The following is a 72,089-nucleotide window of genomic DNA, read 5'->3' on the forward strand; positions in this document are numbered from 1 at the left end:
CCCCCCAAAAGCGTTAAAAGTTGGATGATTTATAAATCAATTCAGTATTGTTACTCATATTTTTTTTATAGCTCTCCTTTCTGGGTGAGGCTTAGAACATTTAAAATAATCTTTGTTTATTCATTCCTCCTCCTCTCTCTCTCCCTCTCTCTCTCTCTCTCTCCCTCTCTCTCTCTCTCTCTCTCTCTCTCTCTCTCTCTCTCTCGTCTCCCCGCTCTTATCTCTCTCCTTCTAAAGTGTTTTTGAATAATACAAGTTAGCAATGTGTTTTCAATCTTAACTCAAACCTTTTCCCGATCTTCACATCAATGACTGTAGGTCAGCCATTAGTGTACCGAGGTGGATTTCAAAGGGTTTGCAGACATTTTGACTGTAAGGCTTTTTATCAAGATCTTGCACATCACTGGTTAAAGAGGCAAAGCAAGATTAATGTCTTTTTGTTATTAATCACATATTTACAATCATTAAGGATAGTTTAAGACCACTTTGCATTGCTTCTATTTTAGATGACTAAAATTAGTTTAGCATTTTTTTTTTTTTTTTTACTAAAAGTTAACGAAGTATACATTTAATTTAATGGATTAATGAATCAAAATTCTAGCTAATATATAATGTTGGTGTCTCTTTCTTTAACACATGGGTTTTCAGGTCATATGATCATAGGGTGATCAAGCATTGGCTGATTCGTTATCAATATAAATAAAACGCGATTCATCATCCTCTTCAACCTTTTTATAATTGAGCATTGAGAGGGCAACATGTTTGCCATAATCTCGCTCACTTTTGTCCTCCCCTTTTGGGCTCAGTTACCAAAGTGGCAGTGCGTTTGTCTTCTGTTCCTGTTTTGTTTGGACTAGCTTCTGGATATGCAGTCATCCATCACTTTGCCACAAAACTTGTTCTTTCAAGGTGATTTTGAGACATTTGTACAATCAGTAATTATCAGACATTCAGACAAATTCTGTGAATTTATGTTTTACTAACTGTATAACAGCTGTTTCAAAAAATGCACTCTTTATTTTTCTTAGCCCCTCCCTCTTGCCGTTTGCTTTTTAATAGCATTGTTTAAATTGATTGGAAACTAATTTCTCCACCGTGTTGCTGTCAAGGCATATTTTAAGGATATAAAACTTGATCCAAATCTATATCTAAGACGTAAACAGTTGAAAATGTTCAAATTTTAAATTAAAATTAAAAACAAATGTTTGTTTGTTTTTTTTATATGTAAAAGAGCATTAATTTAATACCGTTGTCAGCATTGATAGCATTTCTCTCCCATATCCGTCAAATAATCTAAGAAGGATGATATATGCCTTCCTGTTCTAATGTTGACATTTTTTTTCTGTTTTTCATTGAATTTAGACGTTTCTTAAGTGTCTAAAGCTATGTTATGGGTTTATATTTAATTAAATCTTCCAATATTATCAGTTTACACACACACACACACACACACACAAACACACACACACACACACACACACACACACATATATATATATATATACACACACACACATACATAAGTTCTTGCAAGACAGATACAGAGTTGCAAAATACATTGGATATGTCCAGTAAAAGCACATGCAGTAAGGGCGGCACAGTCATTTATCTTGAGACCAATGTCAAGAAGACGTTTGGGAATACTGGAAACAATGTTAGGATATGCATAAAAAGTATAGTGTTATTTCATAGTTTTCCATCTCCTATAATAGACAAGGCTGGAGAAATTGCTTATCTCAAGGAAGGTAAATCGGTTGATATTTTTCTTAAGGGTAATGTGAATGCGATGCAGTAGTTTTGACCAAACATACACACGTTTGTAAATTTTAAAATGAAACATGCGGATATTTATTTTTTTACTTTTTTTTCACCTCAAACAGTGCATATTACTACTTGAACGCTACTATTTGGGATCGTGTCTAACAGGGACTGTGGGAATTTGAGCAACAAGTTACCAAGCAACAGGGAGTAAATTCCTAAATCTGGCAGTGTGAGGGGAAGAAACTATTAGCGGAGAAGACTTTCCAGTATCTAGGAACCTCAATAGTGCATTGCCTAGTTGACGAAGGTTTGAGATTTTGCTACTTGTTGTGTTAGTTGGGAGTGTGTCGAGGGGGCACAAGTACTATGAGTTCATCAGAGCACATTTCATTAAAGTACTTTAAAACAGACACAGGGATGCAAAATTGCAGTGGAGGGACAAAAGTTGGAGCTTGGCCGATAGTGCAGGGCCTATTAGATTTGAGACTCTTTTTTGGACCCTGTCTTACAGCAAAAAACTAGGAGTAGATGCATCAGCCCAGATGCGGCAACAATACTCCATGCTTGGGCGAATTGAAGTATATACTTACACACACATATAAGACATATTGAAATGATGAAAAAATAAAATTGCATGATTTACAAGTTTATTAAGTCATTAAGTGTTCAAGCAAGGAATACATATATGTATGTATGTATGTATGTATGTATGTATGTATGTATGTATACTAACCTCTCTCTATATATATATATATATACACACACACATACAGTAGAACCCCGGGATACGTTAGCTCTAGGATACGATTTTTTCAGTTTACCATGTGAAATATGATGTTTTTCTGGCTCCTGGTTACGGTATTTGCCCCACTTTACAGTGTTATTTATATTGTTATTTGATTATATACATGTGTATTATATACTGTACTTTATTTTGTTACTATTTTTTAATGTTGTATCCCGGGGTTCTACTGCATGTGTGTGTGTGTGTGTGTGTGTATATATATATATATATATATATATATATATATACACTAACAGGAACTGTTAATTGACGTTGCCTGGTTGACGCAGGCCCCTCCTCCTCGTAAAAAAATAAAGTATGGTTGTTGTTAGTGGCCAACCCCTAACCTCCTCATGATAAGAACGGGTTTTGGAATAGACACCCCCAGTTCCTCATGTTAAGAACGGCTTTCGGAATAGACGACCATAATTGCCTCATGTTAATAAATGGTTTTCAGAATAGACATCCCCACCATTAAAACGTACTTGTCTCTGCCAAATTTAAATGAGAGTTTCGTAATCAGCATAGTCGAAAACCTACAAAAGTCATCATGTTAAAGAAAATTGTGGAGGTGGAACTAATGTAAAAATTTATCTACAAAAAAAAAACAAAGTTATTGTCTTCTGTATAGAGCGATGCTAATCGGTTAATATGTTTAATTTTGCTTGTTTTTTTTTAGCACAATTGTAATATGTAGAGAGTGACGATAATCAGTTAATATGTTTAATTGAATTAGTTTTTAGCACGATTTTCTTCTATAGAGAGAAACGCCATATTGTATAGTTTCTGGAGCATTTATTGTAGAAGTGGATTCCGGAATATGTGAATAGTCAGGTATCAGCCAATCAAAATGGATGGAATTTGAGAAGGGAGAATTTATTATTTTTAATTGTAAAATGGAAAGATTATGTCATATGTATGTATGTAATAACCAATTAACGGCAGTGCAGGCACAATATCATAGAAAAATATAGAATTTGGCCCAGTCTCAACTGGTAGCAGTGGGAGAACTAAATATTGAGAGAGAAAAATAGGAACTTCTTCCTTTGTAGATTTGTGATGTTGTTGCTCATCAAATGTAATGTAGCATTTTATTATCACGAGTGAATGTGGCAGAAATGGTGGTCGTAAGCTACATATAATGTAGTGGCTGTCAGTGTAGATGTATTGGATTTGTATGTGGCGTCTGTTGTTGCAAACCTACGGTATTTTGCTCCATAGGGAAATTTCTGCAATCAAAATATTATATATGGAGATATATTCATTGCTTCAATAGTCGAAAAATCGACTCTGAAACTTTTGGTCTTTCTTTTTCATCAAATAGTTCTTGAAGGTTATATATTGCTCTTTCTGCTTCTCATGAAGTCATTTTTTTTCTTATCATTCTAAACACTTTCTCCCACCTGAAACTCTTCTCTATCTCTACAAATCTACTATTAGATCATGTATGGAATATTGTTGTCATATTTAGGCTAGGAAATCTCTGTCCCATTTGAGGATTACTGATGCAGTGGCCTCTACCCATGTTTTTTCTCTGCAACCTCTCTCTCACAGGCATGATGCTAGTCTTAGTCTTTCCCACAAATACTATGATGGCATGTATTCCTCAGAAATGAATAATCTATCTCCTGCTTCCTTTGTTTCAGTTCGCTTAACTCGTTAATGTAGTGGTCTTCATCAGTTCATCTCGTTTGATATCTCATTGTAATACAGCTTGTCTGAATTAATTTCAATAAAAAAATCGTAAATTTTATGTTTTGTCCATCATTTCAATATTTCTTATAATAATACTCTATAATATCGAGCATTTTCTTATCATGATGATCGTATATAAAATATTTATCTTTTTATATATATATATAAGTAGCAAGTCGTTATCCAAGCATGTCTGATTAAATTTGATCGAGTTTTCTCTTTTTTTACATTTTTGTGGTAATTTTCTCGCCGTGACTAGCAATTCTTTTAGTCTCAGGTGCTAAGTTGTGTATTGTCACTCGATTGTGACCATTTCCCAAGTGCTTCCGATCACATTCTATTATGAGCACCTTCCCATTACCATTAGTTGATATTATTTGATGTAATACCGTGAACCTGTTTTCTGCCTACCAGCAAGCTGGACATCTGATGCAACTTCCAGATGTCAGTGCACAATCTGGTCTAACAAGACATAGAAAAACAAGTATATATAGATAGATGGATAGATAAAAATGTGAATGTGTGTGTGATCACAACTCTCAACCTATGTACTCAACGAATTTTTAATTTAAAGATTTCAAATTTAGTATATAGGGAGTTAAGACACGTAGAAAACATTTTAATAGGTTTCCATTTGGAAAAAAAAGGCTGCTAAGGGGTGAAAATTGAAAAATTGGTACATAAGGGGGTTCATCAGATTTTTATCTGTTTGTCAACTTTTTCACAAATGCGCATGTGTGAATCGCTTGTGTGACAGATTCCTTATATTAAAAATAAATAGGTTTGAAAACAGTTTGTAAAAGTCGTGTCAAGCTGGCCTAATGGTTCATATACTTGACTCATTATCATTAGAGTTTGGTTTCGATCTCAGCTTGAGTACTTTTTTTTTTACTTACGAGAAATAATCGGTTTAGAAAAAAACATAATACTCAAATGCATATGTCTCGATTTCTGTATGAATTAAAATATAATATTTATGGGTATTTTATAATCTGGCAACACCGAGCGGCCTGCTAGTATATATATATATATATATATATATATATATATATATAAAGTGAAGTTGTCTGTGTGTGTACGTGTACATTTTCCTACCAAACTATCTACAGACTCGAGATTTGATATTAGGAGTGTTGAGATCAGGAAAAATCTTTTAATCGTTTTTTAGCCAGAAGTTTAGCTATCAAGGGGTCAAAGTTCAACGATTTGACCTTTGAAAACTCTACTAAACTCTTCTGTCAATTTTGGGTCTAAACATTTGAAAATTTAGATGTAGCTTACTTGGACATGGATCAAACTTTTTAATTCTAATTGAGCCCAAAACAATACATGTTAAGGGGTCAGAATTGGTGTCCAAGTTAAAAAGAATTGATCTATGCAGTTTCTACCAAATTTCTCAGCCAATTTGTGCTCTAAACATTTGAAATTTTACATAAAGTGTATTCAGATATAGAGCAAGCTTTTTAATCGGTTTTTGGCCGAAAATTTGGCTACCAAGGGGTCTAAGTTCAAAAGATTTTACCCTTGCGGTCTCTAGCAAACTATTCAGTCAATTTTGGGTCTAAACATTTGAAATTTTACATAAAGAGCATTCAGACATGCAGCAAGCCTTTTAATCAGTTTTTGGGCGAAAATGTGGCTGCTGATAAGTCAAAAATGAAAGAATTGACCTTTGTAAACTCTACCAAACTCCTCTGCCAATTTTGTGTCTAAATACTTGAAATTTTAGATGTAGGTTACCTGGACATGAGTCAAACTGTTTTATATATATTTATACATATGCACATAAAGTTATGAACAGTAAAATATGCCCGAGCAAAGCCGGGTTGAACTGCTAGTATATATATATAAAAGTGAAATTGTCTATGTGTGTGTACATTTCCCTACCAAACTAATTTGTCAATTTTCAGTCTACAGACTCTAGATTTGACATAAGGTGTATTGAGTTTTGGGAAAATCTTTTTAATCGGTTTTTGACCAGAAATTTGGCTGTAAATGGGTCAAAGTTCAACAATTTGACCTTTGAAATCTCTACCGAGCTCCTCTACCAATTTTGGGTCTAAACACTTGAAATTTTAGATATAGGTTACTTGGACATGGATCAAACTTTTTAATTTTATTTGAGCTTAAAACAATAAATGTTATGGGATCAAAATTGGGGTCAAACTTTTAAAAAAATTGGCCTCTGCAGTCTCTACCAAATTACTCAGATAATTTGTGCTCTAAACATTTGAAATTTTACATAAAGTGTATTCAAATATAGGGCAAACTTTTTAATGGGTTTTTGACTGAAATTTTGGCTGCCAAGGGGTCAAAGTTCAAAAGATTTGACCTTTGCGGTCTCTAGCAAACTATTCAGACAATTTTGGGTCTAAACATTTGGAATTTTACATAAAGAGTATTCAGACATGCAGCAAGCTTTTTAATCAGTTTTTGGGCAAAAATTTGGCTGCCAAGAGGTCAAAGTTGAAGGAGTTGACCTTTGCAGACTCTACCAAACTTCTCCGCTAATTTTGGGTCTAAACACTTGAAATTTTAGATGTAGGTTACCTGGACATGAGTTAAACTTTTTAAAATATGTATACATATGCACATAAAGTTATGAACAGTACATAGGGCCCGAACAAAGCTGGGCTGAACTGCTAGTATATAAATAAATGTATGCGCACTCTGTCATGCCTTTTATAACTAGTAAGAGATGGTCATGCAAATTCTAAATGTACATCAAGACGAAGGATTTGTTTGTGATAAAATATCATTTGGACTTGCGGCCAAGTAAAAACTAAAGAATAGAGGCAGACTGACAAGAGAGAGAAGAAGAAAAAGAGAGAAGAAATTTGGAAAAAAGAGAGAATCAGTAGAGAGGGTAATAACAATAAATAACATTAGATTCATGCATCAGTTACTCGTTTGATTCATTTACCATTCTTGATTTAGATGTGTCTTCGCATCTCCAGGAAAGACTCGTCAGTCGGTTGGTCTGTCAGTCTGTCACACTCAAGTTTGAATCGCTAAACACTCAATTGGATGTATATGCTTTTAGATTCAAACAAGCATCTTTATGATATACGTCCGTTAATTTTTCTGTTGTGCATAAAATATGAAATAGCATTTTTGTCTGTAAGTCATGCTTTAAGTTTAAAATAGCATTGTAGAGGTGTGACTATGCATCGCTCTAAGAGGTTTTGTCTCTCCGTTTGCTGCAGTTAATTTCCAAATAGAATTTATCATGTTAAGTCATACTTAATTTTGAAATAGCATTTTCGTTAGTCTGTCATGTTTGATTTTGAAATACCATTTTCCGTATTCGGTCACTCTTAATTTTGAAACAGCATTTTGTCATGCTTAAATTCGAAGCAGCACTTTTCATGTTTGGTCATGCTTAATTTGTTTTTATTGGTATTTCACAAAAATTGAATGAATGCATCTTAAAAGTACTTCTGTTCTTGCATCTGTTTTTTTTTTTTGTTGTTGTTTTTTTTTTTTTTTTTTTAATTCCCAAATGCATTTTGTCAGCGAATAGTCAACAGTCTGCACCGATTCCTCTAAAGAGAGGATCTTCTACTCATACATCTGCGACTCGGCGGTGTCTTCAGATCGGCCATGTCTTTTTAACCCAAAGAAATTTTCTCATGTCTCTTGACGTATTCTTTGCTCCCTGTTCGTTTTGTATAAGATTTGGTTACTTTTATTTTCTGTTCTTTATTTTCAGACATTTCTTTTTGATTATAAAATATGGCCGATGCCAGCCATGACAGGAACAAGTGCTCCATAAATACATTCCGTCATCTTCAGTGTTTTATATGTAAATTCCATTTCTTGTATATTTTGTTCACTCCCCCTTTCTCTCTTTCAATCACAGGCATCACTTTAAACTTATTTTTAATGTTTTTCTTTTTTTCTCTCTATTTTTATTACTGCATTTCTTTTCTTTTCTTCTTTTTTCGTGCTTAGCATTTCTTTTATTCTCTTCTTTATTTTGTTGTCTTATAAGTTTTAATATTTCTTTCTTCTTTAACATTTCTTTTTCATTTCATTATTTATTTTATTTCTATCTTTTCGTTTTCTCTTTTCTTTCTTTCTTCATGCTTATTTTTTCTTACTTTTCACTTATTTCTTTGTCTTTTCTTAGTATTTTGTTTTTCTTTAATATTTTCTATTCTTTACTTCATTTCTCTTCCTACTTTCCTTTTTCCTTCATTTTTCTCCCGTATTTATCTTGCTTTCTCTTTTCTCCCTTATTTCCTTTTTTTTTTAAATTTTTTTCTTTCATAATTTTTCTTTTGCTCTTTTTTGTTTATTAATTTCATCTTTTCTTCAATCCGTTTTACCTTATTTACTTTTAAGTTTTAATTTATATTTTGTTTTTCATTTATGCTTTTCCTCCTGACCTTTTGTTTCATTTTGTTGTTTTTTCTTCATTCCTTCTTTTAATTTCTCTTTATTTTTCCTAGTTATTTTTCCACTTTTCATTTTTTTCTTCTCTTAAATTCGTTGTCCTATTTTTATTTATTTTCCTTTCATTTCTTCTTTTAATTATTATTTTATTTTTTCTTTCTCCTATTCATTTTCCAATACATTTTAGTTATTTTTATTTCATTTATAATTAAATTTTTTTTTACTATTTTCACCATATATTTGGTCATTTTTCCTTTTTTTTAATCCTTTGTTCTTTTTTAACATTTTTTTATCGTATGCTAATGTTTTCGTTTTTCTTCTATTTCATTATTTATTTTTATCGCTCGTCTTTTTTATTCATTTTTTTTTTAATTCTTTTTAATCTTTTCTCATTGTAATTTATCTCTCTGTCAGTTTTCATTCAATTTTACTTCATTATTTTTCATTCATTTCTCTTTTTCATCTTTTAATACATTATTTGGTTATTTTAATATCTTTCTACATATCAATTTTTTCATTCATTTCATATTATTAAATTATTTTATTCATTTTTTACAATTAACTACTTTTAATCTATTACTTTAATCGTCTTTTTCATGTTATGTTATTTTACACACATTTAATCTATTTCCTTTTTTTCAAAAATTTTATTTATTTATCAAATGTTTTTTTTTCCATTCTTTATTTTCCACATTCTCAGTTATTCGTCCATTTTTATTCTTTGTTTTTTTCTCAGTCTTAGATGCTCACTTTTCTTTATTAAAAAATTTTAATTCCTTTGTTTTATTTTTTTTATTTTTCCTCTGCCTCTTTTTATTTTTATTCTGATAAATTATTCCTTCAAAGATTTTTCCTCGTTTTCAGTTTATTTTTATTTCTTTATTCTTATTTTTGTTCATTCCTCAAATCCATGCCCTTTGCCTCCATTCATCTTGCTCTTCTTTTCTCAACTACTTTCATTTCCCATCATGCCTCACTTCCTCTTCCTACTTCCTGCTGTCAATCTGAGCATTTGCATGCGTTTTACCTCAGAGCTTTTTTTTCTTCAAGTCTTTTACCAAAATACATTATTGTTTTTTTTTTTTTTTCAGTTTTTCTGTTCATTTATCTATTTTTACAGCTATTTTTGTCATTTACTATTTCTTTATGATTCTAACCACAACTAAATCTTCTAACTCTGTCTTTTCGAATGCTTTTCTTTCTGTTATTCTCCGTTAATCATCTTCACAGTCCAATGATTTTTCTTTTATTGTTTTCCCGTGCAATACGCAGATATTTTTGTGACTTTGCCGCACATATCGTATTTTCTTGTGCATAATACAAGAAAATTTGAATGTAAAATTAAAAGCACGAAAAAATGAATAAGAGTTCATATTATATGCAAGCAGAATCTCCAGCCGAACCCTGCTGGAGTGCCTGGAAAAGATGGTTTCAGTTACGCTCTGAAGACCGCCTTATTTATATTTATCCTCCTTATTTTAAACAAATGTTGAAAAATGATACAGAATCGCTTTTATCAATAATCTATATTTATATAAAGTTATATATGCTTATATGTTTCTATATATTTCTGTTATAAGATTCATTCCTAATGCACTTAACTGATCTCTATACATTTTGAGATACAGCTACTAGATCTAAGGGATAGTAATGTGGACTATATTTAGTTTAATTTAGGCCATTCTCTATCTCTACAAATCTACTATCAGTCCATGTATAGAGTAGTATTGTTATATTTGGGCTGATGAGTCTGTGTCTCATTTGAGGGTTCCTGATAACGTGCAGAAACGTATCTGTAATTTGATTGGCCACACACTTTCTTCTTCACCACAACCTCTCTCTCAAAAATGAGATTTCTGGTGCTACCAGATCAGGCCGTCTGAAGATATTGGCTTCCTGAGGCGAGATGCACCTAACATTAATGCTTTTTGTTTTTCTACTTCTTTTTGGAAAACTTAATTTTCTTCTGCAAAATAAAAACAAAAACAGCAATCAGTCTTTTCCTTTTTCCTTTCTCTCAGCCCCTTTTCTCTTTCTATCCCCCCCCTCAGTTCCTGACTGGTTTTCTAACTTAAAATGTACGAAACATTAATACTGTAACCCTTTTTCCTCTCCCATTGAAAAACTCGGGAAGAAAAACGACAAAATCTACTATAAAAAATAACTTGATGCGTAAAACCTTTTTTCAAAATAACTTAATTTGGCATTAAATAATCCGAAATATCTTTATTTATGAAAAATAATGTTTTTTCAAATGTTGCCTATTTTCAGCTTCGCATATTTGTGCATTTTCCAGAATGTTCTTCATGACAGATTGCAGAATCTCTGGATTGCGATTTAACTCCCTTATTTCGTTCTTGATGTTTTCCTTCAATTCTTGCAGTGACTTTTTAGAGCCCCTAAACCCTGCAAGAATGGAAGGAAAACATCAGAAACGAAACAAGGGAGTTAAATCGCTATCCAGAGATTCTGCAATCTGTCATGAATAATGTTTTTGGAAAGAGCATAAATATACGAAGCTGAAAATGGGCAACATTTTAAAGACATTATTTTTCATAAATAAAGATTATTTGAATTTTTTGCGTTTTCTTTAGTTCTTTTTAAATTCCAGTGTTTTAGTCAAATCTTGTTAAAATTACAGAAAGATATCAGCAAAAATAAAGAATCTATTTAAGTTCAAAACCCTTCAGTGACTTTTGGAACACGCTGTATTACTCGAGAAAGATTGCCATATGAACATTTTTATTTTTATTTCCAATACTCTATATGAAGTCTTATGAGAACGTTACATCTTTTTAAAACTATGTTTTGTTCCTTTAAACTTATACTTTAACTATATTTTTTACATTTGATATAATAGACACCTTAAGACTGTTAGCTTTAAGTGTATCATCTAACTGCAAACTACAAATCATATTCTTCATTTACTTTTCCCTGCTTAATATACGTTCGACATTAACGTTGCTCGATACAATATTTAGTAGCTGTATAGTGTAGTATGCTATCCTCCTAGGCATTACATCCTCCTTACTTTTAGGAGTATAGTGTGATATCTGTATTTTTGTCATGGAAACATCTTCCTAGGTATTACCCTTTCCTTTTGCAGTGCAGTGTAATATATGTCGTTTGTCATAATACCATCCTCACAGACATGACCTCCTATTTTTTTAGGAGGGAGGTAATTTAACATCTGTTCTGTTGCCTTGATTCCATCCTCCCGGACATTATTGCCTTCTTATTTCTTAAAAGAGAAGGAAGCTAGTGTAGTATTTGTTTTGTTTTTATGAGATCATCCTCTCAGGAATTACCTCCTTCTTTGGAAGGAAGGTTGTGTAGTATATGTTTGTTTGTTACATAAACTAGCCAAAATACGTGACCATTGGGAGTATATATTTGCTAGTTTATTTAAAGATCTTTCTTCAATGATCTGCTGTGGCGGATCAATCATTTGATCCATCATGTTTTTTTTTTTCAATGCATCAATTCTTTATTCAGATCTGCGTTTCGTTTGCAAATTTCCCTTTGTAACACACAAGGAATTCCTCCGAGGGCGTTAAAATCTCAGAAATCTGAGACCATAATGGAATCATCTAAGCGATTTCTGGTAATGTCTTCTAATAAGTAGAATCGTTTTTCTTCTTTTAATTCGTTTTTATCCTTTTGTTTCATGAGAGAAGCCAAGAGAGAAGTAAAGCTGAGGGTGGGGCATGCTGAAACGAGTTTAATTTAGCGCAAAATATGCTGGAGTATTTGGATGTTAAATATGGGTGGATCCATTTTAATGGGGTGGATGAAAGAATAAAAACAAACAAAAACAGTCGTTTGTTCTGGAAGTCGTTTGTTCATTGTCCATGCGCTGATTCAGCCATAGAAAAAATTATTATATACATGAATAGATCAATAACATCATATATATATATATATATATATATACAAAGGAGGTTGCAGAAGCAATGCCTCCTATAATTTTATTCCTTCTTAATGAATCAGAGGGGATTGCAAATTGCATTGTTATGATGGCTGAACTTATGCATCTGAAAGTTTCTATCTCTCTATTGCAGGTATTGACTGTGTGAGACTCTAAGAAAGCCACCTCTTACGTGGACGTGCATTAAAAGCAGAGATGTGTAATTGAATTCCTCCAGCAGAAAAAATTAACATTTACCAGCGCCTGTTGAACGTCTACAAAACTGATGCAGTTGATATGAGCAGAGTTAGATGGGTTCGTTGATTTCAAAGTGACGACAGTGATGTAAGTGACAAAGCACACTCCAAACTTTTACGGGCAAGGCATCAAAGAAGATGGCAAAAGTGCATTGAGAATGGTGGCGACTATGTAGGAAGATAAATTCTGGAGCACAAAAGTCACTCGTTTTAATAGTACCACTTCTCTCTTCATAGTTCTTCAACGTTATAGGTTTTGAGTTAAAAAAATAGGAGGCCTCACTTTTGGAACGACCCTCATATATATATAATATATATGTGTTTTGTTTTTATTATGGTTTTATGTAACCAAAATTTAACTAGGGTAAACTTTCATACAGTTGACTCAATAGATTTTCTACTTTTTAGATACAAGATTACTAGTAAAGCATTTTGAACTGTCCAATATATTGTTTTGTGTCCTTTTAACTGTGTATATTTTAACTGTGATTTATCTTTGCTGTAAAATTCAGATCTGATTTGCTTGTTGATCCACTGACTTCGTCGGATTTGGACCTTAGAATTAACCCTTGTCTGTTCATTCGCAAATTCTCAATGACTACCCATTACATTTTTCTGAAATTTTGCATGAAGTGACAACTAGGCAAGAGAGGAAATGTAACATTCCCGGATATTTTATAAATATTTTGGTTGCGTCCCCAGGGGATCAGAAGGGGTAAAAATAGCAAAAAATAGCATTTTTCAGGACATAAAATATTTTCTGACTATTAGATTTTGCTAAAAATGACCTAAAAGCAAGACCATATAGATATTCATCTGAAAATGTAATATTTGATCTTGGGAAAATTTTGTTTGCTTCCCCAGGGGGTCAAAAGGGGTCAAAATGAGGAAAAAATAGCACTTTTCGGACCATAGAACCTTTTAGACCATTAGATATTGCTGAAAATTATCCAAAAGCAAGACCACATAAATATACATCTAGAAACTTAATATTTTATCCTGGGAAAATTTTGGTTTCGTCCCCAGGGTGTTAAAAGCAGTCAAAAATGGTGATTTTAGCCCCAAATGGCTAAAAATAGCATATTGCAGAATCTTTTCCAGCCATTAGATTTTGCTGAAAACCGCATAGATATACATCTGGAAACATAATAGTATACGACGGGAAAATTCTGGTTGCCTCCCCATAGGGTCAAAAGTGGTGAAAAATGTTTTTTTAGCCCAAAAGCACAAAAAAAAAACAAAACACTTTTCTTGACATAGAATCTTTTACGGCCATTAGATTTTGCTGAATATTACCCAAAAAAGCAAGACCACATCATATACGTCTGAAAACGTAATATTTTACGTTGAGAAAATTCTAGTTGCGTCCCCAGGAGGTCAAAAGCAGTCAAAATCGCCAAAAATAGCACTTTTCGGTACATAGAATATTTTCCAAGCATTAGATTTTGCTGAAAATTACCCAAAAGCAAGACCATATAGATATTCATCTGGAAATGTAATATTTGACCTTGGAAAAATTCTGGTTTCCTCTCCAGGGGGTAAAAAGGGGTAAAAAAATAAAAAAAAATGTGGATTTTTATTGTTTTCATTTGACCAAAGTTTCTATGAATTCGATGCATTCCGGTTGGATAAATTGTTTTGAATTTTTTTTTGAGATTTGGATTGGTATTAATTTTGATTATTTGGACTATCGCTCTCATTTTGGTAGTTGTTCTCACAATAGAATCGTTTCCGACCCTTAGATTTTGCTGAAAATTACCCAAAAGCAAGACCATACGATTATACATCTGGAAACGCAATATTTTACTCTGGGAAAATTGTGGGGCCTGAGCCCCGGGATGTTTCAGGGGTAAAAAACATCCCTTATGGGGCTAATTTAATAAATTTTATTTATTTTTTCCATTCATACTTGTGTCTAAATAAGGGTTTTGAATGGTACCGAATTCAAATTAATGCATCGTTTGTCATGAAACGGTTTCATTTGGCCATTTTACCCTGATGTTTTACGTCAAACCAGGGGTTGAAATGGGGAAAATAGCAAAAATCAGTCGGGGGACCATATAGTTCTTGGCATGTTTAGTTTAAAAGTTTTTTTCCGGTTTGCAGAAGTGTCATTTTAAAATCATTGTAATTTATTTTATGCATATTGTTATTACTTTTTCTTCAGATTATTTGAATATCATTCATTTTTTTTTTTTTTTTTTTTAATATTCTCACCCATTTTGACACGGAAGTGTCTTTCTAAAGTTGACAGAAAGGGAGACATCTTCCATCATGATAATGCTTGTCTTTACACAGCACTAATGACTAATGATCGAGGAGAATTTGCTCAGGAAATTTTGCCCTATCCTGTTCTACCTCTCTAAGATTATCACTTATTTCGAGGATTACAAAACCATTTAGATGACCTTAGGTTAACTTGATGAGAGGACAGTGGCATGAGTTAGATTCATATTTCACATCAAAACATGAAGAATTTTACAAAGCATTACGTAGAATTTATAAGCTCATTGACAGATGGAATCAAGTTACGGACAGTGAAGTTCATTATTGTTATGAACTAATAATTTTCAAAAGCACAGTTTTTCATTTTCAAGATGAAATTTGCAAATCGGCAAAAACTTTTGTACCAACCTAAATAAATATTATATTGTTATGGGAAATTATCCATTCACTTAGAATGGACTCGTCTAACCATTATAAATTATTAAAAAAAAAAAACCCGAGTTTTAAATTATCGCAATCCAACGCGAGACTACAGACCGTTTAACTTAACAGTCGGCCCTGTCGGTGGGGCATTAGAATATGCCGACTGCTCCCCTGCAGAGAGTAAAAGTCCCTCAATGGGGTTCCTGGATATGACCTTAAACTATATCCAGTGGTTAGGCCCCAGCTTGTGAGCTTTGGGGAGTGTGGAGCCACCCTTTAATTACCATTGCTCCCAGGTCCACTCTGACTTGGAGTGATAGTACCTGTTAGGGTCCCAACTATGGGTTAAATAGAAACCGACGTGAAAACAACAAATATATTCTCTTAAAAAATTTTTTTCTTCAAAATCTTTGGATTCGGCATTAAATAACCCGAAAAGGGTTGATATGCCGTAAAACAAAAACAACCAACTTAACAGTCAGAAAATACTGATAACCCTTTCTTTTTATTCTCTTTCTAGTATAATATATTTTTTTCTACCTATACACATTGTTTGATTTTTTCTTTATGATTTTTTCTTAGGGCCACAATATGTATGCATATATATCTATAAAAGTGAGAATGTGTGTGTGCGTGTGCGAGGACACTTCTCAACTATATACTCAACGAATTTTTGATCTACCGATTTGAAATTTGTTATATAGGATATTCAGGCATGTGGAAAATATTTTAATCGGTTTTCATCCAGAAAAATTGGTACATTGGGCAGAATGGGGGGGGGGGTCATCAGATTTTTATCTGTTTATCAACTGTTTCACGACTGCGCATGTACAATCGTTCACATTATGTTAAAAATTATGTTAAAAAAGGTAGGTTTGAAAACACTTTTGAAAGATCGTGGCAAGCTGGCCTTATGGTTATCGTATATGACTCACTATCTTTAGGTTTCGTTGTTTTACTTACAAGAAATGAACTGTTTAGAAAAAACATAACATGCACATGTCTCAGTTTCTTTCCGGTTTTTTTTTTTACTTGATTTTTTTAAGGAATTTAAAGTTATATTTAATACGGGCAACGCTGGGAACATCTTTCAGTGTGTGTGTGTATATATATATATATATTACTATTTTTATCTTTGGTCTTATTCTTATAGCATTTCGACCAATGTAACCACCGATCTTCTACAAATGCATCTTTTTGAACATAGAAATCGATACAGAATTTCAATCTATTGTCCATGGACAGCTAGTGCAACGGATAAATATTGAGTAATAATTAGTTCTAAATGATAGTTTTCTAAAGGTTGATGGTTCAATCCTCACTACAGGCAGTTTATTCTCTGTATTTGGTATGTACATAATTTTTGTCAACGTTATCACAGTCATTGAAAATCCGTCCCAGAGTCTTTGACAAATCTACCTTCGTGTTACCCGTGTATAATGTACATTCAGTTAGTTTTTTTAATGTTAATTTTGTTTTCTTAGTTTGTGATTTTAACTGAAAATATTGTGGCTAAAAACGAAACCTGTGAAACAGAAAATTTAAAAAAAAACATGTTTTTAACTGAAAAGAATTACAAAAAATAAAAGAAATAGGGAAGAAAGAAACGCTATAATGAATTGTTAAAAAAAGAGGGGGGTGAAACAAACAAAAACACTTGAAATGAATCCCGAGCAACGTTGGGTAGTTACAATTTGCTAAAGATAAAGAAGTAAGAACTCGGATAAGGAGATGTTGAATATGATTCTCTCTCTCTCTCTCTCTCTCTCTCTCTCTCTCTCTCTCTCTCTCTCTCTCTCTCTCTCTCTCGAAGAATAACAGATTAAAATAATCAGAGAGAAATATATGGATTTACTTGGATTCTTAGGACTACTGTTCTCATCTTCAGTGCCATTTTTACATTTCGGTCGATGTAATCTCCGACCTTCTTCAAGTGTATCTTGTCGAACTCAGGAATTTTTCTAACAAACTTGGATATTTGTGCAGTGGTTAGAGTACTTGGAAAAATCAATTGTAAAAGTGATATTCTGAAGGTTGAATGTCCAATTCTCAGTGTGGCCGACTGAAAAATACAATTGCGAATTATTTAAAACTTTTATGAAGTCATGCCTGATGAAACGAGAGCATGCTACCTCCGTGAATGAAATATAGGGTTCTGTTTGAAATTCTGTCCAAATTTCCAAGTTTGACAAGAAGCACCTGAAGAAGGGCGGAGGTTACATCGACCGAAACGCTATGAAAATGCCACTCAAGATGAAAACAATAGTCCAAAGAATCCTAATAATACACATAACTAATCGTCATCTAAAAGATTCAGAGAAGAAATGGATTTTATTATGTCTCTAATAGAAAGACAATAAAACAGAAACAGGACAATGATAGAAACATTGTGTATGGACAGGGGAAAATTGCACTTTTTTATTAGAATGAACTCCTTTTAATTTCAATCTTAACCTTTTTATTACATATATTTGTTTCTTTTTTTTTTTACAAGGTGGTCACCACTTATCAAGGCCCAGAAGCCACTCAGGGATAAGGGTTATTGTAAGTATAGTACGTTAGTGTGGAGATTTAATAAAGTGTCAACTTAAGGGGGCGGTTCATCAGGAATTTATTTACGTTGGACTTGAAGACATCCAGGTTGTAGTCAGGAGGGAAGCTGGTAGATGGAACAGAGTTCCACAGGCGTGCAGTTCTAAGAAAGAAGCTTTGTTCATGGAATCTACGTTTTGATTTAGGCATAGAGTGGGGAAAGTTTTTGACAGTGGATTCAGCGAGACGGGTGTTTTTCATAAAAGATTGGCGAGGGGGGACCAGAGATTGGAGTTCAGACGAGCACCTGCCATGGAAATAACGATAAAACAAAGATAGGCTTGCAATGTCTCTTCTGTGGGAGAGAGGTTGCAGGGAAGAGAAAAGGGCATCCGTCACTAAGACACAAAGTCTATTTTGTACTCTTGGACGTACTTGGCTTTTATATAGATAGAGAATTGCATCAGTAGTGAGATATCTTCTGGAGTGGTAGAAGGATCCCACCATCTTTCCAGCGACCTTGGCAACAGACTTGATGTATGTGTTCCATTTCAGATCAGAAGTGAAGGTCAAGCCCAGAAGCTTGTTAAAACATGGGCTTCTCCTAGACAAGAGCCATCCATTTCAATTGATGCCAGATGGGGATCAGAGCATTGATGATGTAAGGATAGAAGCTTGGGTTTATATGAATTAAAGATAACCAGCCACGTCTTCCCAACCACACACTCAAGATCAGATTGATGTGTTGCCGTAGATGGTCGTGTCATCAGCATAGATGTCAATAAATGATTTAAGTATGTGTTTAGGGAGATCATTGATATAGATCAGGAAGACAGTTGGGCCCAGAATGGACCCCTGAGGGACTCCAGCATTAATACTGCAGGCCTCTGATTTTTGTCAATCAACCACTAGTCTTATGAACCTATCAGAGAGAAATGATTTAATGATAGAGAGAACATTTCCAGTTATACCGTAGCTGGAAATCTTGTGAAGTAGGCCCTTATGCCATACCTTGTTGATATGTCAAGAGCAGTTAACAAATAATATACCATACTGTCATACAACGAAATTTCTTTTAAATTATGACATCAACCTTTTACAACAATTAACATTATTTGTTAGTGCTATTTTTTTTACAGATAAATTTAATAAATACGGTGTAGCCTGGTTAGTAATGATATGAATTAATACCAAATTGTAATAGATTATGTAAAGCTAATGTAGTTGCAATATATATATATATACTAGCAAAAGTACCCGTCGTTGGCTGGATTCAAAAACAGCCTACAGAAAATGGACTCTGATTTATGAAAGTATGATAGGTTATGAAAAGGAAGGGTTGTAAAGAGATAGCTTCGAATTTGGGGGTATCAAAACCAAAGCAAAATATAATGAAAGTAAAAATAAAATAGATAAACCTCATAATTTATCATACCTGTTCACACTGAAAAACTTATCACAATACTCTGTGGATCTATATTAAAAACCTTGTTAAACTTTGTGGCATATTTCCATTCTATGGAGGTCAGGCGCGAACGAACACCCCATAATTTTATGATACCATATTTCTTCAAACTAAAATATAATTATCAAAGTATACTTACGCAGATAGATATGAAAAGTCTTTATTAAAGTTTGTGCCACAAGTTTATTATACCATTCCTATTTAAGTTAAAACATACTTATCAAAGTATTCTTGTGTACATCTATATCAAAAACACTTGTACACGTTTTTTTTTAATTTTTAAATTTTTTATTTCCATACTTTGTGGACCAGGCGCGTATGCAGACCCCACAATTTTAATAAATCATCATTATGCCAGATCAAACATACCCATTCCTGTGTCTTGATCCATCTTCTATCATTATATGTGATCAGTTTTCTATAATAGCTAACCATATAGGAGTCTATTCGTGACCAGACACACACACATACACATACACACATGTTCAGTTTTACATTATAAATATATTAACAGCTGTCCTGTTTTTAAATCTCCGAAACAGCTACATGGTAAGCAGCTGATGATCCCCGTTCCCTTTTTACAAAATTTTAGTTTTCTCTTTTCATTTTTTTTTTTTTTTTTTTACACAGTGATCACCACTTATCAAGGCCCGGAAGCCACTCAGGGATAAGGGTTATTGCAAGTACATTACGTTAGTGAGGAGATTTGATGAAGTGTTTACTTAAGGGGGCGGTTCATTAGGACTTTGTTAACATTAGACTTGAAGACATCCAAGTTGTAGTCCGGAGGGAAGCCGGCAGACGGAACAGAGTTCCACAGGCGTGCAGTTCTAAGAAAGAAGCTTTGTTCATGAAATCCGCGTTTTGATTTAGGCACAGATATAGAGTGGGGGAAATTTTTCACAGTGGATTCAGCTCAACGGGTGTTTTTCGTGAAAGATTGGCGAGGGGGGACCAGGGATTGGAGTTCAGACGAGCACCTGCCATGAAAATAAAGATAAAACAAGGATAGGCTCGGAACGTCTCTTCTGTGGGAGAGGGGTTGCAGGGTAGAGAAAAGGGCATCCCCCACTAAACCACGAAGTCTATTTTGTACTCTGTCAAAGCATGATAGGCTGTTTTTAGCAGCTCCTGCCCAGATATGGCAACAGTATTCCATCCTTGGCCGTACTTGGCTTTTATATAGATAGAGAATTGCATCAGTAGTGAGATATCTTCTGGAGCGGTAGAAGGATCCCACCATCTTTCCAGCGACCTTGGCAACAGACTTGATGTATGTGTTCCATTTCAGATCAGGAGTAAAGGTCAAACCCAGAAGCTTGTCAAAACACGGGGCCTCACCCAGACGAGAGCCATCCATCACAATTGATGCCAGCTGGGGGTCAGAGCGTTGATGATGTAAGGATAGGAGTTTGGTTTTGGATGCATTAAAGGTAACTAGCCACATCTTCCCCCACTGAACCACGCGCTCGAGATCAGAGGAGAGAGAATCAGAGAGAACTTTGTCATTTACAGCCTTTGATGTGTTGCCGTAGATGGTCGTGTCATCAGCATAGATGTCAACGAACGATTTAAGTATGTGTTTAGGGAGGTCATTGATGTAGATCAGGAAGAGAGTTGGAGCCAGGATTGACCCCTGAGGGACTCCAGCATTTATATTGCAGGCCTCCGATTTTTGACCATCTACCACTACTCTTATGAGCCTATCGGAGAGAAATGATTTAATGATTGAGAAAACATTTCCAGTTATACCGTAGCTGGAAATCTTGTGAAGTAGACCCTTATGCCATACTTTGTAGAAGGCCTTTGATATGTCAAGAGCAATTGCCCTAGAAAGGAAGCCTTTGTCAAGAGATTCACTAATCCTGTGGGATATAACCGTCAGCACATCTGCGGTAGATCTTGCAGAGCGGAAACCATCCTTATATAGTTAAATTCTGTTTTAAAACTGGAGACTTTTGCAAAATCGACTTATGCAAGTGCTAAGTCTATTTCTATTTAACAATTTTAGTTAAGGCCTTTTTTTTTGTCATCCATATATAAATGAATCCTCTTTGGTCATTATAAACTCTTTAGAAATCGGATTATGTAGGCGCTTAGTCTGTGATAGGTTAACATAAATATTTTTTTTCCTTCTGGGAATCTAAACTGCATTCTTTATTTTTATTTTTGCATTTTTTTTATTCAAAGCTTCTTTAGACTATATATATATATATATATATATATATATATATATATATATATATATATGAAAGAATTTTTTTAACTGAAAGCTTCCATATTTCACTGCAAAGCAGAATCCAATATTGAGTTGTTAGATGCAATGCTATTTAGTTCTAACTTTGAGAATCTGATTTATACTTACTATTAAATACATGCTACTTCTTATCATATTTCTTTGTTAAGGCTATGGTATCATAATAATTGAAGATATAAGGCACTCCTTTTTTCAAATTTAAGCATTCAAAGATAATACATTAAGTCTGAAGAAATATAGTAAACCAAACTGAGCATTAAAAGGTAGTACAATAGTACATTAATATGGAGGCAGTTCCAGGCAAATATTAAATCTCCTTAAATAATAGATATTGTGTGGTTATGCAATATTAATTTTTACATCATATTTTGATAAATGTGTCGATTAGATGTGTCGATCATGCACTCCAAAATTGTTACACGTTGGAATGAAAGACAACAAAAGTTCATCTTGTCTGAGAATTTCTTTATTTTTCAAGCTTTTTAGTAAACTTCTGGAAGAATTGTAAACCATGTATATAGTCTGGCCAAGATATATATTATTGTTACGCTGTGTGTGTATATTTATATGTTCCATGACGACGTACATGTTGAATAATGGGGTTTATATTTTATCTGTATATTCATGTACACACGTACATACGTCGTATCATTTATTTGATCGTCTAGTGTGTATATTTTAACAATTATGCAACAGTTCTAACATGAAACGATTGACGTGGACTTATCTAAACAGTTGGAGACAAACAGTTCTTTTAAACAGCTGTAAATAACACAACACATACCTGAATAATGTACGACCATTTATTTTCATGATCCGGCTGGCATCTTCAGAGATTACATGTCTTCATATCTTGGCTGCCTGAGAAAACGCTGCTCCCCGTGTCATGGAGAGACCAACTCCCCCCAAGTCGTCCATTCTCTTTGATGTTCAGTTAACGACTGACTAGAATCTCCCCAAATCTACATCTCATGATGTGTTTCAGACCAACGCCTGACGTAACCTCAATCTAGTTATTTGTTTATGCAAACCCCAAAAATCACATTTACGTCTATTTTCACATTCCTTTGTAATGATATTATTATTTCCTGCCAATCACTTTTTCCCAATCTAATTGTTTATTTTTCTAATCATAATAATCGATCCAGCGACCCCGCTATCGCTCGAATCAATAATAATAATAATGATTTGACCCTTGCCCTTGCCTGCTACAGTTAACACAGATACTACGCTATGATCACAGCTAAAGGGTCACAAAATTACATCATTTGTAGCACGCTATCAGCTGAACCCTTTAATGAGTAAATAAAGGAAGCCGTCAAATGCTATAATGCATATTTCTTCCAGTTGAACACTGTTATGACGGCCGACTATGACTATCTGCTTCCTCGGCACATGCATAGGATGCATTTTTCATCTCTTCTGTAGCCATTTATGGTAGCTTTATAGATTAGCACGCCCAGAATTTTATTTAAACGTGATTCTTGTTCTGTGGTTCGAATTGTGTGACTAGTTTAAATGGTTATGTCTATACTGATTATTCTGCAATGATGAAACATATAAGTATATATTATATATCTTGACAATATTTAAATATTCATAATTAAAACAACTTTATCCACACACTACACACACACAGGGAGGGAGGAGGAGAGAGAGAGAGAGAGAGAGAGAGAGAGCTTATATGTTTATACGTAATTTAACTACTTGGGATAGTAATTAATATATATGTATAAATCTAATTTATAAAAAGCTGTATGTGTGTCTGTCTCCATATCTTCAAACTCTATCTCCTCCAAAACTAAAAGTCGCAGAGTGGCGCTAGGGGCCTTACATGATTGGATTTTTTTCGCGGACCATTCTTTTATGGGTATTTAGTGGGTTAAAATAGTTATTAAGGGGGTCAAAAATGGGTCAAAATTGAAAAAATCGTTATACATTTTGTACATTCGTTTTATTTATTTATTTTTAATTTTTAATCAGTTCATATGCGTGTTACGTTGGTAAAGTGGGAACGTCACAGCTTCGACTGTTACAGTTTTGCTTTAGGTCTAGCTGATGGCACCCGAATATTTTTTATTTTTTACTTTTGAAATCACGACTCTATGATAACATATACGAAATCTGATGATTTGGAATTCATTCCATTTGCGCTTTTTCCAAGGAACTCTGCCTTTTGGATTATTTTGGACCATTTGGAATTTACCTTTTGGATTGAAATTTTAAATTCTACCGTTTTGGATTTTACCATTTTTGGATTTTTACCCTTCACCGGACTGTCCATTCATGTGAAATCTTTTTATTTTTATTTTTATTTTGCCTCCTGTTCCCCTTACCTCACCCTTTTTTTTTTAACCAAGTAAGATCTGTGACTTACTTGTAGTTTCATTAAATACTTTTATATGCAAAATCCGATCCTGCATTTTGCTAATTCCTGCCCTCTGATGAGAAGGGGAGTATTTCTTCAAAACTCCGCGGATTAAGGACTATCCACTTATCTTGTGTTTCCTTTTTTAAAATTAAATACGTTTTTAACTCTTTTTCAAGATGTCTTTTAACATGTTTTATTAATCATTTGTTCATATAAGCTCTATTTCCTTTTCGGTTTTATTGAGCTTTTACATCTGGCTGAGTTTATTTTACTTGTAAATATTAACTTTTTATTATTTATAATATATTTTAAGTTTACCATTTTGATTACCTTGGTATACTTATTGTAATTTTTATTATATATATATATATATATATATATATATATATATATATATATATATATATATCAAAATTAAGTGGATCGAATTTACACCAAAATAATATTGTATCTAACAAACTGATAGTTTATCCTGACAAGTCATTAAAATTAGTGATAAGCATTTACTTCATACTTGCTTTTTACTATCTGCTGCATGTCCGGCTATTAGCCTATTATTTTCAAAGGACTGCATTCATTTTTTTTAGTAATAAAAACACTAGCTACTCACCTGTAATTATTTATGTATTTCAAAGTTAACAAGAACAGATTAGAACCTGATATGCAATACAGCACAAGTATGCAAAAAGAATCCCGGGCAACACTGAATCGGACATATATATATATATATATATATATATATATATATATATATATATATATAAGACAAGACTTCTTCTGTACCTTTGACTGGGATAATTTTCTTAACATGATTTTTTTTTTTTGTTTTTTACAAGGTGGTCACCACTTATCAAGGCCCGGAAGCCACTCAGGAATAAGGGTTATTGCAAGTAGAGTACGTTAGTGTGGAGATTTAATGAAGTGTTTACTTAAGAGGGCGGTTCATTAGGAATTTGTTAACGTTGGACTTAAAGACATCCAAGTTGTAGTCAGGTGGAAAACAGGCAGACGGAACAGTTCCACAGGCGTGCAGTTCTAAGAAAGAAGCTTTGTTCATGGAATCTACGTTTTGATTTAGGCACAGATAAAGAGTGAGGGAAATTTTTCACAGTGGATTCAGCTGGACGGGTGTTTTTCGTGAAAGATTGGCGAGGGGGGGGGACCAGAGATTGGAGCTCAGACGAGCACCTGCCATGGAAATAACGATAAAACAAGGATAGGCTCGCAACGTCTTCTGTGGGAGAGAGGTTGCAGGGTAGAGAAAAGGGCATCCCCCACTAAGGCACGAAGTCTATTTTGTACTCTGTCAAGGTAGGATAGGCTGTTTTTAGCAGCTCCTGCCCAGATATGGCAGCAGTATTCCATCCTTGGACGTACTTGGCTTTTATTTTGATTTTGATTCTAGAAAATGTTTAAAAGATAAGCTTTCAGCTGAAGAACTCTTAATAAAAACATTGATCGAATCTTGCTTGATTGGTGTCTAATGATTACCTGTAAAGTTTAATACAAATCTGAAATATTCGAATTTTTTAAGAGATGTTATACCCATATTATGCGCCCTGAAAAAAAAAAAACCCTTTAAAATGTCCCTCCAAAATCTGAAATTTGGAATATATTTATTAATTGATGTCCAATACTTTAAAATTTCACGAAAATTAGAGATATTTTAATATTAACGAAATCTTCCACCCTCCCTTTATCTTTTTTTTGTTTCTCCATCCTCATGTCTAATAGCTGTTTTCCAAAATTCATACTGCTCTGTTCATTAGTTTAGGAGTAGATCCTTTATATGCAAATATATAAACATTTATACATACCTAACTTTAAAGAGAATGTACGACATAATCATGTTGACACGCCCGTTCCCGCTGGATCACCAAAGTTAAGCAATGTTGAACCTGATCAGTACTAAATGGGTGACCATTTGGAACTTCCAGGTGCTGTATGTACTATCCGCTTATCTCGGCATTGTTTCCAGTTGTCCTGGGCTTCTTCTTGCCACTGAACTCAAACAGTGCCGATTCAGGAGATGTGATTAGAGACTGCGCAACCTTTGCCTCATAATTGCATGCGTAGCTGCCCCTACAGGGGGTATCCTTTGTCTTTCGAGACTGAACAGAAGCATCGAGAAAAAGAGAGAGACAGACAGACAGAGAAGAGTGAATGGTGAGAAAGAACGATGAGAGCTAGAGAGAATGAAAGAGTGGAAACGAAGGTGAGAGAGAGAGAAAGAAAGAGAGAGAAGAGTGAACGGTGAGAGACATAGAGAGAGTGAGAAAAAACGGTGAGAGAGAGAGAATGAAAAAGAGGAAACGAAGGTGAGAGTGAGAGAGAGAGAAAGAGAGAGAAAATAAGAAATTGAGATAGCAAACAAGCAATAAAAAGCGGGGGGGGGTATTACAAATCATGTGTTAAAGCTTAAACTGCTGACATCAGGCCAATTAGGCTGGTTAACAAACCATAATTCAGTTGGTATCACATATATATATATATGCAGATAATGGCGCGGATGTATATACATTTCTATTGTCTCATGAATAAAATATGGACTGTTTTCCCTAGCGGTGTGTATGTGTGACTGGGGCATGAAATTATGCATTCATTCTCCCATGTGTGTCCGCAAACAGCATCTCTCGTTGTCTCAAGGATTCATCAAACTTTTAAGAAACACTTAAAGAGTTCAATTGTCAGGGGATTTCAATTGCATATGAACAGCATTATTGCTCTAATTGCTTTTTGCTGAGTTCTTTCCGCCATTTGTTTCTTTTTTTTTTCTTCTAATATATATATATGGTAAGTTATGAAAATATATATAGCAATTACGCTACACAGAATTTTCCACATTTCATTCTCGTAAAGACTCGTCAGGATTTCCAGGATGAAATGTAGCTTTATTGCTATATATATATATATATAATCATGTATTGAGCACTGTTAAAGTAAATAGTGAAAAGCGATACATAAATATATATCCTCATAAAATATTATGAGGACACATGAAACAACAACAATAATAATAAAAATATATGGTCAAATTAAAAACTTAAAGTTGAGCCCTCTTTAGGAAATTAAGAAAAAAGCGGTCAACTTTTGCGCAAATGCAACACTTTGACTCTTTGTTATGTATGAGCGCTGATGTGGCATTTATAAGCATTAAATCTCCCTTAATTCTTGTGTTAATTTCCGGTGGCGGAAGTGGAATACTAGCCTACGAAGTTCAAGGTAACTTTGTGACTGGGTTTGAATCCCATTACCAGCAGTACTTATCACTTCTTACACTAATGGTTGCATAAACATGAAACACTAGTGTCTGTATGTATAAAAATAATTGTTAATATTTATTTGAATATATATCTATCTATACTCCTATAAATTCGTTTATCTTTTGCGTGTATTGATATTCATATTAAAACCCTTCTTTTCTATTTATTCAAAAAGAAAATACAATTTTCTTATAGATTGGTTGTGGAATTGCATTCACTAGCAAAATATCTAGCTAATGTGCATATTCTTTTAAACATTCATTTTAATTAATTCCCTATCAGTTTTTTTCGGTTTTCTTATCGGATGATCATTTTTAGTTAACTGTTACGTGTAATTATATTCATGCAGATATTCTACATGATTTATACTTGCATAATATTTGCGTAAAAACGTTACAGCAAACACAAAATTGTTTCCATATATATTTATGTATAAGTATATATTTTTGTTCCATCTATAAAAGTGAAAGTGTCTATGTGTCTGTCTGTGTGTCTGTGTACATTTTTCTACGCAATAACTCTGTCAATTTTTAGTCTACAGACTGGAAATTTGATATACAGTGTACTGAGATTTGGGAAAATCGATGTGATCGGTTTTCGGCCAGAAATTTGGCTGTTAAGGGATCAAAGTTCAACGATTTGACCTTTGAGAACTCTACCCTCCGACAATTTTGGGTGTAAACACTTGAAATTTTAGATATAGGTTCCTTGGACATGGATCTACCTCAATAACTTGAGTTGAGCCCAAAAGAAATGTTAAGGGGTCATAATAGGGGTCAAAGTTAAAAAAAAACTTGACCGTTTTTGTTTTTGTTTTTTTGCTCAGCATACACCTACAAAAACACCCGGGCAACGCCGGGCACCCATGCTAGTATATCTATATATCTATAAAAGTGTACGTGTCTGTGTATCTGTCTGCCTGTGTATCTGTGTGTGTGTACATTTTCCTACGCAATAATTTTAAGTCTACAGACTCGAAATTTGATACACAGGGTACAGAGATTTGGGAAAATTGATGTGATCGGTTTTCAGCCAGAAATTTGGCTGTTAAGGGATCAAAGTTCAACGATTTGACCTTTGAGAACTCTACCCTCCGACAATTTTGGGTGTAAACACTTGAAATTTTAGATATAGGTTCCTTGGACATGGATCTACCTCAATAACTTGAGTTGAGCCCCAAACAATAAATTTTAAGGGGACATAATAGGGGTCAAATTTTAAAAAAATTGACAGCTTTTTTTTTTCTTTTTTTTTTGCTCAACATACACCTCCAAATACCCGGGCAATGCCGGGCACCCATGCTAGTATATATATATATATATATATATATATATATATATATATATATATATTCCTATAAATTCGTGTATCTTTTGTGTGTATTGATATTCATATTAAACATCTTTTTTATTTATTTAAAAAGAAAATACAATTTTCTTATATATGGGTTCTGGAATTGCATTCACTTGCAAAAGATCTAGCTAATTTGCATATTCTTTTAAACATTCATTTTAATTAATTCCCTATTAGTTTTGTCGGTTTTCTTATGATGCGATCATCTTTAGTTAACTATCACGTTTAATTATATTCATGTAGATATTTTACATACTTGCATAATATTTGCGTAAAAAGTTTACAGTAAACACAAAATTGTTTCCATATATGTTTATGTATACGTATATATTTTTGTTTATCTATCTATCTATAAAAGTGAACGTGTCTGTGTGTGTATCTGTGTGTCTACATTTTCCTACGCAATAACTCTGTCAATTTTCGGCCTACAGACTCGAAATTTGATATATAGGGTATTGAGATTTGGGAAAATCTTTTTGATCAATTTTCGACCAGAAATTTGTCTGTTACGGGGTCAAAGTTCAACGATTTGACCTTTGATAGCTCTACCAAACTCCTCCGACAATTTTGGGTCTAAACCCTTGAGATTTTAGGTATAGGTTCCTTGGACATGGATCTAACTTAATAACTTGAATTTGGACATGGATCTAACTTAATGACTTGATTTGGGCCCAAAACAATAAATGTTAAGGGGTCATAACAGGGGTCAAAGTTTTTAAAACTTTGACCTCTACGGTTTCTCCCAAATTACTCGAAAATTTTCTGGTCCAAACATTTGAAATTTTACATAAAGGGTATTCAAAGATAGGCCAAGCTTTTGAATCGGTTTGGGTCGAAAATTTTTAGTTACCAATATATAAATGTATGTATGTATGTATGTATGCATATTTCACGTCTGCCTAAAACTTTCGACAGAGGCGACGGATCTTTTCAAGATCAATATTATTTTGAAGTTTGACCTTTCAGACGACAAATATCGAAAAATTGGCTAAAAACATTAATATCTTCATCTTCAACTGGGCAGTTTTCTACGCGGGGAGGGGGGTCGCGTTTTCGCCGATATTTTTGAAAGTCATCCTCTCGTTTCGATTGTCTAGCCTTAATTAAAACATAAGTCACTTCCGGTTTGGCGGTGGTCGTAACAGCAAAGACGTCAGGTTTTTTCCCTGTTCTTTTCCTCCTTCACGGTTCGAGCCTGCCTTCCTACTACCAATTGTTTTTTTTTTTTGCTCAACACACACATCCAAACACCCTGGCTACGCCGGGCTGAAATGCTAGTATATCTATCTATATATTTATAAAAGTGGATGTGTCTGTGTGTGTACATTTACCTACGCAATAATTCTGTAAATTTTCAGTCTCAAAACTCGAAATTTGATATACAGGGTACTGAGATTTGGGCCAAAATTCGGCTGTTACGGGATCAAAGTTCAACGATTTGACCTCTGAGAGCTCTACCAAAACTCCTCCGCCAATTTGGGGTCTAAACACTTGAAATTTTAGATATAGGTTTCTTGTATATGGATCTGACTTAATAACTTGATTTAAGTCCAAAACAATAAATGTTAAGGAGTAGTAATAGAGGTCAAAGTTAAAAAAATTGACCGCTTTTTTTTTCTCAACATACACCTCCAAACACCCGGGCAACGCCGGGCTGAAATGCTAGTATATATATATATATAAAAGTGAAAATGGCTGCTTGTGCGTGTGTGTCTATGTACATTTCCCTACAAAATAACTCTGTCAATTTTAGGTCTACAGACTCGAAATTTTATATAAGGAATATTGAGATTTGGGAAAATCTTTTTAATCGGTATTCGACCAGACATTTCGCTGTTAAGTGGTCAAAGTTCGAGGATTTGACCTTTGATAACTCTGCCAAACTCCTCCGCCAATTTTGGGCCAAACTCTTAAAATTTTAGATGTAGGTTTCTTGGATATGAATCAAACTTTAAAATTGAGCCCCAAAAAATAAGTGTTAAGGGGTAAAAATCGGGGTGATAGTTTAAAAAATTTTACCTCTGCAGTCTCTTCCAAATTACTCAGTCAATTTCTGGTCTAAACATTTGAAATTTTACATAAAGTGTACTCAGAGATATGGCAAGCTTTTTAATCGGTTTAGGTCGAAAATTTGAGCTTCCAAAGAGTCAATGTTCAAAAGATTTTACCTTTGCGATGTCTAGCAAACTAATCAGCCAATTTTGTGTCTAAACATTTGAAATTTATACATAACGGGTATTCAGACATGCGGCTAGTATTTTAATTAGGTTTTGGGCAAAACTTTGGCTGCCAAAACGTCAAAGTTGAAAGATTTGACTTTTGCGGATTCTACCAAATTCATCCACCAATTTTGGGTCTAAAGACTTGAAATTTTAGATATAGATAACTTGGACATAGGACAAACATTTTATTTTGATTTGAGCCGAAAATAATAAACGTTAAGGGGTCAAAATTGGGGTCAAAGTTTAAAAAAATTGACTTCTGCGGTCTCTAGGAAATTACTCAGACAAATTTTGGTCTAACCATTTGAAATCTTCTATATATATATAAAAGCGAAAATGTGCATATCTATGTATGTATGTATGTTTGTTTGTATATATGTATGTGTGTTTGTGTGTCCGCTAAAAACTTTCGACAGACAGAACAAAAATTGACAAACTCAGTATCATATTGAAGCTTCATCCTTCGCCCGCAAAATATCGAAAAATTGGCCAAAAACGTTAATTTTTTCACCCCGAAATCGACAATTTTCTACGGGGGGGGGGTCAACAAAAACCTTCCTCTCGTGACGACGACCGGTTCTACGCATGCGTCAGATGACGTCATGGCCTGATTTAGTTTAAATAGTTGAAGAATTGACTAAATTTTATGTACGTCGTGTTAGCTCAGTTGGTTAGCACGTTGGTTCATTATCTAAACGTTTTGGGCTCGAATCGTGGTGTGAGATTTTTTTTTTCGATTTTTTAAATTTAAATATTGAACCAGTGTTATTTAAGCCATTTTTCACGTAACGTTCGTTTTTCTGTTTTTTTTTTTTTTTACTTCGCTTATTCTTAGGTTTTCATTAACACCTCCACCCCCGACCACACCCACCCAAAAACACCCGGGTACCCACCGATTTTTTACATTTTAATATCGAAACAGGCTTATTTAAGCCATTTCCACGTGTTTTTTTTTGTTTGTTTTAACGTTCGTTTTTCTGTTTTCTTTTTTGTTTTTTCGATTTTTACATTTAACATCGTTCGTTTGCCTTACGTTAGTTTTTTTGTGTTTTTATTCGATGTTTTGATTACCCCCCCCCTCCGGTACCCCGCTCCCCCGCTTTCTGTTTTCTTTTTTTACTTCGCTTATTCTTAGGTTTTCATTAACACACCCACCCCCTCCAAACACTCGAGCAACGCCGAGTACCCCCCCCCCACGCTAAGGAGAGATTTTTAACGTTCGTTTTTCTTAGGTTTTCATTAACACCCCCACCGCACCCGACCACACACACCCAAAAACACCCGGGTAACACCGGGTACCCCTCGCTAGTCTTACATAAAGTGTATTCACACGTAGGGCAAGTTATGAACAGTATATAGGGCCCGAGCAAAGACGGGTTGAACTGCTAGTATATAATAACAATAATAATTATATATTGAGACAAATGTTATTGAAAATCACGGAATTCTTTTTTTTTTCATTATCTTCTTTGTTACTTCCTCCAGTCTCCGAATAGTTCTGTTTGTGTTTTTGTTCAAAATTATTTAGGTCGGATCCGTATGTTTGTTTAGCGAGCGCTTTCTATTGGTACACTTCCATCATCCTCAGGCATATTATTCCTTAAAAATGTGTGTGTGTATATATATATATATATATATATATATATATATATATATATATATATATATATATATATATATATACGAGGGGTATTCCAAAGGTAATGCTTCCTATTTTTATTTCGCCTGAATGGACTAGAGAGGATTACAAATTACATTATTATGATGACTAAAAGTTCCATCTCTCTGTCGCAAATATTGATGTTGTTGACTGTAAGAAAACAGCCTCTGTACGTCAGAAGCAGAGGTGCGTCATTGAATTCCTTGGCAAAAATGCGAGGGGGGGGACCTTTTTACTTGCTACTTAGAAACGACAAAAATGGTTTGAAATTCAAAACATTTAAGCACACAGTCAAAACAGTCATTGAATTTAAATACAATAAAAAGAAAATGCGACGTCACTAGCTTGAGAGAGAGAGAGAGAGAGAGAGAGAGAGAGAGAGAGAAGCCACTCTCTCCCTATCTTTACGAACATTTCTTGTGTGTCTCGTTAGTATATCTTTTTTCTATGTTTGTTTAATTTTATTTACTTTTATTTTAAGAAAAGTTTAAGAATTTCTCTTTTTTTTGTAAAATCATTTTAAATAATTACTGCTAATATCGGCAAAACTATTACAGAGAGAGAGAGACAGACAGACAGACAGACAGAGAGAGAGAGAGACAGACAGAGAGAGAGCAAAAAAAAATAGAACAATAAAATTACAAGTTAATAACACCAAATATTAATTCATTATAAACTGTTTTCAAAAAATAGTTATGCAACTTAAACATTTAAATAATTGTCTTTGGGCCTTTCGTTTGTAATATGTGTACAATATTTCAAATTATGTTGTGTTATTGATTTACGTTTTTGATGGTAATATACGTGATAAATGAAAAAATAAAAAGTTTGCCTTTACATATAAAAAAAAAACATAATTGCCCTCTGGACAGAAATTAATTTATGCGAATAATTAAAAAATATATTTCTATAATTTTAACAACACACATTGGTAAATTTGAAGATGAATAACCTCCACTAAATAACCTTCCCCTCGAAGAAATATTCTACTGCTAATAATAACAATAGTAAATAGGCCAATCAAATTATAACTGAATAACATCACACCTTTATTTATGCTTATAAAATAATTATGCAAATTAGATGTACAAAGAACTATATTGCTTATTAATATATATATATATATATATATATATATATATATATATATATATATATATATATATATATATATATATATGCAGTATTTCAAAAGATTAGTGGGACCTGTGGAAATTCCACACTGCATCTTTTTGTAATATATTGCTATATTTATTGACAAGATTGCTCAATATCTGTGATGGAGTTTATATATAACTAAATTTGCAAACATGTAATAAACAGTATAAATAGTACATGTTAACTTATAGTTGCTAACCTCAGGCCATTTGATTATCTCATGTGTTTTATTTATATATTTGGAGTAGAATCATGGGATTGGGTCTCTGTTTTTAAGTAGTTTCAACTAAGTTCAAATTTAGTCGGTTAATTCGTATTTTGTTTTAATAAGCTATTTTTACAGCTGGATTGTATGAATTTAAATGGTTAATATATATTTTGTGGAGTTTTTATTTTAAACAGTTAATTAATATCTTAGTTTGTATGACATTGTTTGTACCCGGGATTTTTTTTGTCTTAATTTATGTTTATGTGTTTATTTATCACATGTGTTATTTATTATTTTAAGTATTTATTCTCATCGTGTTGTATTTATTACTGTTGCTAATTTGTTTATTTTATTCTGCTGAATCGTTAGTTATTAGTAGGAATCTTTTTTTGTGTCTGCATTTAGATATAATTTCTTATCTTTTGGTTAATATATTTTTTGTACTGCACATGTATTTGTCGTTATATTCTTTAAATATATATATATATATCATCGTTTCTAGGGTTTTTGCTATGAGTGAATGCTACTTTCTCGATTCTTTGGCATTTTAGTAACTAAAAGAAATCAAACTATAGAATGTTTCAAAACAATAAGAAACTGTACAAAATATGCGACTTGCAGGAGATTAAAATTGTCATTATTTTAAATTCTCGCTTTTGCTAGAAAATAAAGAAGGTTGAGAAAACTTATAACTTATTCATGGATGTGTGTTTCTTGCATACTTACAATCATCAGCGTGGTTTGACTTTATGAAGGATCGAAGCCATAACTACATTGTCTATAGCTAGAAGAATACCTGTCACAGAACCGATAAAATTAATTCCCCAAACAAAAGTTTGTTATTACTATCATGTCTCCTTCCAAAGCAAGATTTAAGCCTACTAAACCTTATGTCTAGAATCCATATTTCAATTTTAATCAAAATCCATTACATGATTTTGATTCTTGAAAATATCTAAAATTTAAGACGTAAGCTAAAGGAGTTTTAAGATTAAATTATAATTCAGGTAATTTTGCTTAAATGTTGCTTGATGCCGAAGGGTAATTATGGGAACTTAACACTGACCTGTTATGCCTTTGCAAAACTGGCATTAGCTCAACTTTTTCCTTCCTCAGTTTCTTGATTAAAGGTTATTTTAAATTAATTTTCAAACTTTACCCCCAAGACTGCCCCTGACAAGGAATATGTGCCTTCCTTCTTATGGCAGGGACATCTCCAAATAAGATCCTAAATTACCCTATATGTGCTTCTGAGTAACACTTACAGCACCACTTTCTTATTTGTCCTATATCATCCCCACAACGATGGTGCCCTATCTTTGAGAGTATTGCAGGGAAAATTGGCCATATCTCGTTTGCCCATGCCAATATTCACGTCTGTGGAGATTTCAACATTCACAACATTAAATGTCTAGTTCACTAGATAGATTATGAAGAGAGGGTCTGTAATGATTTCTCTCTTGCCTACTGCAAAAAGGTTATAGAAAACGTGAGATTCTTTTTCGCTAACTGTCAAATCTAAAGTAGCTGAGGAGAGGCTAGGGTCCCACGAGTTTTGGTACATAACAAATGGGGTTCTGAAAAGATGCATATTTTTCATCCAAACCATCATCAATGGACCTGAGGTAATTATGTCAGCATTCAACAAAGCCAAACTCTTCACTAAGAACTTCGCATCAAACTCCATCCTATGCAATAATGGCCATCTACCTTCTGACTTTCATCCCACTCTCAGCGACATTCATACATCTGTCAGAGATGTTTCCAGACTCATCAAGAACCTTGATTCCAGCAAAGCAACTAGTCTTGATAACATTCCAATCATAGTGGTCCAAAACATTCATTCCAATCATAGTGGTCCAAAACATTCATTCCAATCATAGTGCTCAATTCCAATTCATAGTGCTTCATTCCAATTATAGTGCTCAAAAAAACTCCAATTGGAATTAGTTCCTATAAAAGAGAGAATGCTTCTCAGCAACTTGGAAATCCTCAATAGTCTGCCCAGTAAATAAAAATATGAGGGATTGGTCTTCTGCATCTCAATACATACTAATCAGCCTCTTGTACATCACGAGTAAGTTACTTGAGTCTGTGATAAATAGAGAAGTTGTCAACCACCTAAACAAAGACAACCTATTAAGTGACAAGCAATATGGTTTCCGTTGTGAGAGATCAACAGCTAATGTGTCGACAGTACTATCACGCAAGACCAGTGAATCTATTGACGTTGGCTTCATTTCTAGATCAGTAGCTCTTAACATATCAAAGGCATTTGATAGGATTTGGCATAAAGATCTACTTCACAAGATTTCCAGCAATAGAATAACTGGAAATCTCACCTCAACCACAAAATCCTTTCTCTCCGATAGGTTTATTAAAGTAATCATTGATGGGCAAAAATCAGAAACTCACAGTATTAACGGTGGCATGCATCAGAGATCCATTCTGGGCCAAACTCTATTTCTGATCTTCATCAACGACTCCAAATCATATTCTATGATCATTTGTTCACAGCTAAGCAGATGATAATACTATCTGTGGTAGCACTTAAAAGGTCGACAAAGACCAAGATCTTTTTGATTCTCTCTCCTTGGATCTGGAACAAGTAATATAATGGGGTAAAAAATCACTAGTTACCGTTAATGTATCCAAAACCAAACTTCTATCTTTTCACCACAAACTACTTGGCTCCAGTTGAAATAAACGGCAGTTGTCTTGAAGAAGCACCCCGTCTTAAACTTCTGAGACTAATCTTCATCCCTGACCTAAAATGGAATACATCAGATCTATTGCTAAAATCACTGGAAAAATAATGGGATCATTCCATTGCTCCAGAAGTACCTTACTCCCGACGCAATTCTCTACTTGTACAAGAGTCATATACGTCTTAAGATGGAGTATTCCTGCCACATCTTAAGAGCATCCTTTCCTGCCTTGGAAATTTAGTGGGTGATGACCTTTTCGTCTCTATACTTCTTCTTTCTCACAAGAGATGCTGCAAGTCTACCTCTGCTATATCATTACTTTATGGTAGGTGCTCGACTGAACTCCAATATACGATTCCTCTTTGTAAACAGTCTAGCTACAACAACCATCAACAAGTTCCCTCATTCTGCATCTATGCCTAAAACTAAACAAAAATTCCATAAGCAGAGGTTCTTTCTTAGAACTATCACACACATACACATATCTTCACACACATACATACATACATATATATATATATATACACACATGTTCACACGTGTGTGTGAAGAGAGCAAGAGAATTGATGTTTCAACAAACAAATGTATTATTTTTGTTTATTGAAGAAGTGGCACATTTTTATATCATTCGATTCGATTCATGTATTTGAAGGCATAGAATAATTTGTATCAGTGCGCATTATTTGTCATCCTGGCTGTCAACGATAAAACCGTTCAGTCAGTTGGGCACGCGAAGCAGGGGAAGGAGGAGTGGTAACATATAACGACATTAGCGGAACCGTACATTATAATGTCAGATCGCAGAGTTTTTCTGAAGAGATTGGAAAGTCTGAAAAATCTATCAGAGAAGCTGACGTGTTGTGGGAAGAAGAAGAAGAAGAAGAAGAAGAAGAAGAAAAAGAAGAGGAGGAGGAGGAACAGGTGGGTATGGGTAGGGAACTCGAAAACTGATCTACATTCCTTCCGATCTCTGGAAATATCTCCTTGACACGTCACATATGCAGCCAACTGGCGGAATTTTCAAGCAACATGGCGAGGATTTTGTCTGATGCATACTGATGACCTCAGAGAGCAAATCCCCGCATTGGAATTTGGAAAATGCATGCGCACATGAATCTGTCTTTCTATTATGCGGAAAGCAGTTGAAATGTAAGTCTTAATATGAGAGTGGAAAGATAATGCCAAAAGTAATGACTGTTAAAATGAGATTGCCAGATAAGATGGAGATGAGGAGGTTGGAACTAAACAAGATTTATGTCAAAGCAAGATATCAGAGACTAAAGATATTTTGAGAGCTGCAAGACATGAAAATATCACATTCTATTTTTTGATGTTCCTGCAAAAAGAAAAAAAGAAATCAAAAGTCGGAAATTCAAACAGGTGGAATACGAATGATGTTGATCACAGCATTTTACTCGGAAACAGTTTTTCACCATTCTTATGTTGTCTTACAAAGATTAAAATCAACATATAATGATGCTGAATTTTATGTTTAGCATCCTTGTTCCAATGTTGATCAATCTTCAGTCCAGCAATATCTTGACATACAAATTTAACTTGTTCCATTACTGCCGACGTATCTTAAAATAATTATTTCCACCTATAAAATAAATCTTACCTGTCTGTAAAATGTATGTATGTATGTAGGTTGTATGTCAGGTCATGTCATATGCTACTGGTACCATGTAACCCAGTACTACCTGCCTCATGGTCGGGTCACCGGCAACTAAACTGGTTCCCCCACCAGACTTGTTTGGTGAGGAAGGCGGCTAGTCTTCCTGAAGGATTAAAAACAAGACCTTCCAAAGGGCGAATGAACCATTTTTAGGCACCGGGTGTGTTTGTGTGTATGTATGCGTGTGTTGGGGTGGAGAGAGCTCTCGTAAGCCGTGGTGAAGGCAACCTTTCTAGGAGAAGCAAATCTCTGATTTAAAAAACCATAAAGTGGGAGACCAGTATCCACATTAATCTGGTCTGCAGTTTAACTTGTTGCTGGCTATCTTGCTCTTGCTTGTTGCTGGATCTCAACATTTTGAACCGAGAGAGAAACTTAGCTGTCGTACAAAGATGTTTGTAACATCATCTGTGTATAGATACTCCCTCAGACATTTGTCTATAAAAATGGTCCTGTGGCAAGAGAAAAGTTGTGACGTGTGGAAGCTTGAAATGCTGGAAGCATGTAATAATTGATCTCAATGACCATCTTCAGGGTCATGCCCGCTTGAGCATGTGAATTCACCGGTAGGATTAAAAAAAAAGTGTCTGAAGGAGTGGCACTCGTCTGACAAGACGTTGCAATCATCATCATGTCTGTCTGTCTGTATGTATGTATGTATGTTTGTATATCTTGCAAAAACTTTTGGCAGATGAGACGGATTTTCACGAGATCGGTATCATTTGGAAGTTCGACCCTTCGGACGACAAACAGCAAAAAATTGGCTAAAAACATTAATTCCTTCATCCTCAACTGGGCACTTTTCTACAGGGAAGAGTCGCTTTTTTTCCAATATTTTCGAAAGTCATCCTTTCTTTTCGATTTACTAGCCTTAATTTAAACCTTTGCCACTTGTGGTTTGACAATGGGCGCAACAGCAAAGACATCTCATGTTTTGTTTTTTTTTTCACATTCTTTTCCCACTTCATGGTATGGGTTCGAGCTTGCCTGCCTATTACCATTTTTTTTTTTTTTTTGCTCAACGCACATCTCCAAACACCTGGGCAACGCCGGGCACCCAGGCTAGTCTATAATATAAATCTCACCTGTCTGTTTAAATGTATGTATGTATGTATGCATGTATGTCTGCCTAAAACTTTCGACATAGGCGACAGTTTTTCACCAGATCGGTATCGTTTGGAAGCTCGACCATTTGGACAACAAATATCGAAAAATTGGCTAAAAATATTAATTCCTTCACCCTCAACTGGGCACTTTTCTACAATATTTTCGAAAGTCATCCTCTCTTTTCGATTGACTCGTCATTTCCGTCACTTTTTTTTTTTTTTTTTTCACGTTCTTTTCCCTTTTCACAGTGCAGGTTGGAGTCTGCTTGCCTACAACCACTTTTTTTTTTTTTTTTCACGTTCTTTTCTCTTTTCACAGTGCAGGTTGGAGTCTGCTTGCCTACAACCACTTTTTTTTTTTTTTCACGTTCTTTTCTCTTTTCACAGTGCAGGTTGGAGTCTGCTTGCCTACAACCACTTTTTTTTTTTTTTCACGTTCTTTTCTCTTTTCACAGTGCAGGTTGGAGTCTGCTTGCCTACAACCACTTTTTTTTTTTTTTTCACGTTCTTTTCTCTTTTCACAGTGCAGGTTGGAGTCTGCTTGCCTACAACCACTTTTATTTTCCTTTTTTATTTTTGTTGCTCAACACACCTCCAAACACCTGGGAAACGCCGGGCACTCAGGCTAGTATAATAATAAATGTTAGTAAAATAATTTTTAAAAAATAGACTTGCATTCACCGCCTAGGCGAGGGTTAGTGAAAGGGATGCTTGCCAGGAGGTGGGAAAGGAGAAGTAAGGTTACCATGCAAACACACACACACACACATACATCGACGATAATGGTAACTAAAAAATGTTAAATGGACTTACTAAATTTGAATCTTAATGCAATAGAAAAGATGAATTACTGCATTACTTTACATGCTTTTGAATGTATAAAATGTCTAAAATTTAAGGCTTAAGCTTAAGTTTAAAAGAAGATGAAATTCAGAGAATCTTGCTTAATTGATGCCTAATATGAGAAAATATTTATTAATTATAGATAAAATTTTACAAAAGTCAGAGGTGCTTGAATATTGATGAAAGGTTTTGACCTCTTTTTTGAATAAAACTAAATTAAACTAAATATATCTCACATAAAGCATCCTTATGCCTGGCAGCTGTAGTCACAAAATCATAATGATCGGTTATTTAGTTTAGGGGTAAATCCTATATATAGAAATATATAAAAATATACATATACTTTATATATATATATATATATATATACATATATATATATATATATATATATATATATATATATACTAGCAAGGAGACCTGACATTGCTGGGATTGAATAGGGATTATCAAATGTTTCACACTTACAACACTTTTATTGTCATCAAAATCAGTGAAATCACCTAGTTTTTAAGCTAACCGATTGATTGCCTACTCTAACCAGGGACCCACTGCAGTGCACTAGGAGGAATCCTCACATGCTCCCCACAATGACTTAGTCCACAGTACATTGTAGTCTCATTATAGAAAACGTACTGTTGATTTTATAAAATTATTTTTTAATAATGGCTTGAATTAAAGTTTAAAATGCAAAAGTCAGGTATCTTGGTCCAATTGTGTTCTAAACAAAAACATTCATTTCAAACGTGCTCCTTTCTTATCAAAAAAACTAATGTTCATTTTATATGCCAGGCTCTTTTACTTGTGTGGTGATGAAACTTCTCAAATGCACTTGTGATGTTAGGCTGTATAAGTGTGTTAACTTTATTCAAAATTGGACTTTTTCTTCTTTAATCAGATATTTCTCGGTTATTGATTTTCTATACTTATCGGAGGAATTCCATTAAAACAAACTTAAAAACGCTGCCAGAAGTACATTTGTGTGTATTTTTTTTTAATTGGCCCAGTTGTTTTGTAGTCCATAGAAAACAAACTCATAGCCACACACACAAAATACCTTATATATACCAACAGCGAGATCAACAAATATTCCGTCCTTCTATACTTTTATTGCCATCGAAATCTGAGAAATTTCTTATTTTTCAATTAAATCGATTGATTGCCTACTCTAGTTGGAGTACCCCCCCCCCTCAACCCGCGGTGTACTGGGAGGAAGCTTCACATGCCTCCTCGCTGTGACTTAGTCAACAATACATTGCATTGTAGAGGACCTTCTGTTGATTTTATGAAATTATCTTTAAATAATGGCTTGACTCAAAGTGTAAAATGCCAATTAAAGTATCGTAGGTCATTTGTGCTATAAACAGAAAAAATCATTTATAACGCGCCCCTGCCTTACCAAAGAACAGAACCAACTGTTATTTTATTAAATTTTTTTTACATAATCACTTGAATTAAAATTAAACGTACAGAAGTAAATTATCATGGTTCAGTTATGCTCTAAAAAGAAACATTTATTTCGAACGCACCCCTGTCTTATAAAAGAATCAGCAGTTGATTACTAGGCCTTTCTGCTTGTGTGATGATAAAACTTTTCAAATGCACTTATGTTAGGCTGCATAAAATTGTGAACTTCGGTAAAAATCGAATTTTATTTTTTTAATCAGAGTTTTTCGATTATCAATTTTCGATACTTATCAGACGCATCAAGTACATTCGTCTGAAATGTAAAAAAAATACTCGTTATAGCCGTTTTGGAATTCATAGGGAGCAACCTCTCTCTCTCTCTCTCACACACACACAAAGTTCTTTATATATATATATATATATATATATATATATATATATATATATATATATATATATATATATATATATATATGGGGTGTATAATGCATTTAAAGACATATTATTTTTACTATTGCAGTAAATTATTTGAATTTATATTTTCTATATTTAAGAATTATCAAACGCAATCTCTATAATTACACAAATAAAAAAACAGTTATCAATGTTTATTAAGATTATTTAGAAATAGAAGCGTTTTAAAATGTGCTTGATCCTTCGTCTACAAAATTTGCAAAAAGTTGAAGGATTAACATGGAAATCACGTTTATCAAGTTGTAAACGATTTTCCAGATATACTGAAAGCATTAGAACACTTGAATTCGTCAAATACAGCACACCGTTGGTGGCAATCCTAGAAGATCCATAAAGTCAATTGCAAAAGTACAAAATGTTCAGAATTAACAATCTAAAATGTTTCCTACGAAAAATATCAGATATAAGTGTCATGTTATGAGTTAAAATCGTTTTCTGAGTCTTTCTCCTCCAATCTTGAGCAGGTGGTGCAATAGGGCAAACGGTGGCTGATCAATTTTAATGCTTCCAAAACCAAACCTATCTTTTCGCCAACAACGTTCTGACCCACACTTGGCCCCAATTGATATGAATGGCTCCCATCTCGGAGAAGCTCTCTGCTTTGACAAGCTTCTAGGTCTGACCTTCACTCCTGATCTGAATTGGAAGATTTACATCTAATCCATTGCCAAGGTCACTAGAAAACGAGTTGCATCATTTTACTGCTCCAGAAGGTATCTCACTCCCGATGCAATCCTCTACTTGTACATGAGCTAAATACGTCCTTAAATGGAATACTGTTGCTACATCTGGGGAGGTGCTGCTCGGAGCACTCTATCCTGCCTTGGCAAAGTTCAAAACCGGATCAAAAATCTCGGAGGAGATGCCCTTTTCTTCTCCCTACAACTTCTTTCCCACAGAAGAGATGTTGCAAGCCTGGTTATGCTCTATCATTACTTTCATGGCAGGTAGTCGTCTGAGCTTCAATCTATTTTTCTCTGCATAACTTTCACAACAAAACAACATTCGCCTAGCTACAACCACTATCAACAATTTCATGCACTCTCTATCTGTACCTAAATGAAAACACAAATTCCATGGATAAGGCTTCTTTCCTAGATCTACCCACTTGTGGAACCCTGTTCTGCTAGTCTGCTTCCCTGCTGACTACAACATGGTCGTCTTCAAGTTCAATGTAAACAAGTTCTTATTGTCCCTTCAAATAATATAATTCTACCCAACTTCCACCACTAACGATCACTATGCTGGTCTCGGTGACAATCGTGCACTCATTAACCCTTATCCTCGAATGGTCCCGGAACCTTGATGAGTAAAATGAAAGCATATTTGAGTACATTATTTTGAATTAATAGCAGCATATTATTTCACTTTATATTTTCTATATATCAGAATCATCGGTGATTAATGAGCACCTTCATAACATGAAAAATACCTAAAAGACTCCATAGTTAAAGTAAAGTTCAATACAAAGAACAATCCGATTCTAGCTTATAGGAGACTCATTCCTCCCATAAAAGCTTAATTGAAGGAAACTTAAAAATTACAAAACGATATATTTATTCTTGTTTCAAAATTTTTTAGATGATGATTAAATAAATTGTATTATTTGGATTGCCGTTCTAATCTTGAATGTCCAGCCAATGTAACCTTCAGGAATATCTTGTTGAATGCGGGAATCTGTATGAAAGTTTGAATTAAACTCTTTATTTAATCCATGATGGTAGTTTTCCCATCCATCCATATCCCTTCAGCCCCTGGAGGGGCATAGGCCATCTACAACTTTTGTAGATGTTTTTGTAGCGAGGAGTTCTTTTTACAGGGTAGGGTTGCTGGCCCCATGCCCAACCTTTCCAGAAGGTACATACAGTGCCTAGCCTTCCCAAATGGTCACCCATCTGGTACTGGTCAGGCTCAACGTTGCTTAACTTTGGTGATCTGGCGAGAAACGGTGTATCAACGTGATTGTGCCATACATGATAGTAGCTTTTGCTCATTCCATAAGCTATGATCGGGTAAAAGTCTTAAATAATTCCTAATTTCATTCTTAGTATCGCCCGGACTGAGGCTTGAACCTTCAACCTCCAGAAGACTGTCACTTAGAACTGATTAGCACTTACATCCGTTGTGCCATGGTTTACATCAGCTGAAACATTGTGAGAATAGTCCATATAATGCATATTTATTCTTATCCTCAAAACCTTTTTTTAGTAAAATGGCAGAAATTCATTTATCTAACCCATATCCGTGGAGAAAAAAATAAGGGGGGGGGGATAGAGCAAGCAGAAAAAGACTAATTTAAAAAGAAAAATTTAACATTTAACTGGATTTGTAAACTTACTTTCTCCTGATTTAAAACGTCCAACCACAAAGTGCCACATTTTTTTTTATTTTATAATTTCAGTACAGTAAGAAAATTGTACCCTTTAACTTGAAATTTTATTCAACTGTATAAAATTTCAAGTTAACGTTGTGAGGAGATTTATTAGCAGAAGTAAATGTATGAATACTTTTATTTTTTGTAGATAATTTTAACCATACGATTAAAAGACAAATCAGAATAAATGAAAACTGAAATCAAAGGATTAATAGTTAAAAGATGTTTATTTTACTTAATCAAACTTATATTGCTAAATAATTTAAGGTTTATATATATATATATATATATATATATATATATATATATATATATATATATATATATATATGTGTGTGTGTGTGTGTGTGTGTGTATGTATAATATATTATATATATATATGCTATTATAAAAAAGTATGTTTTGTGTGTGTGTGTGAGAGAGAGAGAGAGATCCCTATGGACTCTTAAATGGGTGGGCTGATTTTTTTTTTAATTTCACACAGATGTACTTTATGCGCCTGGCAGTGTTCTTAGATATGTTTTGTATTAGAATGTTTTTGATAAGTATTGATAAAAAAAAAAACGATGAAAGAAGGAACAGGCGATTTTGACAAAAGTTAACGCATTATACAGCCTAAGATCACAAGTACATTTGAGAAGTTTTATTACCGCACAAGCAGAAAAGTTCAGCATATAAAATCAACAGTTGGTTCTTCGATAAATAGATGTGCGTTGGAAACTAATGTTTCTGTTTAGGGCACAATTGAACCATGATATGATACTTGACTTTTGCATTTTAAACTTTTATTCAAGCCTCTATCACTGCATTGATATCAGTTCTTTTATATTGAGGAGGAATGATTTACCATCAGAACGTAAGTGGTAGTAATAGTAGTAGTAGTAGTAGTAGTAGTAGTAGTAGTTACTGTCCTTCTTATATCCCTCTCCACCCAGAAAGAAACATTAGGTAATTCTCCTGATGAATCCGAGCATTAATCAATCATGGTTGTTTTTCGAGTTAGGATGTTTTCATTTGATACTTATCACGTTGTCTAACACACTTTCAATTAATTAGATTGTATTAAATCTTCAATTTGGTCAGGTGTAAGACTTTCATGCGACCCCGGCTACAGAGATACTCTGGTCCGTGTTGTTCATGTCGCCATTTTGTTTGTCTTCGCACCATGGGATGATTTTTCCCCTCCTTTGACCGAAATGCACTTCCATGCAGTAATTTGTTAATTGAGTTTCGTTCCTAAGTCTACTTCAGTTTATTAACTGTTTATGTGGGACATATGACTTCTAATTGAACCTACCAGGAATACAGCACATTTATATTAGATAGATATTTAGAGAGGGGAAAGGAGCATAAACGTATAGCAACAATCATAGTAGTAGCAGTGCTTCATACACTGGTGGCCTGTATTTATATTGTATTTTCTTTCTAGCAAATATTTTAGTCCATGTATTAATATTAAAATTTAAAAAAAACATCATAACTCAAATATAAATTTAAGATGACAATTGGTAACAGAAAAAATGTGGCAGATAAATTGTATAAGTAAGGTCACTTCTTCTTGTGTGTGTCTTTGAAACATGTGATCATACGACAGTTTTCCAATTTTTTTATGCAGTCCTTTGCATTATTGTTAAATTCTGTAAGGTATTCCAAGCTGCACCAATTGGGCAGTAAAGGAAAGAAGAGGTAATGTTGCATCGTATGGTCATCTTCTCCACATTTGCATATTGATGTTAGTTTTGTAACCTCTACCTGGCCATAGCAACTTTTGATTGACTCATTCTTGTTCTCAGGCGATTAAGTGTTTCCCATTGGAGCCAGGGTGCTTCTGAACCAGGCTCACATGGGGAGACAACCATGTCAGTAGAAAAGGGGGGCATTCTTTAGCTATCTGGTCCACAGCTATAGTCTTTCTGAGATGTTGTTAGGGGTTTGACAAGACTAAAAAAATACTTCTTGATTTCAGTCATTGGTCAATTAGTTCAAATCCATGAAGGAGATGGCGTTTAACACTAATAGCTTTTGTGATCTCTATTCGACTAACAACTTCCTATCTCACATGATATCACGAACATCTACGACATTACTCCTCAAAAATGGAGAATAAACATAAGCAGAGAGCGACCGATTTTGAGGTGAGGGTAGGCATTTAAAAAAATTTGGGCTGGATTGGTATGTAACCATATTCAGGACAGGTTTCTGAGTTCTTATATATATTGCTTCCAAAATTATATACATGTATAAAGTGAATTTTTCCTCAATATAAATGTTTAAATTTGAATTGAATTTGTAAGTTTAAAAGCCAGTTTATTTTTTTATTTTTTGAATGAACATTTATTTGTTTAAACTCAACAAAGTTTCAACAATATAACGCCATCATCAGAAACATAGTCAGTTTGTATTTTTTTTCTTTTTCTTTATCCTTCCTTGTGGAATGGTATAATATAAAAAGTAAAGTCTGTGTGTTCTTCAGTGGCAATATATTCAAATGTTCTCATCATGAGGAACGTGTGGCTTGCATGAAATGCATTGGTGATATTTTTCCTCGATGTAAGCGTTGTTTAAATTTTAATTGAAATTTGTAAGCTACAAAAAATAAAATAACGCATTTTTTTTTTTTAGAATAAATATTTATTTGTTTAAGATCAACCAAGTTCCTCCAATATAACGCCATCATCAGTAATAGAATCAGTTTGTGTCTTTTTTCTTTATATATAAAGTTATCTCCGTTCCCGTGTTAAGTCATAGCTAAGAAACTCCTCAACAGGATCAAACACCTGATCAAGTCGGATATGCACTGTTTCTTTTAAGGACCAGCTGCACAACGTGTGAAGCAAGTTGAAAACCTGCACAAAATATCATGTATCACGAAGACCAAGTTCCTTCAAATCATGATGGTCTTTGGGTGTCATTCCAATGAATTCATATCTCATCTGTGGGAAAACATAGAAGTTACTGCCTGAGAATTTTTAAGACTTAACAAGTTCCAACATCAGGACAGTTTCTTTGATTGAGCTGTATCCTGGACAAGATCGTCTAAGAGATGAACATTGAATCTTGAGACTATATCAATTATTAGCCAGGGTATGACGTTTTTTCTTTTCTTTACAAAATGTATCAAATTTGTCCCAACACTCTGTAAATTATGTTTCTGCTAATTTAGTGTACCTCTCAACGTATATTATCACAAAAACTTTGATATTGTCTTTTAGTTTTTCATAATAATAATTGGTTGGTGCACAATTGAAATTTACAAATTTATAAATATAGCGCAACTAGCAGGTTACCCAGAGTTTGCCGGTCCTAAAATATGCTTAAATATTATATTTTAATTCATGCCGATTTCATATTTATAATTATAGAGCCAAAAACTCTTTTATCATATTTGACCTAATATATAATAGTGATTTCAAAAGCTTTATAAAAAAGCACTACTTTGTGTGCCATCAGCTATAATCGAAACCAAAGAATACAGCTCCCCAGCCTTATCCATTAGCTTATGTCCTAAACCCATGCGTATACAAAACCTGCCAAAAATAACGTTTAACCTATAACTTTTAATTAGAAAAAAAAGCGGTATCATCGACTTACGCTACACCAAAATCAATGTTTCCTTTTAATAACACCTTAGCAGTAATTTTACCGGCTAAGAACCAAATCGAAAGTGTGCTACAGGTCCAAATACCCTATATATCAAATTTCAACTCTATAGACCTAACATTTAGAGAGAGATTTGGGAGAGACTTTTTGCACACACAGTGACAACATCACTATAATATATATATACTAGAAGATGTGCCCAGTGTTGCTCAGTATTGAACTTACTGTAAAATCCCTAAAAAATAATGAAGTAAAAAAACGAAAACAAATTAAGACTTATGCACGCAAATATTATGTTTTTTTACAAACAGTTCACTTCTTGTAAGTAAAAAAAAAAAAAGATACTTGAGCTGAAACCAGAACCTAAAGAGGGTGAGTCAAGTACAATAACTATTAGGCCAGCTTGGCATGGTATTGAAAAAGTAAAACTGTTGACAAACGAATAAAAATCCGATAACCCCCAAGTACAACATTTTCAGTTTGGACCTCTTAGCAGCGTTTTTTTTTTCTGGATGAAAACGAATTTCCACGTGTCTGAATATCTTATATACCAAAATTCAAGTCTGTAGATCAAAAATTTGTTGATTATATAGGTTGAGAAGTATCCTCACACACACACACATTTTCATTATATATATATATATATATATATATATATATATATATATATATATATATATATATATATATATTTAATGAGTAAATGGTAAAAAAAAAAAAACTGAAAAAAGTTCTCAATACTACTGTAAAGCAAAAAATATTTTTTATTAACGTTTATAATCTGCTTAGTTACATATGTTTCCACTACCGAAATCAAATTAACGATCTAATAATTTCATCAGATTTTGCAGAAATCTGCAAAGTCTGATGAAACTATCGGATAGGTAATTCGATCCCGGTAATGGAAACATATGTAACTAAGCAGATTAAAAACGGTAATATATATATATATATATATATATATATATATTTCCATGTACTAAACCGTTTCTATCTTAAATTCTTTTCAATGCAGTATAGAAACTATGCATAAATAGAATTCAGCATCATAGTGAAATGGAACCAATCATCTAATAAGATACCATAAAAATGAATAAGTAATTAATTAACACTCGCAAGTTAGTTAACCTTCATGTAGTCGCTCACATGTCCATGACTGAGTATGTTAAAAAGTTTGTTTTAATAATTTTTTAATAGAAAAAGTAGGCTTTTAATATCAATATCAGGGGGAAAAAAATCTCAACTTTATAAGTATATAGATTTTTATTCTACTAATAGTGTTTGTTCACAGCTGAAATCATAAGATTTTAATTGTTTTTCTTCTGATTTGGCACAACTCTTTGTATAACGATAAAGGTTCACTTGTTCCAACGCTTTGTGTAAATAGTCACTGAAAGCAAGACGCAAGCAAACACTTAATCGGACAGGCCTTGTACTATCTCCGGTTTGTCAATGTTCCTCTTAATGGAAACAAACTCAAAGAAAAACATTCATCAGTGAACAGAAAAGGAAAACCACTTTTAATTGAAAATGTTTAAGACTTAATGGGAAAACTAATATCGATGCCAAAGGGAGATAATTCTGTTTTGTATGCTTTCGCCTTTTTGATTGGTTGTTTTAGATAGGTCTCTTTTTGTCCTTTTCTTTTGATGTCCCACTTTGAACTGATCTACCCTCTCACTCGCTCTCCTTCTTTCTTTCTTTCTGTCTGTATCTCTCTCTCTTTCTCTAAACAATTATTCAATTCATCCTCTGTTTCTTTTAATCATATATTTCTCTTTTCATCATGTCTTTTCTGCTTCAAACATTCTTTCTCTAATCTTCCTCCCTATCTCCCGTGTCTTTCCAATATTATGCTCTCGTTTGACCTTTCTACTCTTTCTCAAGTTCATTCTTTGTTACTCTCTTTCTCTTTATTCTAATTATATTTTTCTCTTTGTCTTTCTCAATCATGTCTCTTTTGCTTCATGCATTCTTTTTCTTTTCTTTTTCCCTTTTTAACACCACTATTTCTCTCTCATATTTGCATCTTTAATTTTTTTTCTCTCTATCAGCTCCTTTCCACTTGATTTCTTAGTTTTTCTGCTTTGTCGGGGGGGGGGGGGCACAAAATTTGCGAACGGCAACAACACCCCTCTCTGAAAACAGAGTCGCCTATAGGTTATGAGTGGCGGCCCATGATGCCTTAAACCGAGATCATGGTGGCTGAGACATTTTTCTACTTCAATTCTTACTTTGACTAGACGGGAAATCAGAGAGGTTCGATTTAGTATTCATGTTTATCTCCAATCGTATTATTCAATTTGATTCTCCAGAGAATCAACACCTATTTCTCCTCCTTATTTTCTCTCTAAGATACGTGGATGTCGTAGCTGAGGGTTAATCATATTGAAAACAAAACAAAAAAAAATTACTAATGCCAAAGAGTAATGTTTTCTTGACGTCGTGTTTTCTGAGAGTAATGCTCCCAGCCTCACTGTGAAATTTCCTTCTGCAACCAATGCTTTCTAAGAGGAATGTATTCTAAGAACAATGCATTCTAAGAGCAATGTATTCTGGGATCAATATATTCTTGGAACAATATATTCTAAGAATATAAATAATTATTCTACCTATAAAATTATATTTGACAACTTTTTTCGACATTAAATAATCTGTAGATGGTTGATATGCCGTAAACGAAACCAAATTTCCTTTTCTTTCAATTATCTTTCTCCCTCCACCCCATAATTTCCTTTCTACTTGTGTTTCTGTCACTCTATCATGCCCTTTTGTCTTCTCATTTTTCTTAATTTATTATCTCTCTTTTTCTTCATACTTCCTTTTGCAACTAATCCAAAATATGTAGCTTTTTTTATCATACTTTGGATTTCAGGAATACGTCCATAACATTCAGTCCAACAGTGGCTTTGTTGTTGTCGGATTGAGGTAGGGTTCTCTTCAGTCCTCTGGGGTTCATCTTCCTACACTCTATCTTCTCTCTAAGAAAGGACTAGTTTATTGTTAATCATGTTAGCCAGCAGAACTGCTTAAATATTTTTGTAGGCCAGAGAGCACTTATCCTAGTGTGCTAGCTTTTCAAAACCTTATCTGACCATGTGAGAGGCGGTAAATACATTTGTACTTTGAATTTATCTTCAGCACTCTCTTTTTAAACTCTTTTGGTACTGTACCATTACCTTCCCTTCTACACATTCATGCACACATACAGACACCAGAAGGCGCTGAGGCCTTTAATGATCTCTCTTTTTGCCACGCGAGTTGATGCTAAGTTCAGGAACTATAAAAGCTGAAACACAAAAAAAGATTGTTTTTTTGGCCAACACACTGCACTGTGGACCATGCCCAAACGCATGCACCCGTTCTTTACAGGTTTTCTTAGAAATATATATGTGTTTATGCATGCAATTCAACTTAGAATGAACCTTCCTGAGCTCTATTAAATAAATATGGTATCGTCTTCGTTTTGTTCTTTGTTTTATTTGCTGCTTGTACTATAAAATACACATATATATGTTCTTTCTAAGAGTTCACAAACTCCGAATGTTCTAACCGAGTGGTTTCTTCCTAGAATTGTATTGGTAAAGAGTAGTTTGTCATATTAAAAGCCTCACATTTTTTCCTCTCTTTCTCTCTCTCTCTCTCTCTCTCTCTCTTTCTCTCTGCCTTTTTCTTTTATACTATTTCTCTATCTCTTCACAATTCTAATTCTCTTTATCAAGCACTTTTTCTCTTAACAAATCTCTCTCTCTCTCTCTCTCTCTCTCTCTCTCTCTCTCTCTCTCTCTCTCTCTTACAAGGTTTCTCCATCTCTTGTTCTTTTCTCTTCACAATTCTTCCTCTCTTTTTCTCTAACATTTTTTCTTTCCTCACACATTCTATTTCTTTTTCTTATGGACTTTGAATTTTATTAGAACTAGTCTAGACCCTCATGCATAAACCTACATAAACAGTGCCATAACCCCTTTGCAGGTTTGAGGGCAGCGGTCTGCATGGTGGATATCAATCATGTAACATGGCAGCTCCCATCCCTCACCAAAATATGTCATCTGACAGCTTCTGAACAGTTTTGTAGTACCCAACTCCACTCACAGGGCTTGGTTTGACCTGTGGCATATGGTTGTTCAAACACTTGTCAAAAGTGTCATGAGGCCGGATAGAACACTTAATCGATTGATTAGAATGCAAGCCTTCAAATTGTCCAGCTGCACAAGCTGCATATGTACATATAGAAAATAATAAAGGACTGTAGATGAATATATTCTACACATTCAAAATATTTAGAACCTGATGGATAAGAGCTTAAATTCATTAATATAGGGTGATTAAGGAAAGTAAAACCTAATCATGGAATCCTTAATAAAATTCACATTCTTTTTGCAATCCAACTGTATTTGATACAAATCAACATTTTAATTTAATTTGTATTTTACTTGTCCACCAAGTTTCAGTCTTTGTTTTGTCATTGTTCAATGATATGCAATGAATGGGCATTTGTGCATGGCAAGCACAAGTGAATATAACTGATTCGGACTTTCCAGTGCAGGTGTAATCTACGGATTTGTTTGGATAGGCAGAGACAACATAATTAAATTTTAAAACAATTCATTTTAAAATGGGTATAGTCTATTTTTTTAATATCGGCTTATGTGTGTGAAAGGTCGTAATGTACATGCGAACATGATATACCCAAGTGCATTATCTATATATCTATAAAAGTGAAAATGTCTGTGTGTGTGTCTGTGTGTGTACATTTCCCTACCAAACTACTGTGTCAATTTTGTGTCTAGGCTCGAGATTTGACATAAGGGGTATTGAGATTTGAGAAAATCTTTGTAATTGGTTTTCGACCAAAAATTTGGCTGTCAAGGGGTCAAAGTTCAACGATTTGACCTTTGAAAATTCTACCAAACTCCTCAGCCAATTTTTGGTCTAAAGATTTGAAATTTAAAAAATTACTTGGACATGGATCAAACTTTTTAATTTGATTTGAACCCAAAACAATAAATTTTAAGGGGTTAAAATTGTGGTCAAAGTAAAAAAAAATTGACCTCTGCTAAATTACTCAGCCAATTTCTAGTCTAAACATTTGAAATTTTACATAGGGGGTATTCAACCAAAGGGTAAGCTTTTTAATCGGTTTGGGTCGTAAATTTGAGCTGTCAAAGTTCCAAAGATTTGACCTTTGCTGTCTCTAGCAAACTATTCAGCCAATTATTGGTCTAAACATTTGAAATTTTACATAATGGGTATTCAGACATGCGGCAAGTATTTTAATCAGTTTTGGTGCGAAAATTTCACTGCCAAAAGGTCAAAGTTGAAAGAGTTGACCTTTGCAGATTCTACCAAACTCCTTCCACCAATTTTGGGTCTAAACCCTTGGAATTTTATTAGTAGGTAAATTGGACATGGGTCAAACTTTTTATTTTGATTTGAAACCAAAACAATAAATGTTAAGGGGTCAAAGTTAAAAAAAAAATGACCTCTGTGGTGTCTACCAAATTACTCAGACAATTTTTGGTCTAAATATTTGAAATTTGACATAAAGAGTATTCACACATAGGACAAGTCATGAACATTACATAGGGCCCGAGCTACTCTGGGCTGACCTGCTAGTATATCTATAAAAGTAAAATTTTATGGGTGTGTGTGTTTGTGTGTGTACATTTCCCTACCAAATTACTCTGTTAATTTTCACTCTATAGACTCGAGATTTGACATAAGGGTAATTGAGATTTGGGAGAAGTGGTTTTCGGACAGAAATTGGGCTGACAAGAGATCAAAGTTCAACGATCTGACATTTGAAAACTCTACCAAACTCTGCCACACATTTGGAGTCTAAACACTTAAAATTTTAGATGTAGGTTACTTGGACATGGATTAAACTTTTTAATTTGATTGAAGCCCAAAACAATAAATCTTAAGGGGTCAAAATTGTGGTCAAAGTTTAAAAAAATTGACCGCTGCAGTCTCAACCAAATTACACAGTCAATTTTTGGTCTAGACATTTGAAATTTTACTAAAAGTGTATTCAGACAAAGAGCAAGCTTGTTAATCGGTGTTTGGGCGAGAATTTGTCAGCCAAAGGGTCAAAGTTCAAAAGACTTGACCATTGCTTTCTCTAGTAAACTATTCAGCCAATTTTGAGTCTAAACATTTGAAATTTTACATAAAGAGTATTCAGACATGCAGCAAGCTTTTTATTTAGTTTTTGGGCGAAAATGTGGCTGGCAAGAGGTCAAAGTTAAAAGAGTTGACCTTTGGAAACTCTACCAATTTTGGGTCCAAACACTTGAAATTTTAGATGTAGGTTACCTGGACATGAATTAAACTTTTTTAATAAATATATATACATATGCACATAAAGTTATGAACAGTACATAGGGCCCGAGCAAAGCTGGGCTGAACTGCTAGTATATAAATAAGATAGAAATTATTTATAAAAGAATTTTCTGATTTTTTTCAGACTGAATCTTGTTTCTCATATCATCCAATGACTCCGTGTTTCACACTAAACCCCCGCCCCGACCCAAAAAACATGCCATCAAACTTAATTACAGAGGATCAAACAATGAAGAAAAGACGTAAACAACTACAACAGGTAATTTTGTTTGGAGTGTATTTTGTTGTCAAAACTATAATCGGGAGGAAGAATGAACAAGTATTGTTTTTGTTTGTTTTTTGTTTGTTTGTTCTTTTTTGTTTTTGTTTTTGTTTTAATATCGTCATTATTTTCTGGGATTTAGCATCTTATTTATTTTTTATTTATTTTGTAATGCTAAGATTAAAATTTAGCTGTCACGTTTGAAAAATGTAAGTGCATGCATAAATACATTTCTCGATACAATATATCTAATATATATATATATAATGTGTGTGTGTGTGTGCCAATGAAAAATCATAATGGGTTGGCTGTGGAGAAGCTTACAAGATTTAAGGGCAATTTAAAACCAATTTGAGATTGTGAAATGTGAAAGAGTGTGGAATATTAATGAGGGAGTTAATGACAGGGAAGAAAATGTTGAATGAAAAAAAAAAAGAAGACCCATAGAAATGAGAGGTAAAGACAAAGAAGAGGACATCGCACCATCATCATCGACTGAGTTTTCCATGATGTGACTTACCAACTTGATAGAAAGTATAAAAGCTTGGGGTTGGATCCAACAAAAAGAGATAATGAAAACGTTTTCTGAAGTGAATGGAACGATTTCTTTTGTTTGTAATCACTGGTGAAGGTGGGTGGGTAACACTTGCTTGAGCACTCCATGGGGTGGGGGGATAACTGTTTATTTACTGAATATAGATATATTTCGCTTTCTTCGTGGCCATATGTTGTATACTGGGGGGTTCTCTATGACATGGAGGGGTGTAAAACGTGTATATAAAACAGGTAATGTACAAACAAGAGGACCACACCGCGTATATGTTATATAGTCGTCTATGTAATGCTCGTTGCGTGTATGTACATTTTTAACACATATAATAAACAGATATAGATACCTTCAACAACAGTTCAACAAACGGGGCAAATAGCACCATTGTTTTTTTTGCCCAGACAAGGGAAGGGCATGCCCTTTTGGTTGGAACCATCGCTGTATTGTTCCAGACGCTTTTGAAAATGCAATTTTCTACCTTGACAATTCCTTTTTCAGAGATTACATATTACTGCCTTTCCAGCTGAATGCTTCCATAGCTGAATGATTCCCAACCAGTTAAGAACTTTTCTGTCCCGTCCACTCATTCCAACAAGACTTCCTGACTAACTCCTTACTTGCCTGTATATATTCAAACTAAGCCTTTCTGCTTACTAATTTGCAACACACAGAAGCAAAGATATCAGATAAAAGTCAAAGATAACTTCAGTTCGTGCTTTGAATTTTGCAGCCAGTTATACAGTTATATCATTGATGATTCATGATTAAGATGATATATATGCATCAATCTAAGCAACGCCCACTTCTAATCTTTAGTGCATTTAAGAGTATGATGCCTCTTTATGAGAAATAAAAAAATGTTATAAATAGACACGAAGAAAAAACATGAAATACTGAGCGTTTGTCTTAGCATTACTTATTTTAATGTATATTTTATATCCTATGCTCATACCTCTATTTTTACTTTTATTATTTATTAGACTATGGTAGCATTTCGACGATTATTTGGTCTTCGAGAGTAGAAAATTGATCTTAGGTTTACTTACGATAATCTTATAACTCTCGCTTCCTCACTATTTTGTTCTTGAATTAATGAGTGATTTTTCTGACAAGTGAAAATTGCTGTTTTCTGGTTCGGCTGTTATTTTGAGTGTGTAGTATATGGAGATTTTTATCCTCTAGTAATATTTATCATCATTCAATTGTCAGTCTATCCATCTCATTAACCCTTATCTTCGAGTGCTTTTTAGCCTTGATAACTGGTAATTTATCAGTAGCATAAAGAAAAAAAAACTCCTAAAAAATTAAAACTAAATATGTTCATTGTTACTCCTATTATATTGTAGTATTATTATTAGACTGGGATAGTATTCAGAAGAAAAGGATAAAAAGAATGAATTGACAAATTATGAACCTTCATCTCAAAGTATTCCAAAAAAAAAAAAAAAAAGTAAAAATAATTTGTAACTTTTCTCCACCTCTCCTGAATTCTACCCCAGTCTAATCATAATACTACAAGAATGTATGTACGAACAATAGACTTTTCTAGATGATCTAAATAATGTTCTTCTGGACACAAGTTACAAGTTATTTCTAACTAGTACAACTTTATTTCCTTAAATAACTTCTGCCTTTGTCACTACAGGTTTTTTATTATTATTATTATTATTATTATTATTATTATTATTATTATTACTACTACTACTACTACTACTACTACTACTTCCTGAAGTTTTTTTAATAATAATAATAATAATCAGGAAAGATGGAGAAAGCATGATTGGTTATTTGGGTCATCTGTAACAATAAAAGTGTGATTTTCATAAATTAATGCCAGGAGGAATTGTTTCCAATTCTTTTCATGCCACTAACAGAACAATTTGTCCGTTGCTGTGGGCACTCATAAAGATTTTATTTCGTTTTCATGCATTTCCATATTTATGAGTCTTTATGCACGTTCTCATAGTAGTCTCATATGACATCGTCCACGGTTATGTAGTGTTTTTATGCACTACTGCAGGAATGCTCTACAGAAGAGTTCAGAAAGTATTCGTTTACTGGACAACCATAATATCACCTTTTGACCACACTTCATCCTTTTTCTACTGCTGAATCCCACATGCCTTGAGGACACGCACACACACACACATATATATTGTTATTTATTTGAAGGTAAACAGTTACATTTGGTCGCTACAAACAGCCATCTGTTTCAATCAACGAGACTTCGTCAGGCGACCCTCAACCATTCGACACTATAGAAAAAAAGGAAAAAACTGAGCTCTGTTTACCTTCGAATAAATAATTAAAAAAATATTTTGCTCTTGTTATCGAGCACTATCTAACAATCTCGTTGTATTGATTAGTCCCTACTTTTGAATATCTCAAGCCTGGATATATATATATATATATATATATATATATATATATATATATATATATAGTAAGTTATAAAATATATATATGCTGATTAAGCTACACTGAATATTCAACGTTTCATCCACTCTAGGACTCTTCAGGCTTATATACTTTATAACTTACTAACTAGCTCTACCTACGTATTGAGCACTTTTGAAGTAAATACTTAAAGTTTACGCATAAATTCATACTTTCGTATATTAATTTTATGTGAGTAAATGAAGTATTTATATATATATATATATATATATATATATATATATATATGTATATGTATATTGCTTTAAACAAATTGGCCGGCAATACCGAGGGGCCTGTTTCATCAACAGACTCATCAGGAGCTAATCGTTGATCATAAATAAAAACGATTAACTTCTGATGAGTCTGTTGATGAAAGGGGCCCCTCGGGTTTTGCTGGCCATTTTGTTTAAAGCAATGTATAAGTTCTGTACCGTTAAACAGCTATATATATATATATATATATATATATATATATATATATATATATGTGTGTGTGTGTGTGTTTGTGTGTGCTAGCAGGGAGAACCGACGTTGCTCGGGATTGAATGAGAATCAGCAAATGTTCCACCTTCCCATATGTATATTGAAACCAGAGAAATCTCCAATTTTTTCAATCAAGTCAATTGATTGCCGACTCGAGTACGGGACCAATCCCCCACAGTGTACGAGGAAGAAGCTTCACATGCCACTGTGGTGACTTAGTTCACAATACATTTTAGTATACATTGCACGGTAGAGTATCTCCGGTTGATTTTATAACATTATCTGTAAATAATCGATTGACTTAAAGTTTAAAATGCAAAAGTCAAGTATTATAGTTCAATTGTGCTCTAAACAAAATCATTCATTTCGAACGGGTCTCTATCTTATGAAAGCACCAGCTGTTCATTTTTTGAAAATTTTACATTAATCCGATTGTTATCCATTTAGGAAAAAGTTAATAACCTAAATTTATTCACATAAGCATTGCAAATCGTGTTTCAACTAAGTTGATTATGCATTATTTTGATTATTCAGACTACGGTTCTCATCTGAAGTATTATTCATGATTCCAACAAGGTACACTTGGAGATGGTCTGAGGTAAACTCTGCTGAAACATTCAATTGTAAGTTACACTTTTCTAAAGGTTGAAGTTCAATCCTCAGCAAGGGCGGCACTTAAATTACAAAATACAATTGCAAATTACTTAGGACTGATGGAACGAGAGGATGTGACCCCCATGGATTAAATAAAGAGTTCCAGCCGAGTTAACCTACGACCTTCTACATGTGTACCTTGTTGGAATCATGAATCTTTCTATCAAACTCGGGAATCTACATGAAATTTCAAATGGAAACATTTATTTAATCCACAGGGGTGACATGCTCTCATTCATCAACCATGACCGGGTAGAAGTCTTAAGTAATTTGCAGTTGTATCGCTTGCAGTGAGGAATGAACCTTCAGCCTCCAAAAAAGTGTCACTTAGTACTGGATTTATTATTTAGTACTTTATCCGTTATGCCACAGGTGCTTTTTTTATTTATTTTTTTTTTATTACATTTTCACCCCAAACAAGGTGCTTTCGAATATTTGTCGTTATTTTCTATTCTCACGTGACAGTTAACGTTTTTGGAAAGTATTTGGAACTACTGCATACTAAATAGTTGGAAATATCTACTTAAAAAACTACAAAAATGTAAACTTTTCTTTAAAGATAACTTTCTTTGCAATATTTGGAACTATCTCCGAAAATAGTTGAAGATGTATCCTTAAAGTGAAACCATGAATATTGTATATTCCAACATTTACGTTCTTAGCGATCACCATTATTAACATTTGTTTTGCTTAAAATTTTATTTTGTCAAAACCTTATAGCCTCAATTTATTTATATATTTAAATGAAGGGAAAATACGTTTGCAAATGGTGTTTTATTTTGGTCAAATATCTAAAATATTTTATGTAGTCACTATTCCTACATAGCAAATCGATGCCTCCATTCAGTCTCGAAAGACGATGCCTACCCCTGTAAAAGTAGCTCTGCATGTAATTGTGAGGTAAAGGTTGCACAGTCTCCAACCACACCTCTTCTGAATCGGCACTACTTGAGTCCTGTGGCAAAGATAAGTCCAAGACGACTAGAAACAATGCCGAGATAAACAATACATACAGCGATACAGCACCTGGAAATCCCAAATGGTCACCCATTTTAGTACTGACTAGACTCAACGTTGCTTAATACCGATGATCTAATAGGAACCGGTGTGTTAACGTGATTTTGCTGCATAGCAAATAATTAATAAAAATTAATAAAGGAACATTTCATTTTATTTCTATTTTATGTTTAATAAAGGAATATTTTCAATGTGGCAGACAAAAATATGTTTGACAGATGTTTAGATTTAGTATCTGTCTATCTGTAGCCTAACTCACATTTCTTAAAAATATTATTTCATATTCTTAAACATTCTTTTTAATTCTGAAATATTGAGAATTTAAAGCATAATAACGTTGGCACACCGGTTTTTATTAAATCATTGAAGTTAAGCAACATTGAGCCTGGCCAGTACCAGACGAGTGACCATTTGGGAATATCAAATGCTTTATGTAGGAGGGTGCCGCCATTTTCTTATAAAAGCTGAAAAAAAATTAATGTGATTATCTTCCTTAAATGGGATATACAAGCGATTATGAACTTCATATTCCCATGAAAATTCCTCCTTCAGAGGAAGCCGGTTAAATCCGCCTAGGGTGAATGCCACGTGTCTGTTTGTATGTATGTATGTATGTATGTATGTATGTATGTATGTATGTATGTATGTGTTTGTGTGTGTATGTATGCATATGTATGTGTATATATGCATATATATATGCATGTGTATGTATATGTAGGTAATTGTATGTGTATGTATGTATGTATATGTGCATATTTGTACGTATTTGTATGTGTATATGCATGTATATGTGTGTTTGTTTATGTGTGTATATATATGTGTGTATGCATATGTATGTATATGTGTGTGCATACATTGGTTATGTGTATATATATATATATGTGTGTATTATGTATTGCGTATGTATGTATGTATGTTTCTAGATATGTATGTGTGTATATGTATGTTTGCGTGCATGTATATATCTATGTATATATACCAACGACCGTCTTCAGTGTCATATCTTCTTGAGCGCGTGAAATAAGTCATTTTTGGGCTCATGGACTTTCATTGTCTGAGGGAGTGGCACTCGTTTGACAAGACGTTGCCATCATCATGTATGTATGTATGTATGCATGTATGTACGTATGTATGTAAACGTCAAGAATCATTGTTGTAATTTAAAACTATCACTGCTAACTGAGTTATATTTCATTCAAAACAGATTCTGTCATAGATAAAGATTGTTTATGTATTATAAGATGTTTACCAAACCCTTCACACAGATAGAATAGGACAGTTTATTTTACCATGAGAGATTCAGCATCTTTCAACAGTCCATGCCCTTTATAATAATCTATCATCTTTTCAACACTTCGACCAATGTGGAGGAACAAAAAAAGAGATGATGTAGATAAATATTTGTATTAGTTGGAGTATTCACACTACTCTGCTCGTGTTTCTGTATGTCTGAGATGAGGATTATTTGTGTACTTATTACTACTGTTCTCATCTTTCACAACATTTCAGTCAATATAACCTCTGAACTTCTTCAGGTGTATCTTGTTGAACCCAGGAATCTGCACGGAATTTCAAATGGAACTCTTTATTTAATCCATTCTCTCGTTCCATCAGTCCTAAGTCATTTGCAATTGTATTTTGTTTTTGAAGTTTCGCCCGTGCTAAGGATTGAACTTCAACCTCTAGAAAAGTGTAACTTACAAGTGAGTTTTACCAAGTACTCTATCCATTACACTACGGGTCCTTGTATGAGTTCTGTTGGAAATTCCATGCTGATTTTCAACAAGCTACTCTTGAAAAAGGTCCAAAGTTACGTCGGCCAAAACGTTGTGAGAATAACACTTAAAATGACTTATCTTGGATACTATTCTCATAATGTTGAGGCTCATGTAATCTTCCTCTTTTTTTCTATATAGTCAAACTCATCTGAAACGTTATGAGAAAAATATCCAAGATGAGAATATTAATATTAAAAAAAAAATGCAAATCATATCAAGTAACAACACATGCCCCATATTAATAAATGATGAAACAGATCAATTTCCAATTTCTGCGAACCTACTCCATCTACAATAACACATGTCATGCACATTTCAAAATCGAACACATGCCTGATGAAGGGAAGACATCCTAAAATATAGTGTCACGGACATACTACCTGATGCAAGTTAGAACATCCTACATGTAAAATATTGTATACAAAGAAAAGGATATGTAGCTGTATATATGTATGGTTATATGTATACGCATGAATCAATAAAAGCGAAACTGCAAAGCTGGTTCCACCATTATATCTTAAGTTGGTCAGTTTGAGTTTACCCTTCACACCTTTGCATTGTTCTGCCTTCTATAAACTTAAATTTCTGCTTTTATACACATTAAACAATGCATCAAGCAAACTGCTTTAATCTTTTACTAGTGTTTTGTTTATTTACTGATTATTATTATGATTATCCTTTTTTATTATCGTCGTAGTTATATTTATTCATGTTTTCTTTTGTGTGTATGTGCTGTTATCCTAAGGTAAAGTTTATTTTGTGTATACATACTTTTGCTATTTCACTCTTGCAGTTTATAAAATTTGGGGGTCATTTAAAGTTTAGGATAGCTAAGTTCTCATTTAATCATAATCTACACGGGTCATCTAAGTTACTTCATATGCTGCTCTACCATACTGTTTTCCATTTTGCTATCGGTGATCCTCCACTTTCCTTGAGCTTCCAGAAGTGATTCGCTAATGATGTTTTTATTTGGTGTTTTTCATTTTTTGAATGTACTTCTATGGTAATAATATCGGCTATTGAAATACAGGGAAGTTATTTGGAAAATATTGTGGCATTGTAAACGATGCTTTTCGTTAAATATTTATTTTGTAGCAAACAAAGAATCTGTACATCTACAGTTACAATATTTTTTTGCTCATTTCTAGTATTTTTATAATTATGGCCCTTCTCCTTTTCTAATGAGAAGCCTTTAGCTTCGAAATGCCATGTCCTAAAAAGTTGTTTTTTCTTTATTTTCCCCTTTAATTTTCCGTATTGTTCTGATGATATAATAAAGTTATATATAACTTTTATTCCTCATCTTTCATTTAATAAATATATATATATTCTCAAGTATTTATTAGGAAGACGGTATCCATAATGTTAATTTGTGTGTGGGTGTAGAAGAAAATTAAGTTAAAATGTGTGTTGGTATGCTATTGTTGGAAATAATAACTTTTCTCTTTATGTTGATCTGAAAGTGTTTGTTAGGAAAAATAATAGTCTTTGCTAGGTTGTTTATTGTTATCGAAGACTAAAATTGCCATGAAAATATGCATGTAAAACTTGGCAGGTATCAGATTTCGATTTGTTTCTTTAAGACAAGTGCAGTTGTATAGTCTTGTAGTAAACTGTAATTATCATAATAATGTATTAGTTTATTGTATCACAATATCACAACGATTTTGCCATTTATAATATTCCATACTTCGCTAAATTATATCATTAACAAAGAAAATGTATTTAAGAAAGTCACTGTTAATTGTCATGAATAAACACCAGTGGTACATTACGTAGAAATAGTTGAAGATGAAAGTCTGGCATAAGGTCAATATCGACATTAATTTCAGATATTAATCCAGTGTGATTATACAGCAAATAACTCACAAGTAAGTGCAGTAATGTTCAGAGTATGGTAGATTGACAGTGCTATAAAAATACTTACTAGAAAGTGGGCCATGTAAGGACAGAGCAATTTTAGAATCAGATTTGTATTATCCATAAGTAATGTATTTGTATATTACTAGCATGGGTGCCCGGCGTTGCCCGGGTGTTTGGAGGTGTATACTGAGCAAAAAACAAAAAAACAGTCAATTTTTTAAACTTTGACCCCTATTATTAGCCCTTAACATTTATTGTTTTGGGTTCAAATCAAGTTATTAAGTTAGATCCATGTCCAAGGAACCTATATCTAAAATTTCAAGTGTTTAGACCCAAAATTGTCGGAAGAGTTTGATAGAGTTCTCAATGGCCAAACGTTGAACTTTGACCTCTTCACAGCAAAATCTCTGGCCGAAAACCGGTCACATAGATTTTCCCAAATCTCAATAACCTGTATATCTAATTTCGAGTCTGTAGACTAAAAATTGACAGTTATTGCGTAGGGAAATGTACACAGACAGACAGACACATAGACACGTTCACTTTTATAGATATATAGATTGACATCGACTCTAATTATTTTAGTAATAGTTTTTTTTTTAGCTGTAACCACATCATTTACTCAGTTATGTTACTTCGTAATTAGCATAAAACTCATAATGAAACAAAGACGAACGAAGGCATAAAAATTAATTTGTTTTCCAGGTTGAAGGATTTGGAAAATAGTGGGTAAGTTTTCCTCTAATTGCCTTGTAACCCCCCCCCCCCATGAAGCATTTGAAACAACTTGTTTTAGACATGAAATTTTATGTTGCACTAATGGACACAAGTGAAACACAAGAAATATAGTGCTCTTCGCCTCCAAAAAAATAATAATAATAATTAGCACTAAATATTAAAATCGAAGAAATCACTAAAAAAAATAAAATTTTCTTTTCTAAATCATTTATTGAACAGATTTATATGTGAATTTTGTTATTTAAGGCAGTGCTATATTAGTGTCGTTCCAAAAGTAAAGCTTCCTATTTTTTTTAACTCTAACTAACTATTTTTTAAAGTTGTAAGAGCTAAAAGACGGGAGTGATACCATTAAAACGAATGACCGTTTGTGTTGATTTAAATGTGTGTGTGACTAGCTCTTGTTGAGATATTGGATGTGTGTGTGTGCGTGTGTGTGTGTGCTTGCAGTCTTAGATGATCACTATTAAAATGAATGTTGAAATATACAAACCAAAACAAGTTCATTTTTCTGAATGGACATGTTTATATTTCAATTTATTATGAATGGGCAGTACAAACATACACAATTTACAAGCATGGCAACTATATCAGTTAAACAAACCCAATCAAGATTTCCATTTGCTTGTGACCTTGCTCAAAAATTGCAATAGAAACGATTAAACTCTATCGTCTTAACTAATGTTTGATTAACACCCAACGGCACTAGTAGTGGTTGGGAGTGGAAATTTACATTCGCTTCTCTTCCATCGTCCTATCCCAGCTGATCCTCCCTCTACATGCTCACTAATTTTGTTATGTACAATACAAGCTGGCTTTGTTGGTTCGTTATCACTTTGCAAAGTTTACTACTTAAAACATTAATTTTAAATAATAAACATTTCATTCATAACTTTGTTGTAAACACAAACACAAATTTTTCCCATTTATTCATTAAAGACATACATTTTGGTGATTTTGATACAATTTTTTTAAATGTGACTGTAAAGAAAAAGAAAAGAAATGAATTTGCCTTTTCACATGCAAATTAGAATATATATATATATCTTTAAAAAAAAAATCATCCACAGATAGACTGTTTTGTTGTATCACAGCTCTTCAGTGCAGCGAGACTAGCAACCATCCCAAGCCATGAATCGAACTTCCAACCATCTAGTTGATAGTCGACAGTTCCGACCTTAAACCACATCGCTCATAAATCATATCTCCAATGTGTGAACTTTTAACCACTAGTTTTTGAGTGCTCTATTTGTTTATTAACAAAGAGCCGTTACACAAAAGTTAAAAAGTATAAAACTGATCCACGCATCTATTTCAGGTATTTAGAGAAACTGAGAAAGAAAATCTATTTCCATTTTTTTCTTTTTGTTTTCTATACCGATTTATACGTTTTTTTCTTTATTTTTCTTTTTAAAAAAATCTTTCCATGTTTCTTTCTCTCATTCTGTTCATTGTTTTTTTGTTTGTTAACTTAACTGGATTCAGATGTTATGTTGTGTTGTTGTATCATAAAGGGGATCGTGTGTGATCGTCTACTCAGTTAACGTTGTGTGATCATCTAGTGGTCCAGTCTATTAAATGATATGTTCATATGATGTTGTGTGTGTATGTATTTTTCAACATACCTTCGCGCGTGGCGATGTTGGTTCAACTGAATTCAACTCATGTCTTGGAGGGAGACTGGTACCTGTTGGATGAAGATTCATCACTCCAAACGATGTTTCACAGAAGGATGGAAAGTGACTCTCTGGCTTGCATGGTACACGTCAGCGCTCCCCCACCCCCAGTGAAGGGGTGGAGACTCTGTGAAGCCATCCGTCGCCTTCTAAGTCCAAACCAAATCTCAACGATTCAGCTAACCTGATCACCTGACTCACATGCAATCCGATCAGCTGATCCTGACTTACGGTCAGCGTGTCTCAATATAATTTACACACCTCCCTCCCCCCATCTCTCTCTCTCTCTCTCTCTCTCTCTCTCTCTCTCTCTCTCTCTCTCTCTCTCTCTCTCAATTCTCTAACAGTTATTTCCTATGAATAGTCGTACAAACTCTGACAAATATAACATTTTTTTTCTGCTATTCTTTGACAGAGGATATATCTGACAATCGTGTTAATGAATTATCAATTTATTTGTAAGGTTTTTGCGTTTTTGAACGAAGTGCAGTTTTTAAAAGTGCGTGTGCATGTTTGCCTCAAATACAACATAACAGCCTTTTTACATGACATGATAATTATTACATGGCAAATTATTTTGGTATCACAAATATATTTCTACATTTATTACGTTTGCTTTACAGCAAATCGCGCATTTTCAGTAATTTAATACTAAAATGTAATATCAAATTATAAAACGCCTTTTTATTAGTTTAGCATGTTTGTTTTATGGTATGTCAGCCTTTCCAGATTTAATGTCAGAACATAATACTTATGCTACATAATTTTTTAATTGGTTAGATATGTCTGAACTATGTGGCATATCAGCCCCTTTTTAATGTCAAAACAATAATCTTTTATAAATATTTCATAGGTTTGTTGTTTGTATGTGTGTTTTCTTTTAATATATAATATTAATAATTACTAGTGGGACCTGTGGAAATTTCACAACGGACTTTTTCATATGTAATATATTAATGTTGGCATTCTTTGGATGTTCAGTGTAAATGGAGACGCCCTGATATTATTGTATTTTTTTTTTTTGTTAAAGCTGCAAAAAATATTTATTCAAGCAAGCAAGGACACCCAGCGTAGTCACCTGGTCGTGAAATACACTTAAATATGATATTTTAATTTATGCAGATTTCGTATATATTATTATAGGGTCAATTTTCTAATGACTCATATATTATAAAGTTGAGATTTAAAAAAATATATCCATATGGCATCAGCTAGAATCGAAACAGAAACCAAAACTTATAAAGAATCCTTGGTAAAAGTATTTATTACAAGAAATAGAAGACCGTAAAAATTAAACGACAGTCACTCGGAAGAAAAAAGAAGTAAGTGTGACACACAAAATAACAAACACGCTATCGTATTAACATATATAGAGAGAGATAAGAAGTTATTTAATGTGAAAATACAATATCAATTCTAGATGATTCTTTGATTTATTCATTTTCCAGTATACCCATCTGTTGTATAGTCTTACTGTATAATATCATATACTCGTGCATCTTCGTGATAACCCAGTAAATGTTCGCGTTGTAGAGAACCATACGGACGCCGGTTTTGTTTTAAAACGTTTATTTAACAGACATTTGATAGACAGAAATTAAATGCATGTGTATGAAGGAAAGAGAGAGAGAGAGAGAGAGAGAGAGAGAGAGAGATAATGATTGAATTGGAGGAAGATATAATATTTACATATTCTGACCAGCCGACTTTTGGCTACCTATGCCTACTGCCCTCCACCTCCTCCTCCAAGCTGGTCAAGACATCACCACCGAGAGAGTAGGCCAGTGAACATGACAGCGTAACGTCACTTCCTGATCAACCTGTAGGTATAGATAGTTTCTGGTATTCAACCACGTGGTCACGCTAACAGGCATATAAAATATGGCTGTGTTAACGATTGCCCATGTATGTTCTAAAGAGAAAGAACAATTCTCCATTTGGATAATAATTATTATAATTGCGCATTGGGATAATTTTAATCTAACAAAATATAGTAAGTGAACTCGTTTTTGAACTTTTATTTCTATCAGAGAAAGTCGAATATTCCATTTTATTTCTTTTCTTTTACTGCAAAACAAACAATTTTTATATAATATTTTTCAGTCCATTCTTTTAATAATAAATAAAACTTTTTACTGAGTATTTCCAACTATTTTAAAGTTATCATTTTTCACGGCATTTTTTTTTTTTTTTTTCACGATCGGTGAATTTTCAATATTTTAGCACCGGGCGTAATTTATTTCTTTGAAATAAATTTAAAATTTCAAGTTTTTGTTTTTTATAACAGTTTAATTGTAAATAATTTACGTACGGGTTTGTTTTACTATACACATAGATTCGAAAAAGTTGTCAAAAAAACAAATATATAACAAATAAATGTTATCAAAGGCAAGATAAGTTATTTTTCTACCAAACTGGATAAATTTTTAGTGTTTTTATTTAATTTAAAGTGTTTATTCGGCTCGAAAAACATACAGTGTTTGCCGATGTATTTGAAAAATGCAAATGGCGGCATGCTTGCTGTTGCACACGGTAAGTTTAGGAAAACGAGTTTAAACAAAAAAATTATACAAAATACTGTTAGAAACTCGCTCTATATATGTTACCGTGACATAGGCGGACATATATTCGGTGTGTTTCTAACAGCATTTTGTATAATTTGTTTGTTTGAACTCATTTTCCCAAACTTACGGAATTCAGTAGCGAGCATGCTGACATTTTTCTGTTTAAAATATATCGATAAACATTGTATGATTTTCGAAGCGATTACACGTTTTAAAGTGAATAAAACCACTAAAAACCTTTCCAGATAGGTAGAAGAGTAACTTGCCTTTGATAACATTTATTTGGTATATATTTGGTTTTTGACAACTTTTTCGAATCTATGTGTATAGTAATATAAACCCATAAAAACATCCAGTTAGGTAGAAAAGTAACTTATCTTGCCTTTGATAACATTTATCTATCTATATATCTATAAAAGTGAACGTGTCTGTCTGTCTGTGTCTGTCTGTCTGTGTGTGTACATTTACCTACGCAATAACTCTGTCAATTTTTAGTCTACAGACTCGAAATTAGATATACAGGATACTGAGATTTGGGAAAATCTATGCGATCCGTTTTCGGCCAGAGGCTTGGCTGTTAAAGGATCAAAGTTCAACGATTTGACCATTGAGAATTCTACCAAACTCCGCCGACAATTTTGAGTCTAAACACTTGAAATTTTAGATTTAGGTTCCTTGGACATGGATCTAACTTAATAACTTGATTTAAGCCCAAGACAATAAATGTAAAGGGGTCATAATAGGGGTCAAAGTTTTTTTAAAAATTGACCTCTGTGGTCTCTACCAAATTACTCAGACACTTTCTGGTCTAAACATTTGAAATTTTACATAAAGGGTATTCAGAGATAGGGGAAAACTTTTTAATCGGGTTGGGTCGAAAATTTGAGCAACAAACATATAAATGTATATATGTATGTTCGCATGACTGCCTAAAACTTTCGACAGTATCGTTTTGACGTTTGACCTTTCAGACAACAAATACCGAAAAATTTGGCTAAAAACATTAATTTCTTCGCCCTCAATTGGGCACTTTTCTATGGGGAGGGGTTGCTTTTTTCACCGATATTTTTGAAAGTCATCCCCTCTCTTCGATTGTCTAGCCTTCGTCACTTCCGGTTTGATGGTGGTCATAACAGCAAAGACGTCACGTTTTTTTTCACGTTCTTTTCCTCCTTCACAGTATGGGTTCGAGCCTGCCTTCCTACTACCACTTTTTTGTTTTTTTTTTGCTCAACACACACCTCCAAACACACGGGCAATGCCGGGCTGAAATGCTAGTTTGTTATATATTAGTTTTTTGACAACTTTTTCGAATCTATCTGTACAGTAATACAAACCCAAAATTTAATTGAACTTGGAAATATTATTTAAAATACACGTGTGTACACTGCACAAGCACCCTTATTATTATCATAATAATAATAATAATAGTAATAAATGGTGTAGATGACATTGACTGGCGCCACACCAACTAGTTATGAAAGGTCAGGGAGGATGGAAAGACCGAGGTGGGAGAGTACAACCAAATCTCCACTGGCAGTTCAAATCTGGTACCTTGGGGAGGCATTTTGTCACCCAAACACCAGGAAACACCACTGGCCGATGCCAACGATAAATCAGTGACAACAGCTGTTGCGATAACATGCAATCATCTGCACAAGTAGTCAATCTGGAAATCTCGGGAGACTTGGTCTCCAGAGAACACCACAATTTACTGCCAGTGAGCGATCACTGATGATGGCCTGTGAGACAACTAATATGCTACACCTTTTGATGAAAAACATGGGAAAAAATGGACATAGAAGAACAGAAAACCAAAACTTTCAATATAATTTCTGTATTTAAAAGTAATAGTTATTTAAATATTTCAACATATAATCTTGTGGGCAAAATCCAGCTTCCTAATAAGGGGCACTCTCGATAGGAACAGAAATAATCTCAGTCATGAAAGATTTCTCCTCCACCAACCGACGATAGAAAAGGTAAGATGTAGCATATTTGTGTTTAATGTTTCTTTAATTGTTTGTTCCCTAAATTCATAATTCAGTTTTATCAGTATTAAACTGTATATTGCTTTAAAATTACTTAATTTTACATAGATAATATTTATATTTTATCTAGATATCTGTGAAAGTGTCTGTCTGTCTGTCGAAATTGTGAGCTACAAATATATAAATGTATGTGTGTATGTTTGCATGTCTGCCTAAAACTTTTGACAGAGGCAACGGATTTTCACAAGATCAGTATCGTTTTGAAGCTCGACCCTTCAGAAGACAAATACTGAAAAATTTGGCTAAAAACATTAATTTCTTTACCCTCAATTGGGCACTTTTCTACAGGCAGGAGTTGCTTTTTTCGCCGATATTTTCGAAAGTCATCCCCTCTTTTCGATTGTCTAGCCTTAATTTAAACCTACGTCACTTCAGGTTTGACTGTGGTCGTAACAGCAAAGACGTCACGTTTTTCCCCCCTTCTTTTTCGCCTTTGCAGTACGGGTTCGAGCCTGCCTTCCTACTACCACTTTTTTGTTTGTTTGCTCAACACACACCTCCAAACACCCGGGAATAGTATTGAATAAAGTTCAGTTTCAGTATTAATCGAACTCTGTTCCTTTTTCTTTTTAAAAATGTTTTATTGCTCTTTTTCAAATGGCTCTTATATAGTACTGACAGTCTGACAAATCTTACCTACATTGCCGGCAGACATTTTTCAGTTAACAGGCTTTCTTCTTACTCTCGGTGGCCGTGGTCAGGACTGTTTCGTCTGTTCCTCTTGGTGTCGACAAGTTGAGAAAGGTAGAACTACTCGGCGGAAGTGACGTGATTTCTTGCCTTCCGCTTTTAGGCTCCCACTCCTCCGCTATCTCAGAAATCTCTTTTGGGATTGTTTAATGCTGAATGACAATATTTATTGTAAATTATTTATTGCTTATTTTTGTTTGTATGCTTCATATTTAGCCGTGACAGTGTTGAATTCAATAACAATACTTATTGATGATATGAATGTGTCAAGTTCGAATTCAATCAGTTCTATAGCGCCACTTCCACTCATTGATCTTGTCAACCTTCACGTTGTCTCTCCTGTGAATACCTCATTTTAGAAAGAATCTACCAACAAATGAAACAGGCTGTCCAAAAAAGTCACACCATGCTGATTCATGCAAATTTGTTTTTATTTTTTTCATTTGCGATTATTAAATGCTGAAAACCAATAAGCCATTGTAAAGAATTCAATTTATACACTTGATTAAACACGTTTGTTATTTTATCCATCACTGTGAGCATGAGGCAGGAATTAAAGGTCTATCAAAATTCTACCCCTTCACTGTAGAGGTCTCTAGATGCTGGAAACCATTCTACTCTAATAACTTCTTCTTAAGACTGCTGGAGTTTGGAATTCCTTACCTGCTTCCTCCTTCCCTAACTGTATTGGCATGCAGAGGTTTAAATGTAATATGAACATACATCTCGCTTATCTCCTTACATAATCCGCCATGCACATGGCCCCCAAATAGTAACCAAGTTGCAATATATTTTATTTGGGGTGAAGAAGAGTTTCAAAAATAAATCAATATCTTTCCTGATCCGACCGGA

This window comes from Euprymna scolopes, chromosome 2, assembly GCF_053919585.1.
Source record: "Euprymna scolopes isolate OS-2025 chromosome 2, ASM5391958v1, whole genome shotgun sequence".
Classification (NCBI taxonomy): Eukaryota; Metazoa; Mollusca; class Cephalopoda; order Sepiida; family Sepiolidae; genus Euprymna; species Euprymna scolopes.